Here is a 63700-nt window from a genome sequence, read left to right as displayed (position 1 = left end):
GAAAGTATGGTGTGCGGATGAGATTAAGAACCTGCGGGGATAGGGTGGCCGCAGCTGGCATGGTACAGGGTTAATTGGAGAGATATGGGAGAGACCTTTGTCCTGCAGGGGGCGTAGTCAGGCTGATGATGATGATAAACACTAGAGCACTCAGTCAAACGGAGTGGGAGCCGGAGTTGGCCCACGCGGGTCTCTCTGAGAAGCGCAGGCTACTCTCCAGAGCCCGCGTAAGGCAGCCCAAGCCACTGTAATCCTGGACATCCATGCAATTCCGGTAACTCAATACATTTTTTATTCATTCATTGGGTTAATTAGGTGGATATTTGGGGCAAGAAGGGAACAATATTTTACGATAGGCAGCGAAGAATTGAAAGTAGTATGGGAAAACATCTACTTAGTGCAGTTTCCGCAGATTCGAACTACGAGTGTGAGATAACTGCGGGAATAAGAACGGGGTGGAGAGCATTTGGCATGTATACTAATATAGAGAATAGCAGCTTTCCACTATCCCTCAAGAGGAAGCGTATGACGGATATATCGGGCCAGTACTCACCTTTAAGGCGGAAATTTTGAGGCTATCGAAATGACGAACCTAAACTGAGGACCGCACAGCAACCTATATGGAGAGGAAAATGATAGTGATAACGCTAAGAGATAGAAAGAAGCCACTCTGGGACGGGGAACAAAGGTGAGTTTATGGTATCCTAGTTGAAATCACGAAGAAATGGGCTTGGGCAGGGCATATAATGTGAAGGAAAGGTCACTCTAAACACGAATACGCCTATATGGGAGTAAAAAGAGAGTAATCTGTCCTCTAGCGCACTCACTTTTATAAAAGGGAGTATGCCAAAGGACATCCTATTCCCTTTTTAGTCCTAAAAGGCGTATTCGTGTTTTGAGTAACGGAATGGATTCCGAGAGAAGGCAAGCGTAGCAAGCTGCGGCATGGTCATGTGGGCGGGTGAGATCAAGCAGTTTGCGGAGATAAAGTATCTGCAGCTGGAACATATGGGGGTTATTCTTGTAGTAATTCGCTCAAAGGGCTAGAAGCAGTTGTCGCTCTCTAGCACCAGCGTGCCAGCCCCAGCAGTCAGAGCTGTGACCCCCAACCCGCGGTGCGGTAAGTCGCAACCACGGCGGGTTCGGGCCAGAGGGGACAAACACGAGTATGCTACTCGGAGGAGCGTTTATTGCTCCCGAGCAATACAATGCAGCAGCAACAATACAACCGCCGTAACGAGGGAGAGTGTTCCGCTCGCGTACGGGGGTGAAAAACACAAAGGAAAGAACGCACGCAAAAATGTGGGGGAAGAAGGTTCCGCTCACCTCACGTGGTTCCTCGCTCACGGCCCGCGGCGGTCAAGTCACACGCGATGGCCGGGCGATAAGGGCAGCGGTCTCCGTGGCAGATCTCTGATCCGTGCGTGTGCACGGCTCCCGCCAGAAGACAAGCGAGCCTCGGGAGAAACGCGTCTCCTCCCGGACTGTGGAGAGGAGGTCTCTCCGTTGTGAGAGGGGAAAGAGGGAAAGTCTCCGCGGTGGCGTCGCGGCGGGGAGCGAAAGGAAGCGGGGGTGGCGAGAGTGCCCTCCCTCGCAAAACCTCCCGAACGGCGCGCGCACAGCATCGCGTGATAATTACGCGCGGCCGTTACAATGAGACAGGGGATTCATGTGTATCCCCACAAACAGTATAGGGTTAGTTGATGGAATATGGGTGGGATATGGGCGACGCCTATCTTGCAATGGAAGTAGTTCAGCAGCTGCTGCTGCTGATGATTCGGAAGCAGTGCTGATTTACTAAGTTATATATCTCGGCATATTACCAAATGATGCTTGGTCTCATAGCAGCTCCGGAAGCTAGAGAGACCAATTATGCCTCGTTTTTTTTTCTTTTTTTGTGATAAAACCGACAATGGGCCTTTTGTCGTGGGTTACTCATTCTATGGATAAGATACATTTCCGTATACGTAGCACTATTACCGGACCGAATATGTTTTAGCCCTGAGCACAGATCAAGCAGATTTTAATTCGATAACTGGATCCGCCTATTGCTTCTGGAGAGTGGTTACGGCTCTGACGTATCCTCAGTGCGATCGGGTAATATCCACTTCTGCTGCGCTGCTGCTCATAATATGCAGGATTTTGATATCTGCAGTCTAAAATATTGAAAATGGGATAGAACGGTTTACAGCATGTGCAGTATAAGAACGGAAGACTGACTGAGCAGAGAAAGAATTTCTAGCATGCGTTGCTTCAGCGCAGCTGCTATGGGCGAGTTCTGCGGTTCGGATGTAGAAGTTTAATTGCCATTTGTTCTTGTTTTTTTTGGCAAATCGAAGTATTGAAGAGGCTATCACAGTTGAGCACTGAAGACATTGGCGCTACGCTTTTGCTTCGCCAACTTACACAATTGGATCCCGGCGGCGCCAGCGATGTGTTTATGCGCGGCCGGCAAGTTTTGAGGAAAGCAAAGGCCACAGTAACTGCCTCACTTCTCGCTGGACACCTCAAACGCGCCGTGAGGGATGGGATGGAGGGGGAAGTCGTCTTCTGCGCTTCTCCTCGATCGAAACGCTGCCTTAGCGCCCGGGATTGAACCCGCGTCCTCGGCCTAAGCAGCCGAGCGTAGTAACCGCTCAGCCACCGTGGTTATATACCACCACTACTGTGTATCGATCGTACAGAAGGGTGATGGATCGAGCTATTTGGTGCATATACGTCATTTTCGGAAGCGGTGCAAACAGCATGGACACAGAGAAAAACAGGCAGGATAAGCGCGTCTCGTCATTGCACTCGTCCTTGTTCGTCTTTCTCTGTGTCCGTGTTTCTCGCGGCGCTTCCGAGAATGACGAGTATCGTAATCGGGCACACTACTTACTCTTCCTTCCCGGTGGTGTTGACCCACGTACACTCTAATCACGAATACGCTTATATAGAGAGTAAAAAGGGGGCAAGCTTTATTAAAAGGGTGTGCGCTAGAGGAGAGCTTACTCCCTTTTCACTCCTTTCTGTTTCGAGTGTATGTCTGCTGCCGCCCCTTTGCTCTTTTCCTTAGAACTGCTTATAAGCCTACACAATCATACGCGCAGAGAGCGCCTGAGAGGCGTTTTGAACCGTTTGGCAGCGTTTTACGACTGCGCGCCTCATTCGATGGGCAAGGAATGTCGCACGATGAGCAGGGCACGGCCTACGTGTACGGTGTGGTCAGATGATTTTAGAGCTGTGCATGATCACGTGATCGGGGGGCGCCGAAGACAACAAACTAGCGCGAGGCACGGTCACATGATCAGTTACGGCGACACCACCAAAGCTAAACTGAGCTGTTAACAGGTGCACGGTAAAAAAAAAAAAAAAAAAAAAAACAGCACACAAAATTACGCCGATTGTAAGGGTTATTTTCCTACCGTGCACGATGCAGTCAGTCACGGACAATCACGGGAGCGAGCGATGCGTATTTGAGGTGGAAGAAGAAAACGCGCCGCGTTGTACGCGCTTCAAGGAGAAAGAAGAAAGCTTCCGAAAAGCACGCGTCGAAATCCTGGTTTTCCATTTCAGAGACTGCAACCCTCTCGCCCTGCTTGTCACCTAATCGACTTGCACGGTAGGTAATTTCTGGATACAGCGTGTTTCCTGGTAAAGTGGCCAGTAATGAAGCATATAGGTCGGCCGACTTGGCGTACACAGCAATTCTTAACTCGAGGATGCGCTACTTGACAATTTATGGTATGCGCAACAAAAAAAATTCAGTCGACTTGGTAATTAGACCAAATGCAGATATGTGCAATAGCATGACGTCAGTTGTCGGTTGGAGCTACGACTTACTAGGTGGTACCGGGCTACCACTGTAATTACTACCCCAACTTCCTCCGTTCAGTTACTGTGCAAGCATCCTAGCTAGCGCGTCAGGTTCTCGCCATGGTTACTACCGGCTACAGCTTGGCAAGTAACCACTCGGTGGGCAGGTGAGCAGTGGCACAATGCAGGTGTCGCCGTCGGTGGGACTTGGGTTGCGACCCAGTTTGCTCTTCCCGAACAGCCTCTCACGGTTAAATGGGCTGCCGCCTGACATGGTGTGCAGGTTGCACACCACCCGATGGGCAAGGCAGACAAGGCAGGCAAGGCAGGCAAGGCAGGCAAGGCAGGCAAGGCAGGCAAGGCAGGCAAGGCAAGGCAAGGCAGGCAAGGCAGGCAAGGCAGGCAAGGCAGGCAAGGCAGGCAAGGCAGGCAAGGCAAGGCAAGGCAGGCAAGGCAGGCAAGGCAGGCAAGGCAGGCAAGGCAGGCAAGGCAGGCAAGGCAGACAAGGCAGACAAGGCAGGCAGGCAGGGAACGGCCATTATAAGTGCTAACGCATTAAAAGTCAGGATGAGTCCGTTAAAAGTCAGCATGTAGGAGTCCGCACTGCACTGTACATCTGCAGAGCAACTCAATCTGGCCAGTATTTTCTGTAGCACTGCGGGGGCTGATGGTTTGACGACAGCAACACTGGACCGAGGGACAGAACATAGGCTAGTCCTCACAGTCACCTCCTGGTTACGAACATGCCGCAGGTGCGCACGTGCACCATAGCCTGGCGCGGCCCTTTCCTGTGGCCATGGCGAACAACGGAGAGGCTGAGCCTGGCGCTGAAGGCGACGCAGCAGCGCCAAAAGGAGACGGCGGGAAGGCTGAGGAAGCAGACGCTGCTGAGGACGACAAGGCACCAGCAGCAAACGAAGCTCTGTCGCCTGATGGCGTTACGGTGCCTACCCTGCCCATGGCCCTGTCTCTACTCGGCATGTCGGCGCTACCCGTGCTCTACTGCCTTTCCTCAGTGCTCTTTGCCATTCTCGTGGAGCCGTACGACCGCGCTTGCAACTCGGAGGTGTGCTTCAGCGCCGGAGATTACCTCAAGCGCAGCGTCGACGAGCGGGTCAAGCCGTGCGTGAACTTTTACGACTACGTCTGCAGCGGCTGGGACCAGGAGTATATCACCGACACCAGTTCCTCGTTGACCTTGGTCAACCTTTCTGTGTATCTGCCGGGTGAGAGCAACAACCCACCCAACATTGTCAAGGCCAAGTCATTTTACAAGTCCTGCGAGTCGTCCTTCAAAGAACAAATGGACACGAGCATCGACGACCTCAAAGCGTTCATCAAAAATGACCTGCGTTTCGACTGGCCAAATGTGCTGCCAAACATCACGATCCGTGAGCTCTACAGGATAGTCGTCGAACTTCAGCTGTCCTACTTCGTACACCCGTTTTTTACCATGACTTTCGACAGTGGCATGGTCACGTTGAGGGTTTCGACTGGGGAGCGCTATCACCCATGGTACTTACGCTATGCGAACACCGCACAATCGGGCTTCCGTTTACAACTCATTAACGACGTCCTGAACGCTGTTTTCCCGCAAGCACTGCCTGTCGCTACCGCCTCAAACATAACTACATTAGAGGACAAGCTGAGCGCCATCCGAATCAGCGAGGACGAGCTTCTCGTCGTCAGAATGAAAGTGCTGTCCCAGAACCCGTTCCGGAAAGGATGGGCGCTGCTTCACGCGATTGGGAACTTCCTCGACCCTGCGCAGAAACGGCTGCTCAGCCGGAAGGTGACCGTCCGCGTCGGCGACTTCGCTGCTTTGTCTGAGACGCTGATTATGATCAGCGACCCGAAGTACGTCCAGGCAGTAGCCAGCTACGTTGTCTGGGTGATCGTGGAGACTCTCGGCCGGCGCACAAGTCCCTCGCTTCGCAAGATCATGAAAGACACATCCGTCAGACTCAAGACCACCAACGTAACTGACCATGTCTTTCGCGGCGACATTTGTTACCACGAGACCTATCGCCTCTTTGCTTTGCTGCTGGACCGCCACATGTACGAAAAGTTCGACAAGACTACCCTTTCCCTGTACGAAAGTGTCGTCGATACTGTTAAGCTTTTTATGAGGGCTCAACTGGAAGACCTATTTTGGATGGACGAAACAACCGTGCGCAGTATGCAAAAGCGCATTCGTGAGGTCATTAGCGAAGTGGGCATCCTATCGCGCTTCAGGTACAGGGATGTCGAGGAACCCTACAACCGCCTTCCGGAAATCGACAGCACGATGCCCTTTACGACCCTATACGTCAGCGTGTCGGCAACCTTAAACCAGTTCGTACGCGAGAAAGCATACCGGTACGGCTACCCAAGTGAGGTATGGTCAAGCGTTCCAACCGTTCGCTACGTCTACCCCCACAACATACTTTTCGTTCCGTTGTCCATTTTTATGCCACCTCTTTTCGCTAGAGATAACTTCCCGACCGCGCTGTCCTATGGCCGCATCGTGACGCAGATAGCATACGCCATTTACTACGAGGGCTATTACAGCAACAAATACAGGGCCGCTGAAACTTGGAACTTGCCTACAGAACGCAAGTTTAACGCGTACATGGACTGCTACAACAAAGCCTTCAACAACGTCACATACGAAATGTGGGACCCCGCGGAAGGCTTTTTCCGCTCCGGTGCTCTACTCAAGGCCTTCCAGATGTTCAGGATAGCTCGAGTGCCATCCGGTGATTTCATGCTGCCTTCGAATCCTCTCACGCCCAATCAGCTGTTCTTCGTAGGCAGTTGCCTGGACCAGTGCACCAGAAACGCCGAAGAAAGGCAAAGGCGAAAAGCGCTCTGCAACTGGCCCATGAGGCGCAACAAAATTTTTCAAGAGGCCTTCCATTGCACACCCACGGATCCACTCGGGCACTTGCCGGTCAGGTGTTCCGGACTCGCCAATGCAGTCAGTGGCCAGTACCAAAATGTATCCATTGGGACAAGCTTTCGCTGTTCCGGAGTCAGTGCCGCGTCTACCACGGTCTTAGTCTTGTATCCTTTCGTGTGTTCAGTGATTCTTATGGTACTCTGATTTTTTTATTAACTGATTTTTTTATTTCCGAAGCGGCCGCGCTTTATTTACTTTACGATAATTACCGGCGGCGTTGATTCACCACAAAACAGATTGGCGCAGGAAGGGGCTAATCTTGCTACGCGCAAGAACTCATACCTGAGCAGGAAGTCGACTGCGGGCTGCTGTCGAGCGCATTTATTTGCAAGTCTTATGTCAGTGGCGTCGTGCGTAATGGTAGGCGTTTGACCCCGTATGCCAGTGGCAAGTTCGCATCATTTCGGTTTATTCTACATGCGTGCCACATAACCTTGTCACCGTCGTTGATTTATCTGTATAACTGTGATAACGCACGTAAAAGACTTGCATAAGTGAAAAGAGAGGAATAACGAGATTTCGTCAAACCTTAGATTTCAAAAGACTGTTGCCTGAACCTTACAGATCTTTTAAACAGGGCCAAAATCCTGACGCTAGAAACAGTGAGATAACTAGCTCCTCCGATATTTACTGACAAGGAAATATACAGGAATTCTGCTTGTGATATACATATTTCTTTTACATGGGTAAGAGGGGAATAAAGAAACGGTTCTGCCTGTGTACGAAAGCAGAGGGGGAAACTTATCGTCGCTTGTTCGTAGTCCCCCTTCCTCGTGAAGGCATTGAGGCCGTTTCGGCTGCAACGATAGAGGTGGGAGTAGGCTGGCGGGACCTGCCCGCTTGGGTTGTGGGTCTCGGAAGAGATGGCAGTTAGCCCTCAAGTTAGAGGGCTAGTTGCGCCCCCGAACCCTTTTTCGGAAGTAGGCCCATCCCCCCAAATGGATTAATGTGGATTAACGAGAATTAGTTGCTGAATTAAGGTGGGTTAGTAGGCCGGATTAATGTAATCCCATAAACTAATCCATCGAAGATACTCGAACTTTCTACAAATACCGTACAAGGGCAATGGAATGGGTTCTAACCGAAGTTTTGGCGGGAAGATCGCAAAAACATTATGCGTTCTTGTAATAAAAACAGCGCAAGGACACAGGACGAGAACGGAGAGTAGACACACACGGCGCCTACTCTCCGTTCTCGTCCTGTGTCCTTGCGCTGTTTTTATTACAAGATGCTTAACCAACTCGCCCAAACTGCCATTTTATTATGCGTTCATTGTAGACACCATAGCAGGCAACCTAATTGCTATCGCATTTGAAAAATGAAAATTAGTTTTTGAGGAAAGGAAATGGAGCAGTAATTGTCTCTCATGCCGAGTGGTCGCCTGAACTCCTGAACCGCGCCGTAAGGGAAGGGAGGAAGGTGGGTGAAATAAGAGGTTTTGTAGTGTTTCGACCACCTGGCGACCTGTAACCTGCACTGACATCGCACAGCACACGGGCGCCTTTGCGTTTCACCTCCATCGAAACGCGGCCGCCGCGGCCTGGTTCGAACCGAGGAACTCCGGCTCAGTAGTCAAGCGCTCTAACCCTATAGCATTTGCATCTTTAACAACGTGGTTAAGAAGGCCTCATTTTGAAGCGAAAAGCTTCACTAGGCTCGTCAACACCGCGCTTCGCTTGAGCCGGAGGCCAGATTTGCTACTTCTGCGCATGCGCGAAACCGAGCGACGTCACGCGCAGCGCAGGTGGCCGCCGACTACGTAATAAAGAAACAATAAAAATAAGCACAGAAACGAGAATAAAAAAGAAATGAAAGAAATAAAATATCAGAAATTTAAAATAAATAAAATACAAACAGTGCGCCGGGAAACTCATATCTGGGTGGACACCCAAACCGCGCCGTAAGGACTTAAGGAAAATGAAGTGAAATGAAAATTGCTTTTAAAGAAAGGAAATGCCTGTCTCTCATATCTTGGTGTTCACCCGAAAGGAATGGACACCACAGTACATGTCTCTAAAGCAGCCTTCTAAGACAGCACCGTACTCACTACACGCGCGTCTCCTCCTCCGCCTCCGTACAGGCGGTGTGTGGACGGCCGAACGACTCCACCGTTGTCGTAGTGCTCACATGGGTGCTCCCAGTGCATTGTGCGCCAACTGCGACAGCCATGACGTCAAACTAAGCACAACTGCAGCTTTTCGCCTGTATATCCAAGCTTAACCAGAGCTAAGCCACTCCCTATTTTTTTATGCGAAGCATATTACTAGAGCTACACTACAGCCCGTCGAGCGCGGCGGTGGAGCTACCATTGACCTTTAGCGTGACCACGTGACACCACGTGACAACATGACGTCACAGAAGAGGAGAGATGGGCTGCCGGCTCGCGCGGTCGGCCGCGGCGGTGGAGGCTCCACATCAGAGGCGCGGCGGCTGACCACGTGACAACATGACGTCACAGCAGAGGAGAGATGGGCTGCCGGCTCGCTCGGTCGGCCGCGGTGGTGGAGGCTCCACATCAGAGGCGCTGCAGCTGACAACGTGACGCTACAGCAGCGGTATAAAGCTGAGCTTGCCTCGCTCTCCGGGCACTTACGAGGCGGCCAGGTGTTGGGATACCGCCTAGAAGCAGGGCTGATTTGAACGAGAAGCGAAAGCTTCAGCGTGCCACAGAGACCGATGAAGAGCGGGATGAACGTCAACCAAGGAAAGCCATGTATTACCAAGCCTAGCCATCAATATGCTTCGCATCTGACTAGGCTTAACCTTAGCTAAGCCTCAGCCATTTTTTATTTGGTAACCAATCTGAATCTGAAGTGCCCATCAAAACGTTAGCAAGTCACTGCGACTTTCCTTCGCTCAAAACTATTTTTTTTTTCGCCCATATTCTCACCGCCGCTTAGTTGCTTACCACAAGCACTGAGGCACAAGTTGCCCAATGAAGCACTATCTTCTAAGTACCGTGCGCTAACAGTTGCACCCTCCTTGTATGCCAATAAAAGTTTTTACCACCACCATCCGCACAACGAAATTTTGCTGCCGATGTCCTTGCTTGCCTTCTCGCGAGACACCACCTCCAATATAGTGCATAGATGACTGCTAGCATCATCAGTCCACGACAATTTGGAGATGTTTTTATTTTACGAAGTCAAACTAGGCCAAGCCAAGTCAAGTTTGTCAACATTCACCATGGCAGCTGTGGCAGCAGTACCGGCAGTGGAGGTAACGTATTTATTTTTCATTTTTAGCCTCGAAGATCAAGATATTGTGCTACGCTGCCTCCTCCACGTTCTGTTGAACCTGAATCTACCATTACGACCGCCTTTGATTTGATTTGGACGGTTTGTGGTTGAATGGGAGATAGGCAAACACAGTGTTACTAGCCGCCTTTGAAGGCTTTTCGTCTAAGCGCACCTTCTGCGCCGCTATTTGCGGCAGCAGTTAATACTAGCAGCTTGCAAGTTATTAAGAAAAGCGTGCCTTAGTCTTTGTGAAGATATTCATGTAGAAATGCACCCTGGCGCTCGACAGTACGCGATGTCTCATCAGCTCAAAATGGTTTAGCCTGAGAAAACCCGCGCTTGTTTGATAGAAAGTCTGTGGCTCAACCACTGACCTTGGAGGGCGGAAAGTTTACAAATGGAAGCAGTAGCAGTGGTAACTAAGTGCAACTTTCGCGCCCTCATCGTTTAAATGTCGCATTACACTCAGGCTAGGAATGCTTTAGTGGTTTAGAAATGTTGATAACTTTTTTTTTAGCTATTCAGAAACTTAAAGTGTGCGAGTTGCTTATTCGCTCATTATAAAGATTGTTCTTAGCTTAATCACGTGCATGTCAAAGAGAATGCTTAGGACGCTTACACACATTTCACAGTCGGCCACGTTAAAAATAGCACTGCGTACCGTATGTTTGGAAACAGCTATGAAAGTCATATATGTTTTAGTTTCTGCTGATGATTGGCACATGGGCGAGCAAAAAGGGCTAATTGTGCCCTAAGTGAGGTGTGAACTTAGGCACTCGTATGCCATCGTGTATTTACTCTCTTTCGGGTGCTTTCGTGTTCACTTAATTTGGTTTGCTTCAACTCCAGGTAGAGGGTGTTAACACCCCATCTTCGTATTCTTTTCACCTCCGTCTACTTGGCGAGCAGAAGGTTTCCTTGTGGCAGAGCACTATTCTCTCCGTTTCTGCTATAAAAGCAAATGCCATTTGGTAATGTTCAAGGAAGCACATATGGTAATTTCTAGGGGTACGAGCCCACAGTATAAAAAGAAATGGGGAGAATTATAGTGTATATATAAACTGAAATGCATTTTCTATGTGGCTTTGACAATGGAATTACTAACTTCTCACCTTTTCGACTTTTGTGGGTGTCTGCGTTGAGGAGTTGTGGCAAGGGGTGCTAGCACATGAGCACTAGTCACACGGTGTTCTCGTTAAATGGTAGGCGCAAGTTTGATAAGATGATTGAAGTGGCTGAACAGGACTCTGTTATTCTGCCTTCAAGCATAAGACTGTCAATGCATGTCCTGGTTAAGCACGTCTCACAAATAACAAAGGGATAGGGAACTAATGAACTTTGTTAAACAAGTTTCACTGTTATTCAACTGCATTCTTGTATATGTTGCATTAGCATGCTCCTGTTTTATTTGTTTTTCACAATTTTAATGCTCTTTTCATGAATTACCACTGAGGGTTGTCCTGTCATTAACACGAATGTGCTATCCGAACAAGACTTGTACATTTGAAATGTGAATTCTAAATCACACGTATGGTAGCTGGAGCTAAAAGAATACAAACAAGGGTTGCTATCACTTTTAAAGAGCAGTCATTGAATGTGGCGGTGCATTGGAGTGGGTGAACAGGAGCAGAGGCATCAAGCAGGAAGGAATATGGCAGTAGCACGCCAAGAAGAGGACCACTTGTTCTACCCTGGAATGGACTCTGTGCTTCAAGAGCTGTGTGCCACATGACCACTCTTGTTTCCCCACTCCACCATGTTTTTCAGGTCTGAAACTACTATAGTTGGCAATCGTAGAGGACAGCCTTACCATTTCCAGAACCTTCGCCAGCAGAGAGGCTAGACGAGTACTCTTCAGAAATGAGATTAATGTTCCAAACCTTTTTCACAAGATGTGACACCCTCTGTGGAATGCACTATAATTTGCCTGCTATACGGGCCAAAAACAATTGCATGCAAATGCCGTAGGCGAGATCTGCTTCCCCGAAGTACCAGCAGCACTTGTGAAGTGGCATATGTATGTTCGCAGTTGCAACTCGCACCCATTGCCAGCACTTTCCGCACATGTGCAGCGCAGCAGTGTGAGAAAGGCAGAACAGATGTCTTCCTCCGTGTACTGTAGAACAACAAAAAAAACGTGAACAGCGAGGATACAGTTTAAATGTCAAAGTGACTTTCTCAGCACTCTGCTTTTTATAAGGAAGCTGCCTGGTCTGCTTTTGACTTCTCTCGGTGCTGTAGAAGCGCTCTCTCTCTACCGCTTGAAGGCGCCTGCTCTCGCGAGAGCAGTGTTGGGGGTGCTATTGAGTGCTTCTGTTTGCCCACTGCAATGCTCTATAACAAGGGATTAACCATGTAAGCTAGGGACAAGAGCAGGTATTAATGCTAGGGATGCATTCATCCTGAACCTTCTTGCTTTTCTCATTGCATTTCAGTTGTCTTGTTCATGCTTAGTTTAGTGCTGATATCTAAATGCAGTCGTGAAAAGTTAGTCGCCATAAAAAATCTTGCAGCACATAAGGATATTTTTTTTGTCAGAAATTGTTCTGTGATTATTTTAGTGGGGGGTACTGCTAATTTGGTTTTAATGATATTTTTTTTCTTTTTCGTCCTTTGTTCTCTTATATTTACATGACTAATTGTTGTTATATTCAGTCTATGATGGGCCGTTAAGTTGTGACAAGGAAAGATGTGACAGTGCACATATGGTCTTATGTAACTACAGTGACACGCTAGATGCAAAGCAGTTTTGTTTTCATTTTTGTTTTGCCCGTGTCCTCTCTGAATGCGGTGTTTTTTTAGCATTATATAAGTTAACCTGAATTAGGTGACTGCTATTGGAAGCAGTCAAAACACTGTTTTGTTGCTCGTCCTCCATTCGTGTGTAGTTTCACTTTATTACATTGTTGCATCCTTGCCTAAGTGCTGAGCTATTGGGACGGGCACTAGTGTCACGGCTAATCTCATGTATATTTCTTGTTTTTCAGGCATCCCGAAGCACGCTGTCAATGCGTGAGAAAGCTATGCTGAAACAGGAGATAAACAAAAGACACAATGGAAACTTCTCTGCCGGGTATGTTCCCATCTTTGAAAACTCGCTGCACAAAACGGGTTTGCGGGGCCGGAAGGCATTTCTCTTCTATGGTTTGGTGGTGGGCCTCTTCGTGGTTTCTCTCGCAAACCTTGCGGTAAGCGCTCTCTCTCCCTCTCTTTTCTCTATCTTGGCCTGCACTGTATTCGCTTGAGGGTAGAAATTTCTCTGTGTCTTACCCTGCATGCTCTTTCAGCACTGAAAACTCTTAATGGTGCTTCTTTCTCTGTTTTTGCCTTTTTACTTTCCTTATGCTTGTCTGTGCATTGTGCATGTCCTGTAGCTCCTCTGCTTTTACTTTATATGTTGTGAATGCATTGTGGAGCTGTGTCCTAAAGCATCTGTAATGACATTAGTGACCTGTAAAACTGGGAATTGTCTGGGAAATTCTCTGTACCTGGAAAAATCTAGAATTATAAGGGATACCGTCAAGATGTGTTCAAGTCAGGAAAAGGGAGTGACTAAAATTTAGGCAGTGGTCTGTAGTGAATTTTGATGGTACCGTGAATTCCTGGCACGCAGTCCATTCACGATGGCATGAAAACTTGTCACATCTCACATGTATAATTTGAGTCGTCCTGTCCATTTTGGCTGTCTTCTTCTTGTCCACTAAGTGAGCACTGTATACACTGGTCGGTTCTGTATTGATTGTGCCATTCCTCAGTAAGTTTGGGCTCGTGCAGATCAGTCAATGTAGCTACATTCAGAAGTATTTTTTGTGGAATAAGCTGTAAGCAGTAATGTGCAGAATTTGTATGCTTTCGGTGTTCTTATGTGAGATGCGTTGTCCTAGTGGGGCTTCAAAATCGACCAGGAAAGCTTGCTGTCGGGCTGTGTCAATTGCATAGGCCACGCAGAAACAGAAACAGATAGAGCTTAGCTGCTCTGTGGTGCAAGCTGAGATGAAGTAGTCATAAAAAGCTGTTACTTTTTGTGAAAATCACCTTGTGCTTGTCTCGCGGCATTCCTTCTGTCAAAAGGGGTGTCAGTGTGAACAAAGGATGCTTTTAGTGGCGAGGCTAGGAGAAGCAGTGCTTTTCACTGATGATGAAACAACCAACCTGTGTCAGCCCTCTCCTTCAAGGGTTCCCTGTTGAAAGCCTGAAAATTTTTTGGCTGTACAATAAGCAGTGTATGAAGCTCCTGTAAGCACGTGGAGTGTCATTTAGGTAATTCTCTAGAAGTTTCTCTAAATTGTAGCTGTCTGCTTCTCTTGTGAAAGCACGCATAGCGTCATTGCATGTTACCACCATCTTTGTAATCCATTAAAGCAGCATGGAAACTTGTGAGTATAATTTTAACAAATTCCCAAATCTAAGAGCTCAGATAAGTGAGGCACTTTTGGTGGGCTCGGAAGAAAAACTGCTGCTGCGATTGCTGCACTGATTCCTAGTTGTAATGCAACGCCCTTTATGGGCCCATTACAGCTAGGGATTGCACTGTGAATCCAATGCACAAGGTTTAAGGCCTGTGTCCCATCAAGAATGCTGTGTTTAGGGTGCCGTTCCACAGTTGGATCTGTGCCTTTAGGCATCACAAGGGAGTGTGGAGGGGTTTCTCTCGCTAAAGGTCATGCTCGCATTATAGCCCAAGCTGCTGCTTTTCATCACTTTTGCACGTCATCTTGCGTTTCTCAACAATGTGCTGTGCCATGTCTCTCACTAGTTGGTCTCAACTTGACCAGGAAGGGGATATCTAATCCTGTCAGCCACCAGCAGGAGATATGCCTTTCCTATGTCTGAACTGTGATGAAAAGAACATCTCCACTTCCAGAAAATGTTGGGCAGCTTACATTTTCATGACCGCATTCAGCCGCTTCCTTGTCATTTGAGCATTAAGTCAAGCTGTCATAACTTTTTCCCCTGAGCACAATTATGCTTTGTATGAACTGTACCTATTTCATTGTAAATGATTTCCCCTCCCTCGTTATGTCATGCCCTGTAGGCATCAGAATATGATAAATGATGAGAAGGAGGAGTAAAATACTTGCATGCGCTGTTTGTTTCTCTTCATCACTGCATTTTGTGAAAACGAATGTGTTTCGTAATTTTAGCCATCTATTTTAATTTTTGAACTACTTGAGAATGTTTAATTGAATTTGTAGCCAATTTTTATTACTCTTCCTTGCTTCATAATGAAAACTTCACATTTGTACCACGGCCGCTCAATGGAGGGCGCACTGGGTGTGGCCCGTCGCGTCGCCCGAAAGAGGCGTATTGCGCCTAGTTCTCATCGCCACCGCTCCGGGACGAGTCCGGGCCGAAAGCTGTGCTCAGCGGCCAAGGCAGTGCTTTCGTTTAGGCGTCCGTGCGGTAGGCGCTTTATAATTTTAGCCTTTCTGAGCTGCGTTTCACACATTATGGTGATGCCACGTGCAAGTTTGCTATTGATAGCGTGATAGCGGCATGTCACCATCACTGCGCTTTTCCAAATCGCACGTGCGTTAATTTACACCAAGAATCGAGGCAGAAGTGCGCTTCGCCGAGCAGTCATCCATTCGGTTACGGGCGTTTCAACCACTGTAATAACTTATTACATATTACAATCTTCAACTCGGGACAAGATTTCGGCCACTTATTCAACGTGCACTTTTTGTAAACTTACGTTTGTGGTCGCAACATTCAGCATTATAGTTCAGCCTGTTGCTCAGTTTTCGCTGGAAATAGTTCCAAGTGGGTACCACCCCGTACGAGGGTCATCCCAAAATTAAGGTCTGCAGTTCTTTTATAAATCGAAAAATATGTTTATTTTAAGCAAATTACAGATCACTTAAATGGGAGACCATTCTTCTACTTTTCCACATAATCGCCGTTGCGGTCTATGCATTTTTACAGACGCTGGGGCAGTTTTTGTATGCCCATGTCATACCAGCTCGCCGCTATGCTGTTGAGGAAGCGTTTGACCGCATCTTTCACTTCGTCATCATCAGTGAAGCGCCTTCCAGCGCGGTGTTCTTTTAGCTTTGGAAACAAGTGGTAGTCAATTGGTGCTAAGTCCGGACTGTAGGGTGAGTGGCTGATGACGCCCTATACAAACTGTTCTAGGAGAGCGATGGTTTGGCAGGCAACGTGGGTGCGAGCGTTGTTGCTCTTCTGCAATTTTGAATCGCCCGTCTCAGTTTCTTAAGGCTCTCACAATATCTGTCCGTGTTTACTGTGGCGCCAGGAGCCAAGAAATCTACCAACAATACCCATTTTCGATTCCAAAACACAGTTGCCATGACTTTGCCGGCAGACTGTGTTCGCCTGAATTTTCGCGGCTTGGGCAAAGATGAGTGCCGCCACTCACGTCATTCTTGTTTGGTCTCAGGCGTTAAGTGGAATGTCCAGGTTTCATCACCCGTAACAATGGAACACAAAAGTGTCTCCGTTTCATCTCCAGAACGCGGAAGAAATTCGCGGGAGGAGTCAACGCATTGTTGTTGATGGTCGTCTGTGAGCATTCGCGCAAACCGCCTTGCGCACACCTTCCGATATTTCAACCTTGCTGTCAAACTCTATGAATAGTGCCTCTAGAAACGCCAGGAACCAAAGTGCAGAGTTCATCGAGTGTGATCCTCCGATATTGCTGCATTATTTCTTCGGCCTTCGCGACTGTCTCATCAGAAATTGACGGTCTCCCGCTTCTTTCTTCATCGTGAACTTCCGTGCGACCAGCTGCGGGCTCCCTACACCACTTGCGGAAGTTTTTAACATTCATGCAAGACTCTCCGTACACTTCCGTCAACTGGAGATGAATTTCGATTGGTTGAACGCCATTTGCATGAACTTCGCTCCTGGCGGTAGCGACAAACGGGAGCTCCATTCCAAATGGTTGCCGGGCCAAGACTGACAGTCCCTTTCGCGCTGAGTCATGGCTTGTTTGGAAGACGGGGAACAATGAACACAGCAGCATAGCGAGCAGCTACGCATATAGTTTCCCTGCGGCCGCAGCCCTTTGGAGACCTTACTTTTGGGATTGCTCTCGTAAATATACTTCTGACACAAACAGTTGCAAAAGAAACAACACAAGACAGCCAGTTCAACCAGACGCCAGCAGGCTCAGTTAATGTTTTTCGTTTTTTTTTTGAAGCCACGTGATGCACTGAAGGAATTCAAGCCTATTTTAAAAGCGAAGAACTTTCCTCGAAAGCAGTTTATGAGCAAGTATAATTTTTTCCGCCGTAAGATTGATGTTTTCTACCCAATTGGTCAGCAGTGGTAGTTTCGTTAGGAAGGCTTTGCAGAGGTCCTCGGTGTGACTGCGGTCTTCTCTCTCGCAAATCAACTCCGGACATTGCTCAAAATAGGGATGAAGGGCTGAAACCACCATGTTGCATAGCTTGCTGCTTCTGCAGGAACTCGTGGTAACCGATTTTCTGATATTTTCTTCCGTTTGTGGTGCACAGCGGCACGCAGCAGTTGCGTGGCATAGTGTCGCATGCGCTTATGATGCTGTCGACACAGGCACCGATGACAAGCACGCAGAACTAGCAGATACAAGCGGTCATGCAGAGCAGTTACAGCGAAAGCACGTGCCAACACAGCCAGCGCACTCCTTCCGCGTTGTCTGGCCGTGCGTGCCGGCGGCGGCTTGTCACAGAGTGGTGGTGCCCCCGCGAAGAATAACGGCGGAAACTTGAACTTCTCCCAATACGCACTTCCCCAGCCATTTAGGCGCGACGCGGCGGGCCGCACCAAGTGCGCCTCCATTGAGCGGCCGTGTTTGTACATACTTAGTGGAAACATTAAATGCTTGGAAGAATAAGGAAAAGGGTAGCCACCCTTATTCAAGAGCTGGAAGAGAAGATGCTATGATTGCTTCATAAGTAACAGTTTGAAGCTGGACTTGCTTCAAGAAGGAACCAGCTTTCTGAAACAGGAAGAGCAAATTTGTTTTCATTTCAGCGTTTTCAGTTTGAGTAAATATTTTTTTTTCTGCTTTGATTAGATCTTGCATACTGCCCGATGATAATGGACAGTATGTTTTCCATCCTCTTCAGTGGTCAGGGAACTTTCACTTAAATAGTTAGGAAAAACATGGAAAAATAAGGGAATTTGAAAAGAGCAGCTTGCTACATGCCCTATTAACACTAGAGGAGTGGAACTAACCTTAGATGATGAATTCTTTCTGATATTTCTTTGTGTAAGGTGCCACTTCATTTGTGTGGAGCATAGAACCCAACATCTTTCAGAATATGGAGAAAATGCATAGGAGCCTTTCATTTAATGCACCTTATGAATGGTGCTGGATTTCAGGTGCACCTATGCTTGCTGTGCATTTGCCGACTCTTATATCTTGTCTTGCCGACTCGTATATATCTTGTCTTGTCGTATATCTTGTCGTTTCCTTTTGTATGCAAAGAAGCATTCACAAAATTTGGAACCCTAGGCAGCGCAGCACAGTAAGAAATTTGAACGGAAGGCATGGTAGTTTTCCCCTTAAAGATCGGAAGGCACTGTAGTCACAACTCATGTTGTTGCCTTGACTAATGCCATCATGACCTTCATTCAACGAGTTGAATTCAGTGTCAACTTTTGCCATTATTTGAAAAACAAAACTTGCTTATTCCATTTTTGGAACTGTGGCTGACTACAGTCACAGGTGTCGTGTTCCTTGAGCTGCCTGTTCATTGTTTGTTCAGGTGTAGTGCCTTTTATGAAAGCACATTGTCTGCGAGAGCTGTTCGGACCCATTGAAGGGACACTGAGGAGAGCACTATTAATATTTTTTTTATAGTAAAATCCGATAGTTCAGCATGTCATGGCTTTGTTGCCACTTGGCTGGCAGCGAAAGATGCATTTATTTCTAAGAAATTTGGATTCGAAGTTGAACAAGTTTTTCCCGCCGCTCTGATTCAAACTTGGGATTCTCCTATGACGACACAGGACTAAGAGACGTGAAACATGACGTGCGCATGACGTAGCGCAGACTCCGTGATTTCTGGCGGCCAGCAGTGCGGCCTAGCAGCAGCCGAAAAGAAAGCTACCGCCGGCCGCACGTTGAAGGCATGTATCGGCTATTGCGGCCGTCGCTACAGTCGCTTCGATTACGTTTGCACTGGCGTTTTGCCAGCGTTACGATGGATCTCGTTCTCGAAGTCGTCAGCGAAGTTCTCGCAAATAGACACCTTTAGCATACCGTGTACCTTGTTACCGCTAGCGGAATACCGGGAGCCCGCCTACCGCCGGAAAACAGACGCTGATTTGTCCCGATGCTTCAGGAGTGCGCGTAGCTGCCGGGCACGTGACGCCATCTGGCGACGTCAAAGAGATTTGCGCATGCATTGGCTGCGCCTCAGTGATTCATGGCTTCTCGGTTCCTGGTGTTGCTAGAACCATTCGTTCTAGCAACACTGGTTTGTCCTATGACCTCATCACGCTTGTACTTGCGAGTTTGGCCTGTGGCGGCGATACCTGTATTTTGGTTCTTGCTCTTTTCTACGTTACAAGAGCTTTGTTGTCAGTATAAGTGGCGTTTTTGTAATCAGGAGCTGGTATTCTGTCGATACAAGCCAACTTCAATTTCTCCTCAGTGTCGCTTTAAATTGGGTTCTTGAATTGCATCTAGATTACTTTCTGTACTGCTTTTTACATCAGGTGCATGGAACTGCTGCACTAAGTTCAGCTTTTATAGGACATCGTTGTGAATTTCTTGTGGGCGTCTTGGTTATGGTGTTGAGGTATTAGCGGAGGTCGCAGCGGAGCACCACAGAGAGACGACCAGCGTGGCAGGCTTCTCGTTCCGAACTGCCCGTGCCGGGCGTGCGCCACGAGCGCGCGCTGTCCGTCTTTATTTTCCTCTAGCGCGCGCTGTAACGCCGATCTCAGCGCCGGCGCTTTATAGCGTCGCCGGGCGCTACAGGGCCCCCCGCCTAGACGGAACGGCGAAATGTACGCGCCGACGGGGTACAGATGGAGGTCACGCGATGGAGGGAGGGTCCGGTAAGTTCATGTCAGGGTCCGGGAAGAGCCATCGGGTGGAGGGCGCGGATTCAGGTGGACGAGCCTGGCTGCTGCGCAATGGGCGAATGATGCAGGGTGCCGAGCTGACAAAGCATATTAGGGCAATGGAGGCCATGGTGGGGCCGTCACCGACTGTAGTGCTGCCCGCTGGCACAAGTGTCATTGGTGCTGGACCGTTGCAGCTGATGTCGGCGGGAAGCTGGCACACAGAGTACGCCGTCACAAGCAAGGGAGCGGTCGAAACGGCTCCGTGGACAGATGTGGTCTTTAGCGTGGTGTCGTGTCGCTGCTGTAGCGCCAGCTTCAAGTTGTCCAAATAGGTGGAAATGGCTGGCTTACATGGCTCAGGTGCCCCTGATGTAGGGCGCGAGCAGTGCGGTCCGGCCCCTAGGGTTGGCACAGGTGTGACCGACGAGACAACGGTGACAGCTGTGGTGATGACGGAGGAAGTTGCTGGGTTCAATTCCAGGTGCTGGGGTAAAGCGGGAGTGGCCGTCCGGAGCGACTGGCCAGTGCTGATGCGCGTGTGGGCATGGTCGGGCATGAGAGCAAGCGCTGACACTGGGTCAGGAACTGTTTCAGGCAAAGTGGGGCTGGAGGCGATCGCCGTGCTTGTTACTGCTGTCATCGGGTTGGCTTTCTCATCCTGCTCCTGATGACGAGTAGTGCTCTGCGGACCTTCTGAGGGGCTGGGAGTGTGACAAGCAGGCTTGGTCGTTGTCGAGGGCTCTTTAGCATCAGCGGGCGACGGCTTCAACCTCACAGCAGAGGCCTGCAGAGCTGTTGGCGGTAGTGACGAGGTAGATGGAGATGCCGGAAGCCTCGGCACGGCTGCTGCCGCAGAGTCGTCTTTGGCTGCAGGAGGCTCTGGCGACAACGCCACTGAAGCGCAAAGAGGCAGAGCCAGAGACGCGGATAGGAGAGTAGTGGAAGCAGGACGCGAGTCGGAGCTCGTGCGGATCCCACCTGGTGTGGCGTCGAGAGAGACAGCCGGGCTGGAGACGCTGGACGGGAGTGACGGCGATGCGGCGAGGGGCTGCTGAGGCGGGCCGGGTTCTGATGAAGGCTGCGTGGGCGCGAGCGAGGCCGGTCCAGGGACAGAGGCTGGCGGCGGCGAAAACGGGTCCGCTGCGTCGTAGAGCGGCGGTGGAACGTAGTAGGCGCCGAAGTCCGCCAAGACGGCCGCACGCAGCTCATCGTATGGCCGGCCGCCGAAAGCAAAGTAGGTGAGCCGACGCAGGAGGTCGGCCGGGAGGATGTCACAAAGGACTTCGTGTTTGAACGGCTGGATGGTGATGCCGTTCAGGTACATCACAGCCTCCAGTTGGGCGAACCACCCGCCGACGCCTGCAGGCCGGAACGCCGGGAGCGGCGGGTCGAAACTTGGGTGCTGCCAGTACGCCATGCTGGAACGCCGCTGCGATAGAAGGCACGGTTCGCCAGGTCACCACTGTTGAGGTATTAGCGGAGGTCGCAGCGGAGCACCAGACAGAGAGGCGACCAGCGTGGCAGGCTTCTCGTTCCGAACTGCCCGTGCCGGGCGTGCGCCACGAGCACGCGCTGTCCGTCTTTATTTTCCTCTAGCGCGCGCTGTAACGCCGATCTCAGCGCCGGCGCTTTATAGCGTCGCCGGGCGCTACAATGGTTTCATTTGGATGATGTCAGGGCTTGAACAGGCAACTATAAGTACACTAGTATGGGCGCAGCAAGCATAGATGCACCCTTAAAATATGTCATCATATCCAACTTATATCAATATCTTTTTTTTCTGTTTAGTAGCGCTGGTAAATGTGCAAAAACCAAGTGGCATTCTGAAATTGTGTATAACTTGTCATTTTTTCAAAGGCGGAAAGGTTGGATCAAGAAAAGGTTTGCATGCACATGACCGAAAGTGGTGACATCAAGGCCAGGTTAACTCTCACAGTCAGGGTCAGTGGGCAGCATAGCGTCCAGCGGAGTTGTAACTTGATGACTTAAGACAAGCTGGAAGGGAGTGAGCCATGTTGTCTCCTGCAGGACCATACCGTAAATTAACGTTGCATATGGGATAATTTGGTTCCGTGATTTATGCTTGTTCCACATCAGTATACCAACTGTTGCGTAAATCAGAGAAAATCGGAAAAAAATTATCTTGGCCTAACCGCACGTTTGTTCGGGTTAAAATTTCGCACAGAGATTATATTTGGTGGTCAGTTTTGTTTTATACTACATTTAGGTGGGATACTCGCCTGATTCGGTCAGAATTATTTGGAGATCCCCATCGTCTACGGTGACGGGGAACCAAAACCGAAAGCTTCGCAGCACTGGTACCCGTGGCGCCATCTCGCACTAACTGGAGAAACGAGCCCTCTACCGGGGAGGAGTTGGACTCACATAGCCAAGTTGTGGGCATGGCCTTCTCTTGATCACTGTACGACCGCATTTTCGGTGATGTCTTGCGCTGCTTCGCAGCAGAGAGCACCAAGCAAAGATAATTTGCTCACCAACTTAGCACAGCTGGTTTCTCCGGTGGGCGCGAGATGGCGCTGCGGGTACCACTGCTGCGAAGTCTTTCGGTTTTGGTTCGCCGTCGCCGCAGACGATTGGGATTTCCAAATAATTCTGACCGAATCAGGCAAGTGCCCCGCCTAAATTAGTGTCAAACAAAACTGGCCATCAAATGCAAGCTCTGTGCGAAATTTGAGCCCGAACAAACGTGTGGTTAAGCCGAGAGAATTTTTTTCGATTTTCTCTGATTTACGCGACATGCGATACTTGGAAAGCATGTCGGCCAAGGTTCTGTTGAGCTGTTCCACCAAGCCATTCGTCTGTGTATGGCATGCTGTCATATGTCTATGGTTCATGTGCATCACATTTAGTACACCCTGAGTTAACTGGGCTGTGGAAGCAGCCCTGCGGTCAGTTATGATAACCACAAGGACACCATGATGCACGGCAGTGTTGGGCACAAAAAATTTGGCTACTTTGTAAGCAGTTTCACTTGCAAGCGATGTGGTCTCATCATAGCTTGTTGAGTATGAGCTTGTCGCAACAGCAATTAATGTTTTCCATTGGATGAATTTGGGGACCAAGTAGTTCTGTTCTCACTCATTGCCAACGGGTCTTTGGTGACGCGGTGGGTTGAAGAAATCTGGCTAGTTTCAGGGAGACTTTGGGTGTTCACAGTTGCAACAGGTTTTAACGTAGGTCCACACTGATAGAAGTAACATGAGCTGATAGTACCTCTGCTAAATCCTTGCAAGCATACTCCCAGGTGACTGGCAGACAGTTCTTTGTGACAAATACTTGAGCAGTCTGGTTTAACTGGGATTGTACAATGAGTAAAAACGTCTCTTTGTTGCTGTAAAAGTTGTGCTCATAGTGAACTCTACTTCGCATGGTGAAGGGCTGCAGCCCGTGGAGAAAAATACACGGAATATGAGCATTGCAGCCTTCTAGGCACCTGTGGAGTGGCAGAAATCCGGTTTCCATCCTTTGAAGCTGTGCCGTGTGGGATGCGCTAACGGCACAAATAAAGGGAAAATCTTAGGCAAGTTCTTGCGGAGCCAGGTCCACGGGCACACATGTTAAACTATCCGCATCTTGATACTTCTGGCCTGGCTTGTAGGCAGTCGTTATGATCTCACTATTCATAGGTAATCTTTGTGTTGACCTGCTTGCCTGCATGCACTTGTCTCGCGGGATACAAGTTCGCAACTCTTGCTTCTTATTGGCTATTGAGGGAACAGTGCATGCAGCAAAACCAATCAGCTGTGCCACTTGAAGCAAACCACGAAAGCAAAACTGCTTGCAGAGCGACATGCACTGACTGAAGGAGCAAGCCACGTAATAATACAAGCAGCCTGCATTTTCTCTCGGAGCAAAATTTGGAGAAAGGTAGTGCTATTAAAACAATCTTTCGTGCTCACTTTGATAAGGGTCTTTGCCACTGACATCAGTCACCCGTTTGATCTCACTTGAGTAGGTTGGGTCAAAATGCTTTGAATGATGCTGCTCTGAAGTTTGAAGTTTGTTTTATTTACATCATAGATGCGGGTAGGTCCGGTTAAAAAGTGATCGCAGATCACTTGAGGGACCCCCGGACCCCCCTTTACATGGCATACAGCAACAAACATCGGAAGATGGTCAAACGCTAGAGACAAAAACTTTTTACACAGACACAGTTATACATACAATACATTTTATACATCATAAAAAAAAGAATATACTTAACAACGCTTTGTAGCTTATTTCAAGGCAGCTTTAATTTCGTGCAAGCTGCTTTTGGAAATATCGATATTCATGGACTGTAATTGGTTTAATAAGTGTGGCATATTGTAACGTAGCATCTGATTGCCGTAGTTGGTGCGACAAAAAGGAATAAACCATTTTTCTGTATTGTGCAGGGTATAAGCCGGTACAGTTTGAGTGAGGCAGGTCAAGTCTAGAAAGGCTCGATTATTATATTGTAGAGATTTCTTGTATCTGGTTGCTAAGTAATATCGGTACAAGCTATGGATCACAAGCTACGGTACAAGCTGATCACCAAAAAGCCGTTGCTTTCAAAAGTTACATGCTTTTTGCGGAACAATTTTACTGAAGCTGAATGGTGACGAAACTTGTTCTATTGAATCCACAGATTATGGCATGACGCTGAAAATTATTTTATGTGTGACGATGCACAATGCTGTAATTCAAATTTCATTGCACAGAAAGCCTTTAAATCTAATGTTGGAAGAAAGCTTATGGGAGGTTTCTTGGATGCATGCAAGTGCAAGGGCGCCTGCAGAACTTTTTGCCGATGGCTGGGGATGGGGGCGTGGTAGGTTAGCACCAAAAAGGCACTATTTGTGGTCTAAACTGCCCACATGAAACACATATTAGAAACAGCAAATTAGTGCTAGGCTTGGAGAACATACATTGATTATTATTAGTGAACAAAAAATTAAACTTAATGAGCAAAATGTGAAAAGTTACTATCACCTAAGTGTGCTATGGAGAACATACATTGGTTATTATTAGTGAACAAAGAACTAAACTTAATAGACAAAATGTGAAAAGTTACTATCACCTAAGTGTGCTAATGAAGCTGTGTAGTTTTCTGCTTGTGCTTAAAAAATATTAAAATAATATTCCAGAGGCGGGGGGAGGGGGTGGGGGGGGGGGCAGCTTCCTCTACTCCCCCCCCCCTTTTGGACGTGCATGGATGCATGGTTTCGAACAAGCTCCACATGTGTACATTATTGTTAAAAAAAAATTTAGAAGATTTTGTTTATGCTTTGCATGAAAAAACTAAATTAGTATCTCTGCGTGTTCATGTTCTCACTTTTTTTTTTGTCACAATCATAGATGGCATCTGCTAGCTCGTAGCAAAAAGCAATAATGTTTGATGCTTTGAGCCAAAATCATTAGAGCTATGGACAGTGGGGTAGGTGCGTTTGTGGAGTCAACACATGGGATCATGGGAAAATTGTCTGCTACAGCTACTTCCGGTTCCAACTTTACCCCCCTGCTCACTTGTTTCATCGCAATTGTGATGTTAAGATCGTTTTTCTACGCATTTATTTGTGCTGCAACACCGCTGCTGCACTGCATCATAGAGAGCTGTGTGGCGTCAATTCTGCTCTGCTTTGTGGTGTGGTCTCGCATGAAATGCGAGCAGCAGTGCAACCAAAATAAAAATAGGACAAGGCTTTCTGTCAACATGCCTTGCAAAGCTTTGAGAAGCATGGTATGCGCAGTGGCATGTATTGTCCGTTTCCCAGCCCACTGGCAGCTTTTACATGGTGTGAGAAAATGACAGCTATCCTGTACTCAATTGTACAGGTTTCATCACTTCATGGTGTGGCAAGAAAACAAATATGAAGTGACTCATGCATTACACTTATTGAGAGATGCATGAAACCGGCTGCAGCATATAGGTATAACAGCCAGCTGATGCTGGCATATTAACTATGACAGCACACACTTAATTTTGGGATTGTCTATTTCTTTGCTGTACAGCATATGCACAGCATACAGCATGTGCTGGTCTTGCTATGATGCAGTGAAGTCAGTGATGTTGTGGCACAAATAAATCAGCGAATAAACGATGGCAGCTTATATGGAAACTGCTGTGAAACAGGCAAGCGGTGGAAGAAAGGAAGAAAATTGGGACTGGAAGTATCTGACAATTTTTACGATTTTTTGCGCTGTCTTTGGAAACCCACCTCACCCATTTCTAGATTGACGCCCTACATGTTTCCACTTTCTGATTTTTTCCAGGAAATTTGTTCTATACAACGATGGAGCTAGTTCTTCAGTTGCTGCGCAGTAGTGCGTAGCTTTTGCTGCAGTGTACAGGAGATAAAAAAACAATGCATGCCCATACATTCTGTGGCTGCTTGAAGAAATACAACTATACTGCATTCAAGGAAAGGAGCTGTGTTTATGAAGGCAAAGTGTAATGGCCATGTGCAGAGGTTAAAGGGGCCCAGAAACACAATCTTAGTTAACTGTTTTGCCTGTTGACTGCATACAATGAGTTGTAGTGGTGCTATTAGCGTCGGTAATACCGTGTACATTCCGTTTTTCAATATTTTAATGTCCTCCCAAAAACAACTTCATGGCTCTGATGGTGTCGCCACACAGTGGCGGGTTTTTAGCAGCGGATATGACATCACCTGGCGCGAGCTTGATGACCGGACAAACAGTAAATATACTGCAAATTGTGTGAATAAATAGACACATTTTGTCACCTGTCTGCGTTTTATATTAGATCAACATAAACACTTTGTTTGTCTTAGATAAAAGCGCTGCAAAGCAAGTAAAATAAAAATACACCACCAGGGGCGCTCTGGCATGGAAACAACGCTGCCAGTCTCAGCAGGAATGAGTTACAGAGAGCAGGCAGCTATGGAGTACAAACTTCCATGACGTGCTCTGGCTGGCTGTTTTGATTGGTTGCGCCAGGTGCCGTCATTGGGAGAGCGAAATAGGAGTGGGAAGCCCCGCCAAAATCGAGTTGAGGGCAGCGTTTTGTTTGCTTGTATTTTGAAATTTCTTCACTGAATAACTCCCGTTCCTGTGCATCGATTCCTGTAATTCTTTTTAAGTCAGCATCTGTGTGACATAAAGAACCCACCTGAAGTATAGCCGGTTTTCCCCCACGCAGTGTTTCGCAGCCCCTTTAAGGAAAGAGTGACGGTATTGTGATTCCAGGGCAGTGATTCTGTAGCATAACCTGCTAGCCACATTGAGCATGAGACATTGGTCATTTTAATTTTTTTCTAATGTTGCTTGTTCTGCTTGTAGCTTGTTTTCTAATGTTCTATCCTGCTCTCCTGTGCCTTGTATTATGGTAATGTGTGATTACCGGTTGAGGTCGAGATGAGGCGTTTCTGCATTAAGATTGCTGTTGCTTTCAGGTGACGGTGATGCTACTGGGTGTACTTAGAATTGGTTATGGCATGGAAAGCCTTGAATTCCTCCCTAGTGGGCAGCTGCTGAGATTCCTGAACAATGCTGATCTTGGCACTGTTGTCCCCCACAAAGGGGTCATTGGGGGATTTAAGGACACCGATCTGCACATCATAGGAGAGTCACAGCCGGCAAGTACCCACTATTCCTGTAGTCTACTGGTGACAGCTTGTTGACCTCGTCAAACTGTATAGGTGTCATTCCTTGACTTGATGGAGAAGCGGAGCATCAACTTCCTGCACGTCACAAGCTCCAGTCTGTGCTTAGAGCCTTAAATCTTTCACTACCGTGGGAAAAATTCCAGTCTTTGTAGGTTTTGTTAAGTTTGTTTTGTTCAAGAATTATAAGGTTTGAAATTTAATGCAGTACCTCAAAGTGAGGGCATTTAAATACACTTTTCAATATTACAGGTTTTGTTGAACTGTTTCGCATTTAACAGCAGAAGTATATTTTCAAAATCAAGGTTTTTTTTTAAATAAAATTTGAACAAGACTGTAAAGATGTAAAGATGTACTTGTATTCAATAACAAAATAATTTTAAAGAAACACTGGAACTTAAGAGATACCTGCCTATCCAACAGCAAATACTTCTGAAAAAAAAAATCAATGCTAATGCACAAGATTTGTCATGTTTTGGGGGTGTGAGAGGCAGCCATTGTTGCTGTCAACTTCAACGTTCCGCTGTTTTCACAGGCAGTTAAAAAATTGTTGCTCCATGGAAAAAAAAGCAAAATAGAAAACTAAACTGTAGTTTTCTGGCTTCAAGTCGGATGGTGGAGCATGCCCAAGATAGGCATGGAAACTTTTGAAATCACTGTTTGCATCTAACGGTCTAACAGTGGTCATTGGGCTTGTTAGAGACAGAGTTAAATGCTTTAAGTGTATGGCGTCTTTGTTCTATGCAGAAACCGTGTTGTTTAGCAGAATGCTGTGGCGTAATCAGCTGCTGCTACTGCTGCTGTCACCACAGCTTGGCACTGACAGTGTATCTAACTAACTGTTGAGTGCTTTAGGATGTAAGGCAGAAGTGCTCAGTCAGGTGACATGTAAAATGACGTACAGCATGCACTTTGCAAGTTGCAGGGCAAGAAACTCCGCATATTTTGCTTTGTTGAACAAAGCAGCTGACACAGCATAGCTGTTTTGTCAGGTTTGACATGTGAAGGAGCTTGGTCAATGCTAACTTGTTGCTAGCTCGGTTTGAATGATGGATTCCTAAAGACATCTTCACTAAAGTATCTGAGGAGAGTGCTGACAACAACAGCTTGAAGCATTTTGTGATTAAACAAAACCCACATTTTTTTTTGCTCTTCAGCAACCAGTGATATAGTATACCTGTAGCAACTTGTTTGCATTGGTCACTTCCATATAATCAGAATTATTTGCTGACCTGATGGGTTTCCAAGAGGTTTTGGCTCCAGAACTCTGACTGGTTTAACCCTTTAAATGCCTGCCAAAGGTGAGTGCCACTCGCCCATTAGGCTTTGCCAGGTTTTGCCGTGTACGAGTGGGACTCATCAACTCACTCTGGGCTGTGCCCTATACGTCAGAGCTGTTCCATGCTCATGCTTTCACTTTTCTAGTCTGGGTAGTTCTCACTGCAACCACAAGAAGCCAAGCAACACCACTCCCTCGTGTTTTTAGCACGCTTTGGTACTTCTCTAGCTCTAGTAGTTCCAGTCATGGTGACATTCCATGGTGGTGATGCAAGTCACAGTCATAGCTTACTGGTTTGTGACGATTCCAACCTTGATGATATCACTGGCAGTGAACTTGCCGATGGCCATTGACAGTTTCAGAGAGGCAGAGGATGATGAAGAAATTGAATGCGCTCGACATTGTACTACTTCGGTGAATGCAAAAAGCTTTCCACCAGCACTTTCTCGCTTCCATTTCATTTTGTAAGTTGTGTACGTGGTGAATCTATGTTCATAAAAGCACATTTTGCCTTTGTTCTAAGTTAATATCAGTAGTTTTTTTTTTTTTCATGTAGTTGATTATTTTCAGAGGAAATACTATATAGATTTGTTACCCAAGCATATTTGCCTGTTCTGTTCTAATCTCATATCTGGGAGAAAACCATGCAGGAAAATAAAATAGCGAATTCTGGCTGCTTTTGTTGAATTTTTGTGGTGCTTGGTTAAGAGGTGGAATTGAAAAGTGTTAGTACGTGTGAATGGAAGTTTTGAATGCCGTCTTTCCCAGAAGCACATCACTTTTCAAAATGGTCTCCACCACTGGTGATGCGTTTTCACCACTGGACTGGCATTTTAATCACTCCATGCCGTCATAGAAGAATCAGGGCAACAGTTATACATCACTGAACTACCTTACATTCTGTACCTCATGCTGTCAGACATCTGGTGGCCCGAGATAAAGGAACATCTAAATGGTATGCACCTCGTGTTTGACAGAGGAGGTAATGCGATGCGCTGTTGGTGTTGGCGACAGCTATACTCTTTCTTCTATGACGCCATGCAACGGTTATTGCACCAGTGTTGGAAGCACATGCTGCTGGCTGGGCAAGACTGAAAAGCAGCATGCTTGTAAGAAGGAGGGCATTCCAAACTTTTATTTGAATGTAATGGTTCATTTTCACCAATTCTTTTTTACTGAATAAAAATTTTAACCCAGGGGGCCAAGCCTATTGAACAGTATACTTCAGCAACATTACTCACTAGTGTACAAGCTGAACTTGCAGCTGAGCTGTCTGAGAGCAGTGATTTCTTTGTTTGTTTCAGATGAATTTAGCATCCTTTGTGTTGCAAATGGGATGTTTTTTTTTTTTATCTCGGCTAGTGAATGCAAAAATAATATGTAACAAAATGGGGATCTTGATAGCACATCGTCCACAATTTTCGTGTACAGCTCTAAGCGTATATCCATTGTTTTTTCTCAATTTCTAGCATCATGTCCATCTATGAAACTGAAAATGATTCCATAATCCCTTTGTGTTTGATGGATCCTTACTTTCCGATGTTAAAATTTAAACCATAGTGAAACTTTTCGCAATATTTTGTAATTAAATGCATGCAAGAAACTAACCGTTAGCATTTTGTATTGAAAGCTAATGAATTTTCTTTCTGGAGACCTGGATATACTATTCAGATGGAAAAATGTTTGCTTTGAATCGGAATAATGAGCGGTGCGTGAAAAGGTTAAACAGCAGACACTTCCATTCTTTTGATAGGCAGCTGCTTGGCCTATGTGGGACTGACATTACTGGCTGGTAATTGTTACAAAGAGCCTTACAGCATCATCATTGCTGTGCAGGTTGTTGTGAGGGCTGCAGGAGAAAAGCAGGCTGGCCGTCAAGCACCTGAAGCACCTGGGCCCAGCCTGGAGGTTGGCCCTGACTGGACTGTAGTGAGCAACGTTAAGGAATTTCGAGTCCGTAGTCCGACTACTGGCCGAACCATATTTTCAACCGAGTATCAGGGCTTCCAACTGCCTAAAGGCATTCCCAATCTGAGTGTGAAGGAGGCGCATGTCTCACGGGTAAGGCTGGCTGATTACTTTGTTAATTGGGTCTGAAATATTTAAGCGTCAAATTGGTCCAGTTGGCTTAGAAAAAAAAAAGCCTAGAGAAATTGTAATGCCCAACTCATCGACTTTGTAGGATATACCACCTCTTTGTTCAGCATTTGGTTACAGAGTTAGAAGTTATCTCTGAAGCTATCACTCTTTGTTTGCATCTGCTGTGGTGAGCACTAAATGCAGATTGCGGCAGTGAAATCTTCTTTAATCTACTTTATCAGTAATCTCAAAATACAAGCTCACGACAGAGAAATATTGCACTCATTCTTGAGCAACTTGAAAACATAAGTCACTCAGTGAAAGTGAGCGTCATTGCCGCTTTGTCAGCATAACTGTAACAGCAAATTTGGTTTTCTTTTTGTGATTTAAAGTGCAGCAGGACAGTGCCTGCAAGAGAAATGCACAGAGAATTGTCTGAATTACATTTTTCATTCCCCTTCTCTTTTATTTGTTAAGCACATTGATTAAAACATGACCCAAGATTTGTTTTAGGGATTGCACCATGAATTTGCACGTGTGTGTGTGTGTGCTTTTTCCACAACTTTTCTTGACAGGCTCTGTGGTGTGGCATTTGCTTTGGTGTCGTTCAAACTGTCAAGTTTGAATTTCCTGCTCATAAATAAATGTCATCATTTCATCTGGCACTTAAGATGTTTTGTGATGCCTTCATTCTGCTGACAGTACTTTTCTCTGCTGTTGCCACAAGGAGAACTCTCTTTCCATACACTTTTATACCAAGTCTTAATTTACCGATACAAGGATGGGTGACACGGGTTCTCTGGTTCGTTTTTCTTTACATGCTGAGTGTTTATTTCTTAACTATTCTATTCTGCGAATGTAAGAAATCTTGACTGTCATTTTGTTTTCTAGCCTTGTTTCACTACTTACTTTAAAATCAGAGGTGGCTCAGCTTACATGCACCGAAATTTATGGCAAAGGAATTTGCCCTGGTGAAATAAACGGAGCGAATGTCAGAATTGCGCCAAAAGCACTTACCCTTTGCTTGTTTTTCATTATGCCTGGTTAACTCGTTGGCGGCATAAACTAGACAGCATTTTAAATGTTGGCTTCAGAGATAAAGGGCCATATTTTTTTTAAAGGATTCATTTCATTTTTTCAGTCATTTGGCTTTGACATCAGCCATAGCAACAAGAAGGGATTTGGAAGCGAACAATGAATCACATGGCACCATGCTCCAATTTCTTTTTTCTTTCGACCTCTTTGACGCATGTCGGTTCTGTCACTGTGTTTGCTCACTTAGCAGCATTGTAGCCCGAAGCCTTAACTGCTCTGTAGTTTATTCTTTTGAAATGAAGCTATGTGATGTTGACACAGAAAACTTTCTTTATTACCACCACGCATACTGAAATAGCGGTGTGGGCATGCTTATGCAAATAAATAGCAACGTGAGTGTGGGCATGTTGGTGTCATGGCCAGCGTGACTTCATCTGCCACGGTCTTTGTCATCAGCTAGTCATGACCGATCGCAGGGGACCAGATGAATAAAAAATTAATTGAATTTTTATAAAATGTGGCCCATGCTGTTGATAGGGAAGTTGTAGGGCACAGGTAGAACATTTGGTTTATGTCTCTGGCTAGCGTTTAACATGTTCCTTTCTTTTCAGCTAAAAAAAAAGGCCTATGAAATAAAAGTACCTATTTCACGTGGCAGCATGCCTTGCTTGTCCTGAACATGCTACTGTTTTAGCACCGTCGAAACATTTTTTGTAGAGAATCCCTGCTGGAATGGCTCTCTTATTAACACACGAGTTCCGAAAGGAAAACCTTAATGTTTTGTTAGTTCATATAGTCTAATTGATTGAGCAGACGTGGAAAGATATTGGTTACAAGTGTTTTATACAGCATCCTAGCATTCACTTTGTTCTATTTTTCAGTTGTGCTTTACTTTTCTTAAAATCCGTTTGTGTTGGCTAAGATATCATCCACAAAGTAACACTTTCGTTTAGCAGAAATACCGTCTGTAAGCCTGCCTTATCCTCCTAACTTTTTTTTTTTCCGATCCTTGACAAGTTGTTTGTGGCTTTTTCAGTTGACCAGTGCCAAGCGAGATCCGCTGATCATTTCGTCTCCTTACCAAATCCTGCTCAAGGGAAATGGAGGGCTGGATATGGAAGGACATAATATCACTTGGTCAGCTGGGCACAATATCTTCCTCAGAAGTGTGGTGAGGTGCTTGCTATAAAATTGTGCAATCTTGAGTTTCCTTGTTATTTTCTGGTTTGCCTAATTATGCTTGCACGCGTGCTATATTTCTTGCATCCACATGCTTTCTTGCAGTCATGATGTCATTGGTGCTGGATATTTTTCCCTGGGAAAGCACTCGCAGCACTTTGAAAATTTTGACAGTTCTTTTCGGGAAGTCAACCATGGCAATGGTGGTGTTGTCACGTATACTACTGTACTGGTTGTTGTAATCGTGTGTACTGTTCAGGAAAGCCGAATTCCATTTAAGTCATTAATGCTTGACATATTGTGCGTGCCCATTGTTTGTGTTTAGTGTACCTGAATTTTCTCATTGTTACATGAAAAATGAATCCAAAATATGTGATTGATACGTGATCAAATTCATTGTATGTGCAGGCCAGATCAGTATGTTCAGGTTTCACGAAGTGTCCCCAAACGTTGGCATAGGAACCTTTCTATATTGCGACTCGAATGAAACATGACTAAGATAGACGGAACAGGAACATGCAAACTTTAGTGGACGAAGAGTGCAGAATGCTGTCTTGACAGATACGTTCTTTCTGCCTGTCCTATGATGCTTTTCATGCCCCATGGAAAACTTTCCATTCCACTGCCCAGAACCAAAGCCTGACCCTGGATGGCAGCAATGGCATCCGAATCCTGGCTGCCGGTTTGCCGCGCTCCGAGAACCCTTCAAGCGATGCCTCTTACTGGTACAAGCTGTGCGTGTGCATGCCTTCTGGTCGCATCTTCCGTGTGCCAGTTCGGGAGCAGGGCTTTGGCTGTGGAGACGTTCGGTTCCCGGAAAGTGTCAACCCTTGTACCTAAGTGAGCCGATTGATTCTAATGGATTTAAGCCCATCAGGGCCAGATTCTAAGATAAACCACGGCAGCGCCATGCCGTGGTTTATTATGTAAATGTGCATGCTCATAATGCATATTTCTGACAATTATAGCCTTCTTAGCTTGTTTTTGAGCTTTCTTTTTTAGCTCTTGCAGTGCTTGACACTGTATTACCGGCGATTTCATTGTTCAGTGCCTCTCAGTTTAACACCTGGTGTAAACTAATTGATGGGAGCTTACTTCTGGTGCATAGAGATTGTTTAAATACTCTGCAGACCTACTACTATTCATCACTAGGAAACTGTGTGGAGTGTGTTAGATTCTACAGTGTAGTGTCTGTAGCTAAAGCAGTTGCCAGGTGGTAAATCGTAAATTAATAGTCATCTTATTGAAATGCTATTCTTGCTTCAGCACAAAACCAAACAATATCCCGATCATCCGGTAGTCTGTAATCTGTGGCTACTTGTGGCTGTGAAACATACTCTCAAGGTTACGCTGTACGAGGAAACAAAAGGTTAGAGAAGCCATTTGAATTAGTGGTTTCCAGGATGCATTGAAAAAATAGAAAACCAGCCAAATAACTGAAGTTTCTCCAATATACCTAATGAGAGGTGCAAATTATCAGTTTGAATTGCTGCAAACGAGCTGTAGATTACAGCTGTAATGTTATGCTTGCTATACCTGAAGTTGCCGGGAACAGACCTCACATAACCTGAACCAAGGGTTAAATTTAGATACTTTTTTTTTCTAATGCATTCTTTTAGTGATAATATATGTGCAGCAAAGTGAGCAGGAATACCTAGCAGGTATGGTCATTGTAGTTACAGAAACATTTCTAACCTAGATGTGGGTTTTCGTTCATCACATAGCTGGCAGTTGCCCTTGTGAAAGTTGGCAATTCCGTGCACGTGACATTAATTTAGTGTGTTGTACAGGCACTGCTGTTACACCAAAAGTGATGCTGATAGAAGGTGTGAAGGCTTGACATTTTGCTGTCCCACTGCCAGTAACACACAGACAGGTTCATGTGCTCCCATTTGTTTTCTGTCATGATTGTGCTTTTCCTGATTGAAACTCATGGAATTTGGTAGCAGTGCATTTAGGAAGGCATTTTTAAGCTTTTTTTTTTTTAAACTTGGAAAATGTGATGTTATGCATTCATTGCACGAGCACTGTACTACTGCTAAAAGTGCCACATACCAACCAGTGGCAATTGGAAGTGTTAAATCTTGCAGCTCCCATGTATGAAATGGGCCATTCGCGTTTTTGAATAAAGATGTTTGATGTTAGCCATTTTTCATCAATTTGACTGGCCGTGTGCGTGTTGTATGTGTAGAAATAAACGTGAATTGGGCCACTGACATGTTTTGTGCAGAGTGAAGAATGCTTCCTTTATTATGCTCATCACAAATACTCACTTCCAGTAATATATTGCAGCAAAGACCAGGTCTTTTAACAAAACACTTTCATCGTGTATAACAAAACACTTGCTGTAATCACATTTACATAATTGTTTCTGTTCTTTATTAATGACAGTGGGTAGGCTGTCTGAAACTAACTGCTGAAACCTGTCCTTTAGGATTACTTCTGACAAGTGGTTCGTGTTACTCTCATACTTAAGCACCTTTCTTGGCACTCATTCAAGCACACAGCAAAAGGATGATGCTATGACACTGAGTCCATTTCCGTTCTCTCCAACTCACAACAAAATTGTACATTTCAATTCACTCCATGCAATGTGGTGGACCTGTGCAAAATACTATTGCTACACATGGCAAGGTGTTAATCACAGCAAGAGGGATGTTTTCATGTTGGCAGTGTGGTAGCATGATGCAATCACAAGCACAACAGGTTGCTAAAAATAACCTTCTAGTGCAACTCCACACATGTATACATTACAACATGCTTGTGGTACAGTATTCTCAATGTCATGACTACAGGTGCGAGATTCAAGAGGAAAATGCCTTTGCTCTTGAAGAGCTTTAACGCTGCTGCTCATAAACACTACTGCAGTCAAAGCAATGTGGAGGCGGTGAACATTCTTGGTTCTTGCAATGAGAAGGCAGTGAAGTGTTGTCTCATTCTTTCAAACACTTTTGAAAAGATTCATGTAAAAAAGCCTTGTTTTACTGTAGAAGCACTTATGCTTCTTTAGCATAAGCCAAAACAAGGTACTTCAGAGTGCCACATTTGCAGACAAAAACAAGGCTTAGCACAAATGCCAAGCTCAAGGTCTCAATGCATCAACCTCAAAAGTTGCAGAGATGAATAAAAAAAAAACGAGTATACATTCAACACACAACAGGTGTGAGATTTCATCCTCATTACAAACCATGGACGGAATGGCTTTGGAATGCAACGTATTGTATATGCTGTATATGTTGCACTTCCTGTATTGAAGCAGCACAAAGAAAAAAAGATCTGATTGCCATGCTCATCACTGTCACCACTTGAGGGTTGTTCTGCAAAATGCAGGGTAGCTGCAGAGGTTTATATCAAGAAACGACAATGGCTAGGAGGAATGAAGCAGGAATGGGCATTTGGATGAAAAAAATAAAACATGACCTGATGGACCTCATCTAAAAACTTGCAGAAAAATGTTTAACATTAGAGGACTCTCTTTAAATGGTATTTTTCCTGATAAAATTCAGTGTGGTTCCTGAGTGCATTCTTTGCATGGTCCACAAAGGTTTGGAAGTGAAATTTGCAAATGGCTGCAGTAAGTATGACTACTCAGCTTTGCTTCCAGATGGAAATAGCAAATGTGATATTACGGGTATAAGATCTGAAACTTGGGCTCTTGAAGATCACGGACAACTTGGTAGTGTGAGACTACACACATAAAGCAGTAGACCTGTTGAAGAACATAATGAACAAACAATTAGGAGTTGTACTATGACATAGGCACTCAAAAGCCAACTCACATGTACACCGTCGATGCACCACAGGATGATTGCTGCCAGCACAGAATAGAGCTGAAAGGACAAGAATATGGTTTTTCACAATTAACAGAAGCATAGCAACTGTGAGAACCTTCATAAATTTATTTTGCCAATTTATTCTCAGAACAGTTCTGAATACTGTGAGGTCCACAGCCACACAGAAATAACACTGAACACTATATACAGTATGAATACTGTATTTACTGGCATTATGAACATGCTTTTTGCCCAGAAAATCTTTAAAAATTTGGGGGGTAAATTCATTATATGGGTTAAAATATTCTGAAAAGTTTAAAGTGGTAAAAAGAACAAAAAGTAAGCTGTAGGAATACTTTATCTGGTGTTACTCACCTTCTAAATAAAACAAAATGTAACCTTCAGCACAGTTTTGATGTTTGGAAGCATAGTCAACTTTCATCTTATGCATGTATAAGTTGCGTGGCGGCCCATAAAACTGTCCAAAGAGAGCTGCTCACTGTAGCACACCTCGCAGCATTCAGCATGAAGCCCAGTAGCAGCAAGTTGCTGCAATCTTTAATATGGCAGATTGTGATCGGAACATTCTTAATGGCTGTTTGTCCCATAGGGTGAGCTATAGTAGTTTCCACATTCGACAGGCAGTGCATAGTTTTGTCATTCATGTAAGGGCACCTGTTAGCATTCCCTATCATCATCACCAGACTACGTGCCTTAAGAAAGGGCTGCATTTATTACTTGGAGAAAAAAAAATGACTGGCGGTTTAGCATTTGCTAAGCACGAAATACTGTGCGAAAGCATGTTTTATGCGAAGCATATTGACGTAGGTTTCGGGCCTTCGCGCGACGCCCGGCGGTGGCCACCATTGACCTTCAAGTGAGATCACATGATGTGACGTCACGTGATGACGTCACACCGGCTGCAGATGGGGCCTCATATCGCGCCATCGGACGTCGCCCGGCGGAGGCCTCCACGCTTCGGTTCGCGCCGTCGCGCGCGACGCGGCGGCGGCACCACCATCACTGCATCACGTGATATGTGACGTCACGCCAGGGATGAGGCGGCGCGCGCCCGCTGTCGCGTCAGTCTCTGTGCCCGCAACCGCGCCAGCGTCTTTGTGCCGGGCGTGTATGCGGTCAAGATGCCTCCAAACGCTAAGGACGTTAATAATAAGAATGCAAAACGAAGGCTGTTTCGCATCCACTGGGCTTAACCTTGATAAGCCTCCAACTTTTTTGCAGGTGGACACCACCCCCATGTGCCTCAAAGCGCCCATGTGCGTGACTGAGGTATCCACTGACCCAGAGAGCCAATTATGCGCCTTTCCTTAAAATTAAGGCAATCTAAACCGTCCCCTAGTTTTGAGAAAAGGCACATAACTGCCTCAACATGTACGTGGACATCGCCTACTCGCAGGGCAATTGAGGTATCTACTGACCCAGTGAGCCAGTTACACTTGCTACTCAGAGGATTCGCACACATACACAGACACACACTGTCGAAACCCGGGCAGTGCGGCTGAAAGTGCTTTCGCACTAAAAAAATGTACTTTTTCACAGCTCAAGTAGGGGATGCATTCTTTGTGTGAGAGCACGTTCATTATGTTAGTAAATACGGAAAATAACAACTTGTGTCTAAGATTTCTGAGAGAATATAAATAAAGAACTCCAGGTAGCTGAAATCAATTTATAATGTATGGTGTGTAGGCTTAATGTTTATAGGCTGCACGTGGGCTATGGGGAATGCTGTAGTGGAAGGCTGTGGAGTTTTTTTCATGTGCAGTAACATCCCGCAGCACATGAACATTTTTGCTTTTCATCTAGACTGGAATGTGGCAACCATGGCTGGGATTAGATACCTTGAGCAAACCAGCCAAACACCAGAGCCACTGAGCCAGTTCAGTGGGTAATAACCCTTACTGCAGCACGGTTCACTGTTTATTGTTTTTTGACATAAAAATTATTCACTTCTTCCATAAAAACATATGATTGTGCACATTATGTTTCAATGTTTGCGCACTTTGTATGAGCTAGCTTGAAACAGTGGTGCTTGTTCTTTCAGAACCAACATAACTTCTGTGAGGGGGTGACTTTCTAACTACATTTTTGTTTTCACTGGGAAGCAAAATAAATGGTTGGTACTGTCAGTGTACAGCAAGAGCAGTCCTTGAGAGTGTTGACAGCTCTCCCCTGGCCTTTCACACTATTGCTCCCCTCTGTAGTTCAATAACATCTCTTTCTTCCTTTATATTTCTGTAATAATAAACCACTACTACTAACACTAGGCTTTTGTCCTAGTGAACCAACTTAAATTCGGTGTTTGATGTCGGCAGGCTGGGCCCATCAGAAGTGACAGGTAAAGGTGGGCATGGCGCAATTGCAACATTTGAAATTCTGTGCAAGTGACTATATGAATGCACTCAAAACCTTCTTTTAAGTCACAAAGTTTCACTTGTTTTCAAATACCATGTTTTGCTTGTGATGCCTTGCCAGCAATGTGTGTCTTGCCAGTTAACTTCATGAATTGTTAATGCTTGCATCACATTTTTTCATAAGTAGCGCGAATTAGAGTATATGTGTGCACTTACATTTCTGTAGTAGCGGCCAATGTACCACAGCCCAATGGCAATCATGAGGAGGATTTCAATGACAACAAATATCATCCAAGGAAAGAACAGGCAACGGTTGTCCTGCAAGAAAACATCCTTTCAGTCACCAGAAAACCATATGCTTGAAGGCAGAGGGCATGCACAAGAAGCCCGTTTTAGAACTTACACGTCTGATGCCTATGACGAGCATTAATGCGAACAGAAGGAACACAGCACCGAACCCCATTGTGCAACCAGCTGCTGCCTGTGTTCCTGCAATGCAATATTTTCTTCTTTCAGCTCTGCTTAGGATTTTCACATTCAGATCTAGGAAATGGTTTACCTTTCGTCGAAAGCTCAAAGTATGGACTAAAGAAGTAATCAGTTCTTCCTCCACTGATGGCGTATATGGCATAGAATATGAATAATACATGGAACACCTAGAAATGAAAAAAAAAAAAGACAATAGGGCAAAGGTTGGCAGAGAAATGTGATATAGTTGACAACACCAGGGCTGCATGCTTTTCCTTGAGCTTTGCATGTGCCATAATTTGAATTGAAAGAAAAATAGAAAGCAGATTAAGCATAAAGTGCCGTAGAAATCTAAAAATGCAGACTATAGGCACAAGCAGCTGAAAAGGCACAATTTACTGCTCTTACCATCTAGGTTCAAGGTTCAAGAATTAGCTGATAAAATTCTCAACCAAAACCGATGTCAGAAGCGACGAGAGGCTCTGTCCCCGGTGCCAAATGCCAGATGGCTATGTGCACTATGCACAAATGCCGCGATTTCCGTTTTGTGACCGCATATCAGTTCCCAGTAGAATTTTCGGTGGCGTCTTTTGTCGCAACCGACGAGGTAAGGCCATTCGCATGAAATACAGTACGATATGTTCCCCTGTAAGTTACGAGTGCTGGTACGCATGGTATTCGTGTGGCAAAGCCAACGGTGCATTCCGGAATACGATACGACTGCTTGCTGCAAGCGTGAAGACGGCAGCCTTCGAACCGGATGACGATCATAAGCAGAGTTGGAGGTTTCGTTCACAGTTACAGTTGAGTTTTTTTTGGTGGTTATACGAGGAAATGAAAGGCTCCGAGCGGCACCACTAGGATCACCACTAGATGCTCCCGATGCACGTGCACTATATAGAACAGGTCACGCGCTAGAGCGCGCTTCAGGTAGCGGCGAGGCGAGCGAGGGATCAACAACCTGTGCATGCACTGCACGCCTCCTGATATACTTTTTTTTTTCTTTACTACCGCATACTTAACCCGCGCGCGCCGTAATTCAACGCGTTGCAACGCGTCTGAACAGCAGGCGCATCAGCTTTCGAAGATGCCGTCCGTAATGTTACGTGATCAAATATAACTGGCGAGGTATTCCTGTAGCTTCACTGCCTCCAATCCGAGTACAAATTCCTTGCTCTCCAGCCTAAGCGCATGGCAACGCCCAACGGATTCACCGAACCGTACTACATTGCGAACTGCGCCCTGATCAAGAGAAAAATCGCTCGGTGAAGTACCATGCATATCGCATCCGATTAAGTTTACTTACGGCAGTGTACATAGCAGCGTAGAAACTCCCGAAACGAAGGTTGGTCCAGTGGTAGAGGAGAAAAGGCGTCCAGCAGCGACTTAAAAGCGGCATGATTACTCTCTTGACGTCGTCCTAGACGCTTTCAACGCTTTCTTTTCACACGGGGTCACTGCTACTTGAACGGAACTTATGACCTGGTGGTCATTTTCTGTTATCAGAGTGTCGTTACATAACCAAAAGGATCCTTTGCGGTCCTTTGTTGACGGTCGACTTCAAACGTACGCCGTCGCTAGAGGCGTTGCCCATTCCGCATACCTGTTTTAGGTCACCTGCTACGCCGCAGCCAATCACCGGCGCTATTGGTACCGGTTTCCGCCGTGCAAAGCGACTCCACGCTCCAACTAGAAGTCGTGCTTTCTGATCTATTCGCTTGATTACAGAACGCCGCGAGGCATCTGCTACACAAAAATGTCCCAAAGCATCAAACACATTGCTTTGCGGGAAGGGCCACAAAAAGTAACACCACATCCAACAAAAGAACAATCGCCTTTAAAAAAAAAAGTCGCGAAGCGCGCAACATAGCGGTTTTATTTGATCACAGATGACAATAAAATGCAGTATTTGTTGCCAGAAGTGTCCATATTAAGGTTTAGCAGCGCCCATTAGGCAAGTAGACCGAACCTGGCCACAACAATGGAGTCGGAAGCTCACATAACGCACACGCACGCTCACGGCACAAGCACGCCGGAACGTCGAGCAGACCCGGCTATTTTTCGGTCAAGGGAAAGGAAATCTGGTCCATAATGTCATCAATCTTGTTCTGTAAGGTCTCCAAGATTTCTGCTGTGATGAATACATGGGTTTCGTCCAAATCTTGGATGATGAACTTCTTTCCTAGAGCGTTGGTATCGTCCAAGTGAAGCAGGAACTGCTTCATTGCAGGGTCGCACTCAACAAGAATGCCTTTCATCACATGCACCATCTTGCCTTCGTAGTAGGGAGCTTCGCTCACAGTCTTGATAATACCGCAGTTTTCTCTAGTAGAAATGACACAGCACTTCAGCAAGGTGTTCGTAGTAAGCCGGTGACATATCTTGTTGTTATGAGCCGAGCGCAGCCATGTTTTAAGAGAGTGAGCCCAGCGCTCCCGGTGGTGAATTGTTTTTCCCCGGAAATATTTGTTTTTAAAAGCAAAATAAGCACTACTCGGTAAGTACAGATTAAAGAGTGGTATAAAACTTACTTGAATAAAAAAGAGCAATATGTTTGTTTCTTAGCAGTTTGGCTATTCGCGGGGAGCGCTGTCATTGCTAGTTGGAGTGTTAACTTTTCGCCTGGAGATGGCGCTAGTGGTCTTAGGTCTTCGGTCATTATTTTTAGGTGGTGGTGGTGAAAACTTTTATTTTAGGAAACAGAGTTTGTGAGCCACAGAGTGGCCCCGCTACGTGGTCGGCGTCCCTAGTCCGGGACACCGCATGACGAGGCCCCGTCTCTCGCCCGTTTCACCAGAGCCCTTTGGGACTCAAGCGAGGAGCAGTTGAGGAGGGCAGTCTCCCATGCCTCTCTGGAAGGGGTAGGGGAAGGGGGGAGGTGGGGATTTTGAGTACATGCCCACACCATGTGGAAGATATCACAGGTCTCCCCACAGTGTGGGCATCGCCCATCCGTGTTAGGATCGTAATGTTTTATTATTGCAGGACAGAGTAGAGTACCTGTCTGCAGGCGCCTTAAAGTTCTCTCCTCCGTCTTACTCAGCCCTTTTGCAGGGGCCGGGAAAAGGCGGTGGTTGTCGCTATAATGTGTTAATATTTCCCTGAATCGCAGCAGCGGCTGGTTAGTCTCCGAGCCAGAAGAGCTGGGATGAGGGTCGTTAGGTGGTGCGTTAGATGCCACGAGCATTATAGTCGATTGCATCTTACGAAATTAGCTTTCACCAAGTCTTTATTAGATGCCACGACCATTATAGTCGATTGTGTCTTACGAAATTCGCTTTCGCAAAGTCTTTAGTGGCCTGTAAAGAACTGCTATTAGAGGATCCGCCTCGCATTCGGGAGGTGCTGGGTTCGATCCCCGGTGCCGCCGGTTACCCGCTGGTTTTCTAAAGGGTACATGGTTTCCCCCGGTCTGGTGCTCGGCTCTTCTGGGGTGAGGTGCTTGGGAAAGGGGCCGTGGACCAAACCGTCACCGTGGCGATATCCCTTTCCTTACAGCGCGGTTCGGATGTCCACCGAGATATGCAAGACAGTTACTGCGTCATTTCCTTTTCTCAAAAACCAATTTTCATTTTAATTTTCGCCTCAGTAGCTCAGTGGTTAAGGCGCTCGTCTACTGAGTCGGAATGTCCTGGTTTGAACCCGACCGCGGCGGCCGCGTTTTGATGGAGGTGAAACGCAATAGGCACCCGTGGGCTGTTCGATGTCAGTGCACGTTAAAGTCGAAATTATTCCGGAGCCCTCCACTACTGCATCTCTTTCTTCCTTTCTTCTTTCACTCCTACCTTCCTCCCTTCCCTACGGCGCGGTTCAGGTGTCCGCCGAGATATGCGAGACAGATACTGCGCCATTTCCTTTCCTCAAAAACCAAATCTGTACAAAATGAGGTACCATTATAGTGTCAGTTGAAACGCAAACGAATTAACTGAAGCATGAATACAATACCACGAAAGATTAGTTTCTACGGAAGAAATATACAGGCTAGGTTCATTAAAACTTCCACGCAACGGTCTGCGCTCCATCAGACTGAAAATCAAATGCAATGGCATTCATTCTCCTTCAGCTAAAGCCGTCTAGTTTTGCTGTTTTCTTTTTCACTCTCTTGTTCGCGTTTGATATGAGGCTGACTGAACATTAATCTTCTTGTTCTACCTTCGTATAAAAGAAAAGAAAAAACGCGAGGTAAATATTGAATAGCAGGCTAAGTATGAAGATTGGAATGGCCTTGGTGATCATGCTGTGATGCAGCGAAGTATACCATTAACTTTTTATGTTGCGTAAGAGGATTCATCAGGTTCCCATTCGTCTGCCTGTATTCTGTAATTGCCTTTCCGCTTACATTCTAGCACTGTGATCTAGCACACAGGTGAGGTTCTATAGGCTTGTGTAATGATTCACTACTGTGTTTCCCGGTTTATAGTAAACGATAGAAGTTTCTGATGACGAAACCTTCTGTGCTGCATGAAAGTTCGCTGCATTGGTATTTTAGCTTCATTAATGCGTGAGCAATTTACATAGGCGATAGGTGGAAGATAGGTGTTTGGTTTGGTTTGGTTTTATGGGGTTTAACGTCCCAAAGCGACTCAGGCTATGAGGGACGCCGTAGGATGGATGGAAACAACTTTATTACACACAAAAAAAAAATCTTCCAGGGTGGTCTCCTATTGGTCCAGGAGTCCACGGGCTTGTGCTTCACGTAAAGCCCGATCCACCAGCCATTTCTGGCCGGCGGGCTGAGCGGTCCGTAAAGCAGTCTCCCAGGAAGAATGAGTGGGATTGAGGATGAGGGGTACTGCCTTTGGGGAAGGAAATTCCCAAAGGTAGTGGAAAAGTGTGGATATGGGCGCGCCACGGGTGGTACAATCAGGAGGAAAGGTGGGGTGAAAGCATGAGAGACGGTGGGGGGAAATAAAACAGCCTGTCTGTAATTGTCGCCATGTGGCGCTTGATGAGGGCGACAAGGTACTGTGTGGTGGTGGCAGTGTCATGCGCAGTGAAGGGCTCCGGAAATTTCGGCCACCTGGGGTTCTTTAACGTGCACTGACATCGCATAGTACACGGGCCTCTAAAATTTCTCCTCCAAAGAAATTCAACCGCCGCGGCCGGGATCGAACCGCAAGATAGGTGTAACGTTAGGAGACAGGAAGAGGGCAGAGTGGGTCAGCGCTCAAACATGAGTTAATGACATCCTAGTCGAAACCAAGATGAAATGGGAAATCAAGAAGAAGAAAGGCAAAATAATCGATTGCCCTAAAGGCTAACGGACTGGATTCTAAGGAAAGAAAATCATAGCAGGGGGTGGCAGAAATTTAGGTGTGCGGATGATATTGAGAAGTTTGCTGGGATAGGGTGGCCGCAGCTGGTACAGGACAAGATTAATTGGAGAGATAAGGGAGAGGTCTTTGCCCTGCAGTGGACGTAGTCAGGCTACTGCTGCTGCTGATGATGATGGTGGCGTAAAAACTGCACAGATACTGGAGATTCTCCAAACATGGCGTTCGAAAAGGCCTGATTAGCTCCCAAAACAAACGACGCCAACACGCCTTCAGCCCCACTTGACTCCGGTGTCCCGCAACGGTCAGTTGTCGGCCCTTCATTATTCCTAATGCATGTAAATTACTTTCTCGTATTTCTTCCGAAATTAGTCTATTTGAGGATGGCCTTGTATTATGTCTCAAAATAACTAATCATTCCTATGTTCTGTTAATTCAGATCGAACATGATAACATTAATGGGTGGTGTCTACATGGCGCATGGAATTAAACGTTAACATGTTTGATTTGTTTAGTTAACGGGGGTTTAACGTCCCAAAGCGGCTCAGGCTATGAGGTACGTCGTAGTGAAGGGCTCAGAAAATTTCGACCACTTGGGGTCCTTTAACGTGCACTGACATCACACAGTACACGGGGCTCTACAATTTCGCCTACATCGAATTTCGACCGCCGCGGCCGGGATCGAACCCGCGTCTTTCGGGCCAGCCACCGAGCGCCATAACCATTGAGCCCCCGCGGCGGCTTAAACGTTAAGAAGCGTAAATCAATGAGGGTATCCAGTACTAACTTTAGTTCCACCTATGTATTCGCTGAACAACATTCCTTTGGAACCTGTAACACCATATCGATACATTACCAAATATCTAGCTTGGAAATCGCACATCGATCTCACATAACCGCAGGCCAGCGGTACATCAGGATACATTCGCCGAAACTTTTCACCCGCGCCATGATCGCAGAAACTATTTTTTTCGCACAACTTGGTTTGGTTTGGTTTATGGGGTTTAACGTCCCAAAGCGACTAAGGCTATGAGAGACGCCGTAGTGGAGTGCTCCGGAAATTTCGACCACCTGGGGTTCTTTAACGTGCACTGACATCGCACAGTACACGGGCCTCGAATTTCTCCTCCAAAGAAATTCAACCGCCGCGGCCGGGATCGAACCCGCGTCTTTCGGGACAGCAGCCGAGCACCATAGCCACTGAGCCACAACTTGCATTCGCCCACAACTTGTATGAGCATCATCAGTTTGGGATCTCGGGCACGTTACCCCCCCCCCCCCCCCCCCCCCCCCTTCCCCTGGTAGAAGCAATTATTTCTGCGGTCGCGAGTTATTTCGCTTGTGCCTTTTTCATAAAACGCACAATCTTACTCACTGGATTCTGTTTCGTCCTGTCTGGGTTCAACCCCCACCTGTGCTACACGGGTACTTTCGAATGACATCTGAGTCGAATGGCATTCGAGACTTGGAATGGCATTCGAACTCGACGGACTCCCGCGGTGCTACACGGCACTTTCCAAACGCATTCGAAATTCTCGGCTCGTTTTCAGTGTACAACGACGACGACGGTCACACTAGTCCGACAACGGCACTATCACGGTGAACAGCATCATGTGATTATAGTGAACTATCCAGTTCACTTTAATATTGTAGTGGGACAAGTTTTTTGGCTAAACGACACCGACGAATCCGATCGGCGGACGGTCAGCCTTCATATGCCCTCGGGAGTTCGGCGGCTGAGCGAAAACACGCTGATGAGGGGACAGTGCGAATACATGCGCGCTTATACATTATCCGTATTGGAAATAAGCGAAACGAACGGCTATATTTCACATGTGCACACTTGGACACTCGATAGCGATAACCACTTGCCAAATTAATTTCAGTCGACGACGACTCCGTTCCCTTCAGCGACGACTAGGCCTAGCGAATCCGCAGGGTTGGATCGGTGATTGCAGTGGTTGTGAAGAATGAATTCACAAGTTTTAGCGAATGCAAATGGTCAACGAGTGTAGTCTTGACAACAGGGACATGAAATCAACTATTGCTTACATCGCAGGACGCGCATACGATGAACGGGAAGCGGCGGTGTGACACGAGCTGCCGAGCAGTGCTTTACGGCCAGCAGCAGTCGTCGCCGTCGCTAGCTTGTAACTAACAAGTTAGGCCATTTCAGTTAACGCGAACGGTCACCAAACATACTTCTGGATAAAGTAGCTTAAAATAAAGTACTGGGCATGTTGGAGGAAGCCGGGAAAATTAGCGAGAAGCGCCGATCATCCGATGTCAACAACCCGGCTGTCAAGTGTTTCTCAGGCGAGCGATCGTGTCGGCGCTTCCCACAGATTGTCGCACTGCGTAAACAAGCACGCGTACAACCGGTACAGAAGAGAAGAGATTATTTAATAGAACTAAAGCGCATATTTCGTTTTGTGTCTTGCAAACGAGCACAAGCTGTTCATACGAAGCGATGTAAACCAATGTAAACAGCAGTATGACTGCAGTCGTCCTCATCGGCGCACTCCTGGGGAAATTTCATGCTCACGCGGTAAATGTTCATTGGTGTACTATTATCTGCAAGCACTCACCTAGACGGAACACGAACTATTTGCTAAACAAACAGCAGAAAAAAGCGAGTAGCGGGTATCGAAATGAACAACCACAGAGCCGAAAGCAGTCGCGCGGCGGTGGGCGGGGCGAAGAGACGGCGGCGGCGACGGCTATTGGTTGGTTCGGGCTGTGTTCGCGTTTCGAAGGCATTCCAAAATCTGGAATGTCTCCGCGGAGCTCCTTCGACTGGAAAGTCATTCCAACCGAATGCCGTTCAAAAACGTCGTGTAGCAGCGCACGTTTGGCATTCGAGTCGAATGACGTTCGGTTGGAAGGCATTCGAAACGCCCGTGTAGCAGGGGATTTCAGATTTCATTGCGCAGTAAACACCGTCAAAAGATAAATATTCCGCATTGAAACACAGTCACCTGATTGTATTCGTTTCTTCCCCAGACTAGCAAGGACTGTGGAATAACTTTCCCGCATCGTTAACGAGCATAATTGGATGCTGATAACTCCAAATGCGCATTACAAAGCTTTTTGTTATAATTGATTATGTAATGTCGAGTTATTTTGTTATAGTTGTTTCTCCTGCATATTGTATTTTTCATATTGTTAGGTACCTATTGGACGTTGTGGAAAATTATATTTCGTATGCTTTGACTTCTTTGCGTTTCCCTGTTAATTTGTTTTCAGTTCTTTTTGTGCATTTTCGTTCTATATTTTGCATTTTTACTTAATTTTGTGCCCTTTGTTTTGCCCGTTCCCTCTATAATCTATAACTGTACCACGAGAGTATGATAAATAAATTATGAAATAAAACTTGCTTGCCTGCACCGCTGGAGAGAGTGCCATTCACCTTTTGTCGTTCGTCATGCAGACACTTGTTGATATCCTGGCTTTTCTCTCGGCTTCATTCTGTTTACGAAGTAGCTCTCGTGGCCAAGCTAAAGCAACGTACCGCCCGCTTGTATTTCATAGGCTACTCCGGCACCTCCCTCATAGTGACCGTCTAACTTAGACGTTCGATTAGCGGACCGTGTTGCACATAAAGACACCCGCTTGTGTCTTCGTGCATGTTGAACTCGTGATACCTCTCTTGAAAGATGATGTGCTCGGCTATAAGTTGACATTGCGCTTCACCATCACACTCACCGCTCATAACCACCCACAAGTACTGACTGCTGCTGACTGAACGACTGCGTGCTTTTTTAGCGTGAGCTACATTGGCCACAGTCTCACCGTTTCGCGTGCTCTCCTGCTCGACCATACTGCGCATGCGCGAGGAGCAAGTGACGTCACTACGCTCAGGTGACGTGCCTCGCCGCGCGCGCTCGCCGCTGCGGGCTATACAATTACCTAACGCTACGTATATCCTGGCATAGCAGAGCTAAGCCACTGCCAATTTTTTCTACGGAAGGCTCATTCTGCTGTTAATATGATGATAACATGCGTATTATGTCCGAGCTCCGTTCGTTTCTTGTCACCACGTAGGCTCTACATCAGCAAGTTATTCGGCTTTCGGCTTGCGCTACGCATACGCCTACCCTTGCATGTGCATGCATATTGCATATTTAATTAATGCTAGAAAAAGGTTTTACTTGTAGCATTAAAAAAACGTTCGGAAAAATAGTCATTAACAACATTAAAATAATGTTTGACCAAAAAGAAAATGCTGTAATGTTTCGGTGCAACCTGGGTTACTAGCGACTCTTCATTTACTCCACAAGGGAGGAACACAGTGCGGTGGTCGAAAAGAGGCAGTTAATTTCCTTTCGCACTTAACGAGCTCATACGGAAGTAGCCCGAACTAAGATCATTGTTCACAGTTACGGTAAAATTTTAAACGCAAGCAGTTCGTCAAACTGAAGGAAACACGGAGAAACCGGACACGCCTGCACAACTTGCTCGCTCTCACGTCGTGCTCACATTCTCAAAGGAACGCGCGCGTATACTGGCAGCACATATAGACAGGCCCGCATACAACGCACGAATGGACAACCACAGACCGCGGCGTAAGAGAGCACTGCGGAGCGGAAGATGCGCTCTCGCGAAGGCGGCGGCATTGTTGAACCCTGGTGCGGGTTGCGCCGACATAGCGCTCCCAACGCCACCTGTGGGCAACCCCGTGTATACACGCGCAGGTCAGCAAGTCCGCGCGCACATCCGTGCTGTCTTCGCGCCCGGCTGGGTCTGCAAAGAAGGGACTCGTAATGAACACCAAAAGCCCACGCCGCCTGTATGGCTATTCTAGGACTCCCCAATGCTCGGACCATTGGTTCTATTGGGTCCACAGCCGCTTTTCAAGGTCGGCTTGACATCGAGCGGGTGCACGTGCAAGCACAAAGTACCGGCGTGAGCGAATGCCCGTGCTAAAAGTGAAGCCACTTCTGAGATTGGGGCAGACGGACGCTGAGGATGTCGCGGTGTCTACATTCATGAAGGAGCTTGCCGAGTGAACCCATCGAACGTACTCGTCTACGTCTTCAGTACGATTCTAGGAACACGTTTTTTTGTCGTTAGATAGCTCACGGCCTTGAAAGAAATAAAGATAGAAAAAGAGACGAGAAGGAAAAAGCGCGGTGCAGGTGTTTTTGTACCACTTTTATTGGGAGTAAGACTGAACAGTGTACTGGACATGAAAGTAATCGATCGTGCGTCGTTCAGCGTTTATCGGCTATGTACCAGCTAACCCAGCAACAAATTTTCTTCTCATGTTTCTTCTTTTCTTCCGCGGGCGAGAAGGCGAGGATCGAAACTACGGCCTAGAACCGATGAAAATTTTAACCTTATTATCCGCCAGCCTGGAATCGATTAATTTATCGATTAATCGTTAATGCTGGATTACACGCAGAACAACTTTTGAAAAAAAAAAGTATGGTTAATTCAATATCTGCCTTTTCTGGACACTAATGTACCATCCTTGCCTGTTCACGCCGTTTATCAAGCGACGAAGATACGACGTCTGCGTATGACTGCGCCTTTATAGAACAGCTACCTTCATAGAACAGCTACTTTTTGTCATTCTTTGCTAGTGCTGTTGATATGAGGTTTGCCTACATTAATTTGGTGAGCACTGTCATCATAGGATTACAACAGCGTGCAGTCCTTCAATGCGGCATAAGACGGATTGCTTAATCATGAAAACGTTTTTCAGAAAAGCGCGCGAAAGATCATTGCTGAAGCTAGTCATTGCTAGCTAACGCGACTTTAAGCGATTAGACAGCTAGACAAAATAAATCGCACCTAAAGCGTTAATCAAATAACCGGAAGATTAATCGAGCTAGCTCACAGACTTAATTAATCAAAGCTCTACCATCATGCCAATGTCAAAGGCCATCGAGCTAACGGAAACTGGAGCTCACTTAACGGGTTTGTTGGACTCTGCGAGGTGGCGTTGACATTTAATTGACTGGTTGTTAAACGCTAGGCATAACACTTCAGTTGTAACATATTTCACGCTGTTTGTTCAGATGGAAGTCCATGCCCAACAATTCTGGATGAAAGCATTTTTGAACGTCAAAGAGTTTATGAAGGCAATTTTCCATATATCGCAAGATTTCACTACGAAAATCAATACTTCCGAAGATCTCCCTTAAACAGGTTTGTATTTTTTTGCTATTAACGTTTTTGCTATCGTCAAAAGGGTCCCCCATTGTTTTTCTATGGCAGTCTTAACGGCTCCATGCGAGCGGTGGAAAAACTTCATAAGAAATATTTTGCTACACATCGAAAGAATGGACCATTACCTTCAACATTTCCATAACATTATATGACTTACAATGTTGGACGTGTGCAAAAATATACAAAATACCTGTCCTGGTCCGTGAACACTGTTCTCCCTTCATTCCAGCCCGACTGTATTCGTCCAAAGCACATTTTGCCTGCACAGAACCTAAACCAAATACAAAGCCGCAACTGAAACCCGTTATGGCTCGCTTGCTCCTACTGCATATTCTCATTGCAGATGTATCCGCTTTGGCCCCAGTTTCTGAAAAGGACGTCTTTTTTTTTTTATTTCTACGAACTTCAACCGTGCATAAATTTCGCCAGCTTCCTTTCGTGGTCGTACGGCTGCTCTCAGGTGAAACGTCATGATGAAGAAATGTTGAGCGTGAGGGCCGTGAAAGTTTTCTTTCAGGTGCAATTTGAATTGCAGCTCATAGAGCTCAGTGGAGTGTAGTTAGCGCGACGCGCAAATGCTTGCATTGCTAGTATAATGTAACGAGAAGAAATGTATCTACAAAAGGAAAATGAAGATATATACATATATGAATGGGGGAGACAGCCGAAGAGCCGAACAACACAGATGCCCAGCGCCACAACACTCAATCCTCGTCGTTGTCAGCGCGTCTACGTCTGTGACATGTCAGAGGGAAAGAAAGATTTTCCTTAATAGTACTGTGAATCGGGCCTTGGAAGAGAAAATAGCACAATAAAAAGACAGACACATGTAAAAGCCAAGGAGGACACAGGGCAAGGAACACAGTGCACAGGAATCGGGTTCTGCACTGCTTATCGTTGATTGGCGTTCTTTAGTGACGTTTAGTCTTTGTGGCAATATAGTTCACACAGCAACGTGTGACAATCTTCTCCACTGATAAAAACGAGGCAATAATTGACAAAGACGAAATTCGCATAGTAACCGAATCAGTAACAAGCTTTGTTGAACGAATTAGTAAATCGAATTTCGAAATTCGATGTACCGCTTTTGAGGGTCACGAGGAGCAGATAAGGGAAGGGGCGACACTGCTATACATACATGTCAAGTGTTGACGCGGGAGCTTGGCGAGAAGTCTAGAGGTTCAATTACTACTAAGAAGCTCGACCACAGTTGATACCTTGCTATGGGATACGCAAATGAGCTGCTTTGTTTAGATCCTCGCAGCTGAAACGGTAGATGATTGCATGGATACCGTGAAGCAGTGGGTTTATGTTCGCTTAGCCCGGTAGATTAGGCCAAATCGTTGTTGAGTTACTTGGCACATAACATAGGAACAGCTTGTGTGTTTACTTTGTGTGTTTACTTGTGTGTTTACTTTTGCTGCAAATTTATTCAACCCATTAACTAACCGGTTTTCGTTCTTGGCATACCATGACGGGGGCATACCACTGAGGCGGTTGTTCTAAATTCCCACAAGGCTGAGTGACCCGAAAATCTACAGTGAAGTGATAGCCTTAATTTTGGAGGTGTCAGTGGAGTCAGAGTGGTCCGCAGCTACTATGTACTTCAAGAGGCGTGAAGGTATATCTATATACTCACTGTGTCATGCAGAACTAATTGATTATATAACTATAAGCATGCAATATTCAAAAGCCATGCCACCTGGTTTACTTACATACACACGAGCACACACGTGTTCACGGTTACCAGGATACATGTGATGCACTGCCGCCTTTAGCACATAATACACTGTTACGCTTACACTTTCTCAATAGCACACAAAGAGGAGAAAGTAGATGAAAAATGATGAAAACATTTGTAATTTTTTTTTGAGCATATGTCAGCCTCCGCCTGTCTCTTGGAAAATCCACCATAGTGGGTACGCGTCACTTCTCCTTGAGGTCAACAACAACAACAACAACGACGACGGCGACGACGACGACGACGACGACAACAACAACAACAACATCGACGATGACAACGACAACAACGACAACAACAACAACAAAAACATTCCTTTTGCTTTCCCGAACAGGGAAAGAGTATGACAACTGTGAGCGTGCGGTTCTTCGCACCTCCCAAGTTCGTTTCTGTCCCATTTGTGCAGAGCCCATGTTCTCACACTCGGCAAATGCCTTCTGGAACTGAACTATACAGAGTGGGCACGCATCCAACCACAGCTTCACTGTCACATTGTTGTCGATCGCCGCGAGTGACCCGCGCGGCCGGGGCTGGGTCCTCGCACGACCATTAGTCCCATCGGTGGCCGCCCAAGCATTCATCGTCGCGTTCGCGCGCTCTGCGTGCACTGCGGTCATCGCGGCACGTGCTTGCGTGGGCGGACTCGGCCGGCTGTTTTCCTGCAGTACCGACAGCTCGTAAGTGGCGTCCCTTTGTTTGTTCGTTCGCTTGTTTGTTTGTTTATTTGGGTCGCTCTCTCGGCGGCGCACCGCCGCCCGCACACCCCTTTTTTTCTTCCCATCTTTCTCTCTCCCCACTCAGTGTTTCCTTCGCGCGCCGGTAATGAATTCCCCTCTCCTCAAGCGCGCCAAGCGCGCTAACCGCAACTGGCTGTCGCACGGGAAAATGCCGCAAACGCGTCCGATCTCTGGAGGTCGGGAAAGGAGAGCGGAGTGGAGGGAGACGGGTGGAAGTAACAGCAGTTCACATCCCGGGGGTTCACATCAAGTTCACATCCCGGGGGCGTCGCACTTTGTGCGGGAGGAATGTTCGGTGCTCTGGTACCTGCAGGCCCGCAGCGCAAGCACCGTGAAAAACAAAAAGATGACTAAAGGAACAAAACGGATCTGTGGTTCTTAGGGCGTTCGGGTTACTGCACCGGCTGTAACCCGCACATCGCGAGCATAGCCATCGTGGTGAAGCGATTGGATGTTGCGTTGGCGTTGTCACTGTAGCGTCAATGCGACAAGTAAGGAAGAAAATGCTACAGTTGTATTCTTCTGTGAGTACAAGCGCAGGACTTTGCTGCTAATTGAAAAAAAAAAGAAAACGGGGGGGGGGGGGGGTACAACGATCTTTGCTGAACAAATTATCTGCTCAGTTTAGGCCCATGTGCGGTTTCGAGCATAGCTGTACATACCCGTCGGACTTCCAGTGCGCAAGGTGTTAAAGGGATACCTGGCCTGGTAAGCCATGGAAGCGGAAACACGTTCTCTCCGTCGTGTATGGGAAGATTGTGCCGCTGTCAGCCTCACGAAGTGCGACCGACAAAGACTCCCTTTTCGCTGTCATGCCAGGCTATCAACAATGACTCGCCGTTCGACTCGTCAACTCGTTTGCGCGTCACTTTGTCAGAGCTTCAAAAATACGAATGGGTAACCTCATAATGTATATAACCTCATATATATATATATATATATATATATATATATATATATATATATATATATATATATATATATATATAAGGTTATTAAAATGCCTTTTAATAATCGCGCTTGCTTTTCTTCCACTCGAATTTCTGAATACGACAAATGCAACCTTATATATTGATTGGGCACCAATGCAAGTTGTAGCAGCGCACTCTGTAAGGTGTCGGCTTCTTGGTTCACAGTATGGTTCCATCAAGCAGAATGTATGCCAACAGAATGGCATTCTTTTAGCCGTTGCTTTGACATTCTCACTGAAACAGATACAATGGGCTTAGTTCTGTGGGTGGCCTGCCTGTAGTTCACTGTGCGAATGGTGGGTGGTTGAGCGCGGTATAGTATACACGCAGTGTTAATTCTGACACTCTGCTCACGACAGTTTGAAACCTACTCCGGCAGTTCTAGATCACGGGGCTGTATTCCGGCATTTTCCGGCACCTTTCATCGCACAAAATGACATCGAGCAACAGCGCTGGACACAAAGGCTCGCTTACATACAGCGTCGGATGCGAGTGCGCTTTCTGACAGGACTTTCGATGCCACCGTGCGGCTTACTCTGCCCGGCTGTCGGTGACAGCGTGGACACGTGCCCTTATCACTTCTCGCTTCGAGGCGCACTCTGGACGCACAACGTGTGGATGCGTGCCACCGAGACAATTGGTTTGAAATCACACCCGAAAGGTCGTGGTGGCCGCAGATTATTTCGGGCATTGCCATGACGATGCGTCACAAAACAGCCACTTCATTACGTTTGCCGGTCCTGATGTCCAAATATTTGGCTAGCGCACAGCGAGACAGTTTCATGCTTTTCTTCAAGAATAACTAGATATAAAATATAGCCCACGCCTTAGAAAACAGTGAGATAGATAGGGAGTCCGGCAGTGAGTTTCGAATCCCATAGCCTCTTATACTTCTCTCCTTCTTCCGTCTCCTGCTGTCCCTCTCCCACTTTCCCTCTGCCGCTCCCCTAAAAGTAGAGAGGGGTATCAACACCCCCTAGGGTGTTGGGGGGTATTCACCTCTCTCCACTTTGCCATCTGCCAATGAGGCAGGTGGCGCTGTAGACACAGACGGTGGCGCGAAACAGGAATAAGCTAATGAGAGCCAACGGTCTAAAAGGTACTGACAGGCTTCTTCAGGTGTCTGAAAAAATATATGTATATACTGACAGCTTTATAACATGTGGAGCTGGCTCGTTTAAGTATTTGGGAACCAGATTAGTGAAACCGTTTGCACGTGAACTTAAGATCAGTTCTTGAATGGCGGGCGTCCGTGCGTTGGCCGTCCACAGAAACCAGCGAAGCTGTAGCCAAGGCGTACATGGCAATAGACCTTTTTGCTCTGGACGATCTCGTTAGACAAGGCGGCCCACTCAGATTGATCTTGTTTTTTTCTCTTGCACTTTCGGGAATTTTGCCCGTGTCCCACGGATGCAGCGTGCCTTAATCGATATGATGACGTTAACGCTAACAGAGCAGCAGTATGTTTGCTTAACCTTCTTATGACGCGGCATCAAAGCCTAGCTGCGTTGCCCCTGACATTTTTTTTTTCCTTTTACGTAAACTAGAGGCCATGGAGTATCAGGCAGATTGTTATGGCAGGAGCCTCAAACACTACCCTGGGGGAACGGATACATCGTTGACACTACGCAGACGCCTAACGTGCTTATGTCTGGGAAAAAACAACACCTCAGAGGAATCTGTGCTGCGTGCCAGGTACTGAAAATATAGTAGGTAGTTGCATACGTTCTTGTCTTCTATATGGGGCTTTTAGTATGCGGCGTATCGACTAGCGTTAGGAGACGGCTGTCCGTTCCAATTTGGCTGAAATATTTAGGTGAACCGGAATGCACTTTCGATCGACTCGTCGCTGCTGCTGACCATGCAGATGCAGCTCCTGTTGCGCCTGCGGGGATCCTCTGCGCGTGCATTTCGATGGATAGCTCTCACTACAGTGAACTATAGCTCTCATATACGTCCGTGCTACCGTCATGCTCAACTACATAAACCACGTCAGCTTCTTTGACCGTAATCTTCACCGTTGTTTCGTCAAAAGAAAGAATGTGTCAAACCACGGTTGCAATTTAGAAATGTGTCAAACCACGATTTCAGTTTGAACTTTTGAAAACTTACGACTGTGTGGTTGTCTCCTGGTACAAACTGTTGGCACCATGCTGCGTTCAAAGGCAGTGCGCCAAAATGCAGTCGAGTTGAGATTGTTGGAAGCTACTGATCGGATTAACCCATGCTCAACTTTTTCGGACAAAAATTTTGACAATTGAAAAATTGTATGATACTGTTACGGAAATATTGAAGGTAATGGTCCATTCTTCTCGTGTGTAGAAAAATATTTCTTTTAAAGTGTTTCCATTGATCGCATCGAAGAGTTAAGACTGCTATAGGAAACCAATGGGGAACGCTTTTGCCGACAGGAAAAACGCTCATAGACAGAGAAAATTTGAAGACTGCCGTCGGGTGATCTGCAGATATATTGAGTGTTATAGTGAAATCTTCCATTATATGAAAAAAAAAAAAAATGCGTTCATAAACGGTTTCTCGCTCAAAAATTCTTTTGTTCAGAATTGTTGGGCATGTTGTGACCATTCTGCTGGCAACTGCTTCACCGCAGCGTTACGTAAGTGCAATAAAGTTCGGAAATTTGGGGCAGATGTATGTAGCAACGCAAACGAGCACCCGTTTTAGCCATTAACTGCTGCTGTCGCCATCTGGAGTCCGGGTCGGAGTCTTGAAGGACTTATAGAAGAAAATGGGAAGCTTCCTTCATGCATGATTAGTTTCCGCACGAGTAAACAATACCTCGAACTTCTGAGCACATTTGCCGCTTTTGCAGTCGCAGGCGAACAAATTGAAAGTGCATTAGAGGGGAGAATTTGGCCTGAACAACACGAAATATTTGCTTATGTGAAGCCTCTCACTGATCAATTGAAAGCACAGCGCATTAATTTATTTATTTAATTCTGCTTCGGTCCAATACTTTGGTCAAAGCAGCAGGTCGTTGCAAGAAAAATAGAGCATATAGTATACAAGCGCGAAGGGCAGTTCGTGAGAAAAGCATAGAAAACACAAAACACAAAAGAGTAATGAACACATTAATGATGAGCAATGAGCAGCCAACGAGGCTGGTTGGCTGCTGTGGTTGCTTTTTTTTTTTTTGCTCTTTCTGAGCGTACGCATGCTTTCGCCATGCTCCTGTCCTGCATCGGGTGCATGATCATTAAGAAATGAACCATGCCTACTACACGCTGGATAATAGAAAGGCCAGACAGCGGATTTATTTGCTACTGTGATGGCAGAGGACAATTAATGTGCTCTTTGTAACGTACGCTCGTTAGGCATGACATATATTCACGCAGGACGGAGTGTGCTAAGCGACCAGCCTATAGTCTTTGGCCGTTGTCTAACCGCAGCCGCATAATAGAGATTATCGGGTTAATCAAGAAAGCAAAAAGACGTTTACTAATTAGCGGAAGGTCTCGAGTTAATCAGTGCCCAGTGCTCTTGCGTAAACTAACTGCGAGTCTTCTGCAGGGCCTGAAATGAATGGAAACTCGCATATGAATGGCACAGGGGTCGCGCGAGTAAAGAGGGCATGTTTCTGTTCGATCTCTTGGGGCACCTAACTTTACCCTGATCGACCACCCGTCATCATGAAATCGTTATATGGACTGAATATTTTGCGCAGAAACAGGACCCTTGCCGCAGCACCGATAGTGTATATATATTATGCACCGACTATAATGCGGCAACCACGATCCCCTGAGTGCACTGTGCCTATTTTGCTGAAGGTATACAGTAATGAAAAAAATGAGCATGAAAATTGGTTTTGGTGCAGTAACGGCCTGACTTCTCGCTGGACTCCTCAACCGCACCGTAAGGAAGGCTGGGAGGAAAGAAAGAAAATGAGGTGCCGTATCGTGGAGGGAGCCGGTATAATTTAGTCCACCTGAGGATTTTTAATGTGCACGAACATTGCACAACAGACGGGCGCCTTTTGCGTTTCGCCTCCGTCGAAACGCGGCCGCCGCGGCCGGGTTTGAACCCGTGTTGGTGAACATTAATGATTCCTGCGGGTTAACCGTGACTTGTTTTGCGCGGAATCCGCTGGTTGTTTCGGACTATGTTTTTTTAGGCTCGTTAAGCTGGCAGCAAGCTAGCAATGAAAATAAGTAACCAGCTAACTAAGTATATAAAACGGTCACTCATAATTGGCTGGAGATTAAATACGTTGCACTGGCTACGCCTTGACTGCCTATTACAGCACTATAGGAGCGGCGAAGGGGAGTTTAACCTTTAAGGTATGGTTTGAAGACTTGCAGATGCTGCACGTGTGCTGTCATGCGTACCAACTGTATGCCGTAGTAGAGGGCAACAGATTAATTTCGACCACCTGGGCTTTTTGAACGTGTGCTGGTATCGCACAGAATGCACGCGTGTTTGCATTTCGACTCCACTGAAATACGTCTGGGATTCGACCCTGCGACACTGGGCTCAGTGCGCAAACAACTTATCGACTGAACCAGCGACGCGGGGAGGAAGGTTTTAGAGGACGAAAGAACGCGTCGAAAATAGCCATGTCCGGACCCAAACAAACAACGCACTCGGGTCTTCAATATGCTTCGCCTGCGGAAAATGCGGTGAGATAGCGTGAAAGTATTGTCGAAGAGCCCGTCGCTAGCCTATGGGTCCGGGCATATTTTCATCCCAGCCGTTTTGCATGCATTGCGGTAGTGTCCGTCCCCCTCTCACCAACCCCCCTCCCCACCGCGTCGCTCTCTGCGCGTCGAGTGCGTGATCGGGGTCAGTCGCTCCAAGTGGTTCCGTCGGGACCTATTACGGGGAGACGCCGTTGGCGTTTATCACCTGGGCCCGCTTGCGCTCTCATAAACGCGACGTCACCGCGGACGAGCGACGGACGAAACGTGAGCGCGTCACGAAAACACTTACCGCGTCCGCAGGCATTCTACACACAAACGCACACACAAACGCTCGGCGTCATGGGAGCTGTTCCACTGAGAGCACCGCGCTGTCTGAGCCTTGGGTTCGGCGCCGGTCTCTCTCTTCTTTTTGCTCGTGTTTGCTCGACGTCTGTGGAGGGGTGTCCAGACGCGATGCGGCAACGATGTTTGCCCGGTGCTTAGCCGGTGTAGGCCGCTGATCGTTCGCTAACTTGCGAAAGAACGATGGTGCTTGCGAGGGGCGTCGCTCGTTAGCGAAACGCTGGGCGCCCGTTTCGAGAGCCGAGTCATGGCCGTGGGTCGTACTGGCCGGGGAGGGTCGTCGTCGTCGCGACGACGCGCTGAAGCGCCGTTTGGCCGGGAAAGTGCCTTGTTTACGTTCTGATATGAGCATGCCCGTTAAAACCGCGGACGCACGCAGTTGCGGGCAAGTTCCCGTGTGGCGTCGTGAGGCCATTATGAGGCATGCCATATGGTATAAAGCCTCTGAATTCACAGGTCGACGTTCATGCAACCCACAGCACGCTTCGATAGAATAACTCCGACGACTCTCGAAGTGAAGGTCATTCGGATTATTCGCTCGCAATTGCGCTTCCGAAAGCTGTTCTTCCAATCGATTTGCTCTTCCTGCCGGTTACTATCACGACTTCTTTTATTTGTCTTAAATACCTTGCGCCATAGGCCACGCGGGCTGGGCGGCCCGCTGTCAAAAGAGCGGATTAAAGATAGCGCAAAAAAGTGGCACGGCTTTAACGTAGTTAAACCGAGCAGACATGCAAATGCGCGTGTTCATTCTTCGCCTCTTCTTCCCGGCATCTGCAGCATGTGCACTCAATAACCGCGTATCTCGCTCGTCTTTACACCTTCTCTCCATTCGGCTGCAGCTATCGCGACACCCTCCTCCCATTGGTTACAGCTTGCGCGACGCTCCTCCGAACTAACAGGTGCTTACCCGAGTTACTACGAGGCTTCACACTTCTTCTTCTAACTTCCTCTCCCTTTCTCATTATGCCTAATGGCAAACATCTCGAATAAAAAAAAAAAACACAAGATTCTTGGTTGGAACCGGTTTAATTAGAGCGTTCGGAGTAAAATAATTCTGATCCCTGCGAGATGCGCAAAACATGCTACTTACTATAGTCGGATACAACTCAAGAAAGAAGCTGTAGGTGCCCCTCTAAGAAGGCACTCCTGCCAATGGCGTCGACCGATTTTCATGACGCCGCGGTTAATCCGATTAAGCCGATTGATTCGATTTCCTCTCGCTTTCTGTAGAGAATACATGATGGTTTCTTGGGTTCATAAGCGAGCGCATCAACGGCAGGTGCAAGATAAGCATGCGGTTCTTCCTAATTTTCGCTAGGTTAGTCGTCAAAAGGATTAGATCGCCGATGTGTGCTCCGTAATTTCACGGCCGCGACTGTACACGTGAGCGCTAGCAGAGAACAAACCAACAGCAATCAAATCCGACATATTGAGCTGTGTGCACACGTGATGCCGAGCTGAAATGAGCGACGGAGGAGAAACGAGACCCAGTTTACCTCGCAGCAAGACAGGTGCGTCTTCCTGCCGGAACCTCGCAGCCAACTCCGAGACAGGGTCTTTATCGTTCTCGGCACTTCCTTGTTCTCCGAGGCCATTTATTGCGATTGCCAGAAAGAGGACAGCCGTCCTTCTCCATTTGCTCCCCCCAGTGCAGCATAGCTTAGCGCACTCTTAGTCGTCATCTGCGGTATACATAAGTCTGCCCTTCGTACGTCGACCGATCGCCCCGCCCGTAGCGTCTATTGCATGACATCAAAGCCACGAGCGAAGTGCCCTCTATGTACTCACAAACCTTGTAAGGAGGCAGATACATGAATACGCTGCAAGAGAATGGTCAGTTGGGCGAACTAGTGCGTACGCACATTGCGAACAATAAACGCATAAACAGCACGAAAGACTCGCGAAATGGAAGAGGGTGTACGGCATTGTTCATGCCGACTTGTCGTTTCTTCTTTCATTGTAGTTTTTTGCGCTATATTTTTTTCTTTGCAGCAGAAAAGTGCTTTGATGCGTAGCCAGAGTTTGTTCTGGAAGAGGAGGTGTAGCGAGGGTGGAGGGGGTGGAGGAGGGGATATTGAGGTACTGAGAAGCGAGGCGTGTAGCGCGTATCCATGGTTTGGGCTTTGGCGTGTGACGTGTTAGTCGCGCCGTACTTGGAAGCAGACCACACAGCTCCTCCAAGTCCCGGATGTTCGATCACTAAAGCAGCTCTGCGCGGAGCGTTCCAACCGTATGCCGAGGCGCAGCTTATGGATATCTTCGACACCGAGAACGCCCTTGTACAGGACGTACACCACTTCGAGGAGACACGCTTTTAGCCCGGACAGCACTCCTTCATTCTTCCCTCACTAAGCCTACGGACATGAGTACGCTGCAGAGACACGTCCTCGCATACCCACGGGCGAATATGCGAGTTGCACCCATGTATATACATATACATGCATGCGAATACAACAGAGTGCGGGGCGGGCGCGGATGTGCCGGACACTCTTAATGGCAGCAACGAAAGAGCGCCGATGCTGCTTTGACGGTTCCCTTTGATGTATACTGCCTACCGAGATCTTCATGAGCATACTGGACGCATTGTTATGCGAAAGTGTAAAGAACAAATATAGGTCTCGGGAAGCGAGCGGCTATATACAAAGAAAGACAGTTGATCACAATCAAGTGCTGGATTTTTTTGTTCGTTTCTTAGCCAGCGCGGTTCCTTGTTGGTTTATTATATAATGCTTATTTCGAACAAAAACCATCAGTTTCTTCATAGCCTTGCAAGAAAGACAGACTTTGCGCTGTCTGGGGGAGCTTTCGGAAAGAAAATTGATCAAAGTTTGACAAGATGGGGCCCTGGCGACCCTTTTTATTTGGATGCAGCGGAAGCCTGTGAGCTTATGCAGGTACATGGAAGCGTATACATGTAGATAGTCGAGGAAACACATAGTATGAATAGTTAAACTTTCGCTTCCTGGCTGCGTGACACTCCAACACAAACAAGTTGCACAGCTGTCTTGGACATCACTGAATTGTCAGGAAATGGTTGAATATAGTAAGATACTGTTATGAAAATACTGATGGGAATGGTCTGACCATCCGATGCTTAGCAAAATCGTGCTTTTAAAGTTTGCCCTGCGCTACAACCGCGTAGTTAAGGCTGTCATAGAAGGCAAGTGGTGTGCGTTCTTTGCCAATACACAGCAGAAAACTGCTAGTGCCCCAAGGGCACAGTGCCTTTAAAAGCACGATTTTGCTAAGCATCGGATGGTCAGACCATTCCCATCAGTGACAGTGCCCCAAGGCACTGTCAATATATCTGCGGATATATTGACAGTGATGGTGCAGTTTTACAATATGCTAAAAATTGCGTTTGTAAACAACCTTTTGTTAAAAAAATATGCTCTTTTCTAGAATTTCTGGGTATGACGCAAAGAAACAAGCGTGCGCACTCATTTCTCCTTTCGAAACTGCACACAAGGTCGAGCTTCCTGAAGCTTTATGGGTGCATTAATGGCAAAGTCAAACAAGCAGGGAAATCGGCACAAACCTACTTGTTTGGGAACAAAACAAGTGCACCTAGAAAAGTCGGAGCTAACATATAACCGAGATTATGAGATGGGAAAGCATGGTCAACTCAAGATGACTGTAAACCGTAAATGGTTAACAATCTGCAAACGACACAAGAGTCTGGCGCTAGCATGGCAGAGCTAGAATTGCTGTCTTTCCTTTTATAAACGGCCGCTTCCATGATAATCTGCAGCATAACTGTGCGTTATCAGATGCCTTGTTTTGTCAGTAAGCGCTAGATGGCAATTATTGTCAGTGCTGCACATGAGTGGGCTATTACAAAAGCAAACGCACAGTATACGGTGTCCACAGCCGGCTGAAGAAAAGACAAAAAGTCTCAACGCACTCTCCAGGAACACGAATTCGAACGGCCGGCTAGAATCTGAAAAAAAAAAAACAAAAAAAAAACAGGCTTATGCGTACCCTCTTGGCTGTGCACTTCGGAGGGCATGAAGG

General features: G+C 46.6%; 4 protein-coding genes across 7 annotated transcripts; 2 read left to right on the top strand and 2 right to left on the bottom strand.

The window, feature by feature from the left end:
• The first annotated feature begins 4696 nt into the window (after positions 1–4696).
• LOC149372306 (membrane metallo-endopeptidase-like 1) lies at positions 4697–7697 on the top strand. The gene has a single exon (XM_089586070.1). It carries the CDS (start codon positions 4754–4756, stop codon positions 6878–6880), a length of 2127 nt encoding a protein of 708 aa, XP_089442196.1. The 5' UTR covers positions 4697–4753; the 3' UTR covers positions 6881–7697.
• A 2116-nt stretch (positions 7698–9813) lies between these two features.
• Positions 9814–35393, top strand: Scgbeta (sarcoglycan beta). 4 transcript variants are annotated; one of them, XM_089566756.1, is made up of 6 exons: positions 9814–9955; positions 12963–13048; positions 27464–27578; positions 30721–30945; positions 33035–33169; positions 33808–35393. In XM_089566756.1, the coding sequence occupies exons 1-6, from the start codon at positions 9863–9865 to the stop codon at positions 34015–34017; spliced, it is 864 nt and encodes a 287-aa protein (XP_089422882.1). In that variant the 5' UTR covers positions 9814–9862; the 3' UTR covers positions 34018–35393. The 4 variants fall into 4 exon arrangements, with proteins under 4 accessions (XP_089422882.1, XP_089422879.1, XP_089422881.1 ...); XM_089566753.1 differs by having other exon boundaries at positions 12963–13163; positions 27396–27578; XM_089566754.1 differs by lacking the exon at positions 9814–9955 and adding an exon at positions 10028–11742 and having other exon boundaries at positions 12963–13163; positions 27396–27578.
• A 2-nt stretch (positions 35394–35395) lies between these two features.
• On the bottom strand, positions 35396–41406 carry LOC149372304 (uncharacterized). Its single transcript, XM_089566758.1, has 6 exons — positions 41097–41406; positions 39882–39978; positions 39726–39811; positions 39539–39640; positions 36957–37007; positions 35396–36886 (listed from the first exon to the last, which is right to left on the bottom strand). The coding sequence occupies exons 1-6, from the start codon at positions 41187–41189 to the stop codon at positions 36803–36805; spliced, it is 513 nt and encodes a 170-aa protein (XP_089422884.1). The 5' UTR covers positions 41190–41406; the 3' UTR covers positions 35396–36802.
• A 241-nt stretch (positions 41407–41647) lies between these two features.
• On the bottom strand, positions 41648–42203 carry Tfb5 (transcription factor B5). Its single transcript, XM_089566759.1, has one exon. The coding sequence runs from the start codon at positions 42058–42060 to the stop codon at positions 41845–41847; it is 216 nt and encodes a 71-aa protein (XP_089422885.1). The 5' UTR covers positions 42061–42203; the 3' UTR covers positions 41648–41844.
• Positions 42204–63700: the final 21497 nt, after the last annotated feature.

Source organism: Amblyomma mixtum, chromosome 1 (genome assembly GCF_055824585.1).
Source record: "Amblyomma mixtum isolate Tamu chromosome 1, ASM5582458v1, whole genome shotgun sequence".
NCBI classification, from domain to species: Eukaryota; Metazoa; Arthropoda; class Arachnida; order Ixodida; family Ixodidae; genus Amblyomma; species Amblyomma mixtum.
The sequence above is the reverse complement of the archived record's forward strand: the minus strand, read 5'-3'. Positions and strand labels throughout refer to the sequence as shown.

What these genes read in the sequence shown, in the direction of transcription:
- LOC149372304 (XM_089566758.1), bottom strand. Translation starts at nt 41,189, where the DNA reads ATGCCGCTTTTAAGTCGCTGCTGGACGCCTTTTCTCCTCTACCACTGG. An exon ending in CTTTGAGCTTTCGACGAAAG is followed by an intron (nt 39,812 to 39,881) that starts GTAAACCATTTC and finishes ATTGCATTGCAG; the next exon opens with GAACACAGGCAGCAGCTGGT. An exon ending in TTGGCCGCTACTACAGAAAT is followed by an intron (nt 37,008 to 39,538) that starts GTAAGTGCACAC and finishes TTGTCCTTTCAG; the next exon opens with CTCTATTCTGTGCTGGCAGC.
- LOC149372306 (XM_089586070.1), top strand. Translation starts at nt 4,754, where the DNA reads ATGGCCCTGTCTCTACTCGGCATGTCGGCGCTACCCGTGCTCTACTGC.
- Scgbeta (XM_089566753.1), top strand. Translation starts at nt 9,863, where the DNA reads ATGTTTTTATTTTACGAAGTCAAACTAGGCCAAGCCAAGTCAAGTTTG. An exon ending in CAGCAGTACCGGCAGTGGAG is followed by an intron (nt 9,956 to 12,962) that starts GTAACGTATTTA and finishes CTTGTTTTTCAG; the next exon opens with GCATCCCGAAGCACGCTGTC. An exon ending in TTTCTCTCGCAAACCTTGCG is followed by an intron (nt 13,164 to 27,395) that starts GTAAGCGCTCTC and finishes TGTTGCTTTCAG; the next exon opens with GTGACGGTGATGCTACTGGG.
- Tfb5 (XM_089566759.1), bottom strand. Translation starts at nt 42,060, where the DNA reads ATGGTGCATGTGATGAAAGGCATTCTTGTTGAGTGCGACCCTGCAATG.